Source organism: Triticum urartu, chromosome 1A (assembly GCF_056163025.1).
Source record: "Triticum urartu cultivar PI428250 chromosome 1A, HENAU_Tu73, whole genome shotgun sequence".
In the NCBI taxonomy this organism is placed as follows: Eukaryota; Viridiplantae; Streptophyta; class Magnoliopsida; order Poales; family Poaceae; genus Triticum; species Triticum urartu.
The window spans coordinates 528,596,859-528,662,101 of NC_141873.1; the positions used below are offsets into that span (position 1 = coordinate 528,596,859).

Here is a 65,243-nt window from a genome sequence, read left to right on the forward strand (position 1 = left end):
CAAGACGGTGTAGCTCTTTCGTTTCTCTTTTGGTGGACTAGTTGCGTAGAGGGCACCATACTATCAAGAGGGGGTCCGCTGGGGTATTGCATGGGTGGAATCAACACGTACACGTCAGCTTCTCTTCCTCTGAGCTCTTCCACTTCTTTGGAGAGATCTCTTCTCTCTTCTGTGTCCTGTCTGGGTTCCAGCGGTAGTACCGCGCAACCCAGCGGTAGTACCGTTGAGGAGTCACAAGCGGCAGTACCGCTCCGCAGCGGTAGTACCACCCGTGACTCCACAGCAGTACTACCGCTGCCTGCCTGGCACCACCGCCTCGTCCTCAGCCTCGATGGAGAGATCTTCTCTCTCTCTTCTGTGTCCCACCGGTAGTACCGCACTACCAGCGGTAGTACCGCCGAAGGGTCACAAGCGGCAGTACCGCTTGGTAGTACCGCCTGTGACCCCGCAGCTGTACTACCGCTGGGCTGTCTGGCTCCTACCGCCTCGACTCGAGGGCTCTTTTTCTTGTGTCGGGTTTTGCGGCACTAGTTGCGGTAGTAGAGGCGGTAGTACCGTTTCGGAGCGGTAGTACCGCCCTTACCACCGCGGTAGTACCGCGCTGGGTCCAGATCCCTGCTGCTCTTCTCTGCGCGGCAGTACCGCTTGCTGGAGCGGCAGTACCGCTGGCTCAGCGGTAGTACTGCCCCCCCTTTAGCGGTACTACCGCCCTGTGCCAGGCTGGTTGGTGGGGCAACGGTTGGATTGTTGCCCCCACTATAAAAGGGGGTCCCCTTCTTCTCCTTTGACCTACCTCTTCCCCCTCAAGCTCCATTAATGCTCAAGCTCCATTAAATGATCCAAGCTCCATTTTCGCCCGATCTATCTCTCTAGCCAATCAAACTTGTTGATTTGCTCGAGAGTGGTTGAGAAGGCCCCGATCTACACTTCCACCAAGGGATTTTCAATTCCCCCACTCATCCCTAGCGGATCTTCTTACTCTTGGGTGTTTGAGCACCCTAGACGGTTGAGGTCACCACGGAGCCATAGTCCATTGTGGTGAAGCTTCGTGGTTTTGTTGGGAACCTCCGATTAAGTTGTGGAGATTGACCGAACCTTGTTTGTAAAGGTTTGGTTGCCACCTTCAAGGGCACCAATAGTGGAATCACGGCATCTCGCATTGTGTGAGGGCATGAGGAGAATACGGTGGCCCTAGTGGCTTCTTGGGGAGCATTGTGCCTCCACACTGCTCTAACTGAGACGTACTTCCCCTCAAAAAGGAAGGAACTTCAGTAACACATCCTCTTCTTCACCAGATCCACTCTTGGTTATCTCTTACCTTTACTTGTGCAAGCTCTTTAGTGTTACTTCTCTTGCTTGCTTGTATGCTTGTTGTTATTGCATCATATAGGTTGCTCACCTAGTTGCACATCTAGACAACCTACTTTGATGCAAAGTTTAATTTGGTAAAGAAAAGTTAAAAATTGGTAGTTGCCTATTCACCCCCCCCCCTCTAGTCAACCATATCGATCCTTTCAGTGGAGACATTGCTTGTTATTGCCATGTTTGCTTTGTGCCCCATGCCTATGATGATACTATGATCTTGCTTTGTGTTCGTGCTTGCGATATGTCATGTACATTGCCTATGACTATTATTTGCTCACATGACATGATTGCCATGCTTTCCTCTAGTATGTTGCATCTTTGCACTACTAGCTTGCACGACTTGATTCCTATGATTGCTTGCATTGTTGCATCACCAATGATTCATACTTTCTCACTTCATGCGGTTGATGACAACCATTTACATGCTTTTCCCCATGATATCTTTGCTTGTGCTCAATTTATGCGCTTATATGCCATGTCACAATCCTTTGTCACACCATATGCTTTGCATGATGACGACACTTGTTTGGTGAATCGCCTCTTGAATGCTTGGTTTTTCACTAACGCTAACCAAATTCATTTTTCCAAGTGTTTGTTGTCCTTACTCATTTTGAAGGAATCCCAAGATGGTGCGACATTGGAGAGTGCCCACTTCAAGCTTGAAGATGACGACTACTTGGTGAACGTCCACTCCTACACGGCGAAGCCATCTCTTTCCCATGGTGATTTGGTTTTTGATCCGAGGTCGGATCTTTCCCAAGGGAGGGGAGATGATGCGGAGCATCCTACGGACATCACCATGTCAAGAGTCTGTTTGGCAAGTGACACGTGCGACCTCTACTTCACATACACAAAGGTGAATCATATCCTTTACACGTGGTCACTTGACCCCTTCGAGGATGGTATACTACTTGACACTTCTCCCGTGTGCATGCATAGGTATTGTCAGAACGCTGCGGACGACGTGGAGGAGTGCAAGCGCCAAGGAACACCTACACCATCCGCGAGGGAAGCATGGAAACAAAGACGCAAGAAGAAGAGCTGTCGAAGAAGCTCCAGCCACCGGACGACCGGTCGGGTCCGGACGTCCGGTGCCTGAAGATCCACCGGACGACCGGTCCCGACCGGACGACCGGTGTCCCTGCACCTGAGCTAAACGAGCGGACGTCCGACGCCACTGGACGACCGGTCCAGACCGAAAATCCGCTACACCAGCATCCGAGCCAGAACGAGCGGACGACTGGCCACTACCGGACGTCCGGCCGCCCACGAGCCACCGGACGACCGGTCCCCAGCGGACGTCCGGTACCTGGCTGTGTCCAGTTGCGGGCTGAGGCCCATGTACCCCTTCACTTACCCCTTCGTGGCCCTAGACTATATATACTCCTCCACCTCCACTATTTGAAGGGTAGCATTGGTTTAGCTCATTTGAGAGATAGAGCTATGCTCATCCATATCAGATCTCCTCCGTGCGAGAGACCGTGGCCTCTTCGAAGAAGATCCCTTTGGATTCAAGCCCCCTTTCTAAGGGAAGATCCCCTTGTGGATTCAAGACCTCCTCACGGAGAAGAACCGGTTACCTCTTGTATCGTACGTTGTTGACTTTGGATCTTGTATCTCTCTTTGTGTTTCGAGTATCTAGCACATGTGTGATCATACTTGTTGGTTTGAGTGTTCTCTTGTGTTCCCCTCGTGATTTTCCCCTCGTTTCCCTCCTCGTGTTCTTCGCGTTCTTCGCGGGATCCGCTCCTTTCGTGAAAGATCGGGCCACTAGGGTTCTACCCAACATCACCCCCCAAGCTCCTAAGCTACCCCTCCCCCTCCCCCTCCCCCTCCTCTGTTAGCTCGTCTGGTAGGAGCGTTTAGAGTCGATTGCGTCATTGTTGACCGCATCATGGATGTCGCTTAGGTTGTGGATGAATGGACAAAGCTTCTAGTTCAGGCAGCAGCGCTGATAGATGTGGTTCAGGCCTGGATCCTGTTGGTCCATAAGAGAGTTGTTCGTTAGAATGATAAACCTCTCATCTGGTATGGTCCGATGTTAATCTGGGATCAGGAGAGGATAGCCAATCTGAACTACATCTACAACTGTAACGACATAGAGGCTCTGTGGATGCTTCAAATGAAAAGAGCACCATTTGCCAGGCTTGTGCAGACGTTCAGGAGCAAGGGGCTGCTAGAAGATAGCATCCACACCATTGTGGAAGAGCAAGTAGCCATGTTCCTCCATGTTATTGGTCATACCCAAAGGTTTAGGGTTTTACACAACACCTTCAAGAGATCAATGGAGACCATCTCTAGGTACTTCAAGCAAGTGTTGTATGCTGTTGGGGAACTTAGAGGAGAGATGATCATGTCACCAAATGGTCGGACTCCTACCAAGATTCGCACTAGCCCGAGAGTTATCCATACTTCAAGGTGAGCCGTGATATGCATTGATATGTAAATCATGCCTTGATATTCTCTTATTGTTCTGTTGTTGCCATAACACCATCTTGTAATGTCATTTCAGGATTGCATTGGCGCAATAGACGGTACTCATGTCACTGCCAGAGTGTCGAGGTCACAACTTGCGGAATATAGAGGGAGGAAGCACTATAAAAGGCGGAATGTACTTGTTGTTGTTGACTTCGATCTGAAGTTCACATATGTGATGGATGGCTGGGCAGGATCAGCACATGATGCTAACATTCTCAGTGACAACATGAGTCGTTATGATGGCATCAACATTCCCGATGACAAGTTCTACTTAGGAGATATTGGCTATGCATGTCGGCTAGGTGTTGTTTCACCCTTCAGGAAAACCAGGTATCATCTAAACGAGTTCTCTGGTAGGAACTATCCTAGGTATCCTCGGGAACTGTTCAATCTCAGACACTGCAGCCTTAGAGTAACGTTTGAGAGGGAATTTGGAGCTGTGAAGAATAGATTTAACATTCCGAATCAGAAGTCATTCCACCCTTACCCTACTCAGGGCAAGCTTGTTCTTGCATGTTGCATCATTCACAACTGGATCCTGCAATGGGGAGTTGATGAACTTGTGTCGGAGGAGGAAGATATGAGTCCTGATGAGGTGATAATCTCCGGCCATGGTGTGGAGGCGTTTGACTACGAAGGATGGAAGAACAAAAGGTTGAAATGGACTCAGGCAATATAGGATAACAGATGTCAGACAAGGATCCGAAGAAGAAGAAGAAGAAGAAGAAGAAGCAACACAACATCAGAAGAAGAAGAGGAAGAGGAAGAGGAAGAGGAAGAACTTCCACCTAGTTAGCATCGTTAAACTTTTCCCTATTCAGCCATGTTGGCTCTTAATAACTTGTACTGTTATTTGATAGCACCTAGGAAAATAGCCATTTATTTTCTACTATGTTGAGTGTGTGGGGGGTGGGGTAAGGTCATCGTTTGTGAAAAGTGGTGATCACATCTTTAGCCGTTTGCAACCAAACAACATGTTGTTTGTCTAATAACAACAACGCAGGCAACCAAACAGTGTGCTAATTAGTTGCTCCTCATGCACGAAGCCAAATGCAGACAACCAAATTACATACAGATGTTGTTTTTTTGGCACGTATTAGTTTAAACAGATCCAACGAAAACAAGTATGCAAAATACAAAATACGTTAAAACAGATATGTAAACCAAACGCACCTTGGGCTACCGTAAGAATACCCGCTCAGTCACCAACTTGTAAAGTTCATCACCGTGAACACTAATCAAAAGATACACTCGTGTCTTTTTCGCTTCGCAAGCTAATCAAGCAGGAAGTAAACTTTTGTTTTCTGAGGGGAACAATCAGGAAGTAAACTTTTGACTTAACTATTGGTGGAAAAGAATCTCGAAAAGATATTGGCGAGAAGAACGACATGAGGGAGTGAAGTTCATCTCGCTTGGCACTATGGACTGTCTAGATGGCTGTTTGGACATGCGAACCGAAAAATAATTGCATTCAGCACTATGGACTGATAGATCAAGGGCGCGGACGTTTGGTCTATGGGGACATGTGTCCCCGTTATCCAAAGCATCAATAACTGCATCGAGATTGGAAGATAAAGTAGCGTTCAATACAATACGGCTGGAGGGAATAGTTTGATAGAGGAATATACAACATACGTACAGTGATGTACCGGCAGTCGCACAGGTCGGTACAGGATCTTGCCGATGGACGACGCGTTTTAGATGGAGCTATGATAAATGTTGTCCTGCTGCAACACGACAACTTTAAGGATGATCGAGGTCTTTGTCAGAGCAAGACCTGAGTCGGCGTCAATTTAGTTTAGTTCGTGCGCAGGTCTAATTTGCGATGTTTTTACCCGGCAGGAATAAAAATAAATTAAGCTAATGTGTATGCTTAATGAGTTGAACAAAGTAGGACTTAAGTATATTATTTGATTATAAGATAAGAAAACATAAATAAGTAACTTGGGAGTGTCGTTTTTGTATTCGTAGTAGCGAAATCTACTGTTTTGAAAATAGATGAATTATCGATTGAGTGCACCTGCAAATGTCAAATTGGGGTTTAAACAACTAATTTGGTGGATTTTGAATCAGTGACAGCATCCAGGGGGCCACATCTTATATGCTTACAGGCCAGTTTTTATAATATGCTTCGAGTAGTAGGCAGTTGGCAAACAGTGGCAAAATGGTTGGGCAGTAAATATAGGTGGTTGTTTGCTGGTGATACTTTACCTGGACCGTCGGTGGAACCCTAGGGGTAAAAGCAGACCGTCCATTCTGTCTAACCATTTGCTATGAAGAAACTCCTCCACCCAAGTGAAGGGAAGAACAGCTCTGTGCGTAGAGGAGAGGAGAAGAAGAACAATGGATGTAATGGACGGACGGACTACATGTAAGGTAACATTTACTGCATCTATATGTTAGATATGCTTAGAAATGTAGCCCGGCAATACATTAGTAATGTGTGATTGAACACTCTTCAGGTTGTGCTAGAAACTGGCAGATCTAAAGAAGAAGACAATGAGAGAGAGTTATTCCGTGGTGATGTAGTGAGTAACCAAGTAGATGTCTGTCCAATAGAAGATTGTGCAAGCACGAAAGCAGAATACAGTGTTGTTGGTAACATTTCCATGTCAAATGGCAGTTTCACGGCATCTGATCTGCAGAAAGTGTATCTTGAACTATCTCCAAAGCAGAAGGGCATAATTAAAAGTTTAGGGATTGCAGGAGTAGACTGGATTAACAAGATGGTGCACACTGACCTTAATCATTCATCTTGGTTAATGCTTAATGTCATGCCTGATGACCGTGCTCTGAGAATTGGCGTAGATGATTGTGACATAGTTCATATTACAGAAGCAGCTGTGGCAAACATAACTGGTAACAGAATGGGTGGTTCAAAAACGATTGCAGTTATTGAAGGCCCCCCAAGCCATAGTGAAATAAAAGCCGTGCGGAGCATACTGAAACTTTATGATGTAACTGAAGAAGTAACAATCTCTGAACTTGTCGCACTGTTGTTGGGAGAAAGTAAGAAGGTGGTGGAATTAGATGATGAAGGCGTTTCACAGACAAAGAGAGCATTCGCAATGCTTTACATTTCTATTGCTCTTGGTCCTGTGGAGAGGAAATGTTGTCTCAACAGGAGTTCATATTTTATGGTTATACTTAATCCGGACCTGAAAGATGTCAATTGGGGGAAATATGCAGTTGATGAGATAATATGCGGCGCAAAGAAACTGAACCGGGACAATCCACTGCTTAACATAACACTACATGGGTGCCCTGCTCTACTAGAGGTATTTTAATAATTCAATTGTAAGAGTACATTACTATATTGAATTTTGTGGATGTACTAACAGGAATATGTGCAACAGATTCTTTATTTTGACTCGGTCGACACAGGTTTCATTCAACTAGATCAGAAAGCAGTACCCAGGATAAAGTATTACAGCAAACAAATACTAAGTGCCCTGGTGAAGGCTAACAGCAAAGTAGATAGTGGGCGTATTACATTTGGATTAATGAAGGTATATGTTTCAGTATGAAACAATAATTATATTTTAAATATTTTCTGTGAAAATGTCATTTTATTAAAATGATAGATAAATATGAGATGTTAGCATGGTCTGATAGTAGATCATGTTGACAGGTAAAAGGATCAAACAAGCATGCTGGTAACTTATCTTCAGATTTAACAAAAGAATCATGCTTGAAGGTAATTTTATACGACAAGTTTTCAGTTGTATGAAAATGGATGTAGTACATTATATTGAATATTCAGAATGTTTGTATAGGGAAGGAATTGGATATTGGAAGAACTTGCACTGCAGGCTGAAGGGAGGATTGAAAGATCAATGAAGTTACATGAAGATCTCATGAATGATGTTAGTCTTACTGAGGAAGGGAAGAAACATCTATTTCAGACACATAGATCGGTAGAGAAATTGATGCTGACAGTTGGCATCGTGAAATTGCTGCGTTATATTCAGAAAAACGAGGTAGTTGGGGGTGGCTTGGTAAATGCAACTGTTTCTTGTCTGGACAATGTTCTGGCTGGTAAGAATTTATCTAATTCCTTGTAATGTAAATCTGAATAACATAGTTTTGTACGCTAGTAACAAAATAATGTTGGAATTAGGTGTGCGTGAAAATTTTGCCAAGGGTACCAAGCGGAAGGCAAGTACAAGTTTAGATGAGGAGACAAGTAAAGAGAAAGGTACAACAAATCGTTACTGTTGGTTGTTTGTAAGTCACCTGAATGCACTAAACTATGTTTGCAGGTCCTATGGTCCCTGACTTGAACGTGTCGTTGATGGGTACCACATAATGTGATAAAGGGAAGGAAACTGTCTCAGAGGGGGGAGGCATGTTCAATCAAGGGATGCTGGTGCATTACAAGCCAGATGATGAGCTGCAATGCATAGCTGCAGAGTTACGCAAGAGAAAGATTCATGTAGAAACAAATTTGAAGAAAGTGGCCTTACCAATAATCATAGCATCATGTCCTTTCAAGTTCCAATCAATGTATCCTACTGTGAGTAATGGTGTCTTGGAAAAAGGGTTCAGAAACATGATGATATGCTTTAAGAAGACATTGAAATGGTAAGTTTTCTAAAAACAGAACTTGTCATTATATATATATATATTGTGTGGAAACTGATTATTTGAAATAGCAGTGCTTGGCTGATACATGAGGTGCCTACAAGGATATGCCTAACAGGACAGCAAGTAGTTGCCCAATTCAACAGCCCAGGTAGCTTGGAGAAGGATGGGTTTGAAATAGTGACACGAATGATGGCAAATGTAGAGATAAAATGGATTAGAGGACTATACCATGGGAGGTGGAGGCACATCCTGCTTCCAATATGGGCTGTAAGTTATGTTTAGTTAAGTACTTAACTGAGTACACAAAAAATGTATATTTTGACAAGTAAGCTGTTTTAAAACGCAGGAAATGGTATTAAACACAGAGCAGTACCTACTTGATGAGAAAGTAAGGATGATGTTTACCGACCCAAATTTAGGATACGACGTCGAATGCTGCAGAGTGGTAATTTTTTTAAGAACTAATGGGTCTATAACATGTTAAATGTTTCATGTCTAAGTGGATCTATTATATGCAGATTTTTGCTCCATACCGGGACGAAGAACAATTCTAGATTTTATATGCATTTGACATTGAAACCTGTAGAGTGCATGTTTTCGATCCGAAAAGGGGAAACCGTCCGATGTGGGCTCTGGAGAAAAAACACAAGAAGTTGTGTCACAGGTTGATCGAGGGTCTTTCTAGATGTGTTTATAGGTTCTTTGATGGATGGAATATCAACGGGGAATCATTCCAGTTTGTATATCACAGTTTCCTGGAGAAGGCCAGCAACAGGTCAGACCTTATCTTGCATTCTAATGTTATGAGTTTTTCTATGTGCTAATCAGTCTGAGAAAACTTTCCTGTGGCAGATTTGACAGTTCATTCTACATGGTGCATTGCATTATGAATTACATGGGAACTGGTATGGCAAATGGATGTACTGAGGTATGTCATACTTGCAAACCTTAGTATATTTTGGAAATTTTAAGATACTGACAAATGTGAAAAATACACGGGATGGGTTGAAGAAGATTAGGGAGTACATCGCACACATGGTGCTGACAATGGATGGTAATATTGGAGTCCCGCCGAAAAGCATAGTCAGTCCAACGCTTGTGTAATGAAGTATTGGTTGCCCAAGTTGTTGCAACAAAAAATGTAATATATATCGTGGATGATGGATGTTTTATGCACTAGTATGTTGAATGCAGCTGAATTCTTAGTGGCGAGACGCTTTGTTAAGTTTTATATTTGCGTAACAAAAGTACATGGCGTGGGACGACAAGAAATCCTTTAATTGTGGTAGTTTCAATTGACATAAGAATATAATAAAACATGAAGGCTGATTGGTGATACATAGCTGTTGAGAAATCAAGATGTAGAATGCCAACAATGTATGTAGTTAAGTTGGTTGCTTCGGTACTTAAGGTGTTGACAACTTGAAAAAGTATTGTCCATATGTAAATACATCCCTGTTTGTACATTCAACCAATGTGTCGAACTTAATAATGAACATGTATATGGAAAAAAAAATTAATAACTCGGATGACATGATAAATAGCTTGGTTTAGTTGTAAAGCGTAATTTTTTAATGAAAAAAGAAACGAAGTTCACCTCAACGCGGGTAAAGAGAAAGAAAAATCGGTACCATGTCAATACTTTTTTAAAAAATTGGTGTTGCTAACTATTCATAGATTTTGAGTGCAAAAACATTAATCCTTGTTCATAAAAGAATTGAAAAGAAGTGGAAAGGTGAAGTTTTGATATATGGGGACATATAGAATTTGTATGCGAAAAGAATTAAATAATTAAGAAAAAATGGAACGAATTCTAAAAATATTTTTGAAATAATCTTGATGTTAACTTGTACATTTCAGAAAAATTCAATAAAAGAAAATTCTCCTTATATTTATTTGAATATAATATAGTATTTGTGAAAAAATAAGATAAATATTGAACTATATTAGTAAATATAAGGTTTTTTCTCGTATTTAATTCAATGTTTGTTTTTTTCCATGGAAATTTAAAAACTAATGCAAAAGTACGTCAAGTTAATTGTAAAAATACTTTCGAAGTATTTTGACTACTTGTTTTATTATAAAATGAAATACCCCATCTAGGGTGTATTTGCAAGCTTGGACAAAGATTTATTACCGTCTGTAGTGATTAAACATGTTTTCATGCTATAATAAATCCTTTGATGGCGGAGATTTGATGTACAAACATATGGGTATTGGTCATTGTTCCCATTTTATTTTGAAATGGAAATGTGAAATTGAAGTTAATCCAGAAAAAATGTACTACTAAGAAGGAAGGAAGATGTATTTAGTAAATGATTGGAAAAGTGAAGGGTCGAGGGGGTAATCGGGGGGAGAATAATATTATTAATAATTCGGTACGTTTACAGTACAAAAAAACAACGATTCCGTGAGGACTGAATTGAATAAATATATGGAAAATGTTAGAAAACAAATGTTTAAGTACGCGACAGTGTAAAAATAGGGGTGACTTAACGAATATGCTGGATTAGGCAGGAAAAAATTACAGTAATGGCAGCAACGGTGGTTATAATTATCTGTATGCAATTGGTACGAGAAGTTGTCAAAATATGGAAGGTGAGTTAAGGAAAACTAATGAAGGCCTTGAGATACTGATTCATGTGTTTAATGTGGATGAACTATTTTGAGGATGTAATTGATGGGAATCTAGACCACTGAATTAGCTCAATTTGTAATATGGATGGTGTTGTGTCAGTGGTGAAGAAATGTAATTTGCGGCAGGTGGTTAATGTGCATTTATTATGGCATTGGCGTACTTATTTAGGAAAAAATGTCACAGTTTTGCAAGAATGAACAGTATTATGTAAGAATGATGGCAACTGGCATCAAGAGCGAAGATTACGACAAAGTGTCGTTTTAGTCATAACACACTTGATGAATGATGGCCGTTGCGTCATAAAAAATTGTTGAAATAGGTAGTACTTTTGTATAGTAAGGAATAAAAAATAATCCCTGGAAATTAGTTTTTACTGTCATGAGGGAGTTGATTAGAAATCAAACCAATGTGACATTTTTAATTAGTACTAATTGTCGGCAGTTGAATAGGAAACAAGGATTAGGTAGGGAGCCCGGAGAGGTCTATGGGAAAACAATGTTAGTGTAGGACAGGAAAGGATTAAAATAATGTAGGCAGCCCGGAGACGTCTATGGGCAGTGTGGCATTTAAGTGGTAGCCAGTGCCAGCTGATATAGTAATGACTAGCAAAAGCAGCAGCCGCTTGGAGGAGGATAGGGTTCACAGCTTAGATCTGAGCTCGGGAGGGCAGTGCGGCGCCATGGAGATGGAGCAAAGGCTCGTGACTACAGGACTATACGGGCAAGAAAGGTAACACCTCCGACGGTCTCCCCTTTAGATTTAGGTGTTTGTGAGCCTAGTGTTGTTTGACTGATTAGTTTTTCCAATACAAAGCGCTGATGGGTATGTCTGGATTTCCACATTTAGGTTCCTTGCTTTGTTGGAAAGTGCGAATAATGGAGAGTTGTTCTACGGTGATGAACTGGGTGCTCCAGAAACGGTTAATGAAGGAAGCGAGTCTGATATATATTCAGGGTCAGAGAACATGCTGTCAAAAGTTCAGGAAGGGCGAAATAATGGTAATGACACTGTGAAAGAGACATATTTGGAAGAGCCGGATGGTCTGCGGCTTATCAGTGGGTTGATTGAGCCTGTAGAGCCAGACAAGGACGAGGAAGGATGCGTACAAATTATAGACAGCAAGAGAATAGAGCATCATTCTGAAAATGATACTTCTTGGGTTAGACGGTAATTACAAGCTTTGTTATTGTTTATAATCAACTTTGTGATGAATCATTTGTGACTTTTGAACTCTATTTACAGGCATCGACGAGGATCAATGCCAGATGAGAGAACTATACAAGCCGAGAGGGTTACTGCCCTGGAAAGTGCAATAAGTGGTTTTGCTGAAAGGAAAACAGCTTCTGTCATTACACCAACACTAGGATTGAGTTATGATTCTTTGAATGAAGCTTATGACTTTTACAACCTGTATTCTTGGGAGTGTGGTTTTGGCATAAGATACGGGAAGAGCAGAAATAATGTGAAAGGAGCCAGGTGTATGCAGGAGTTTGTGTGCTGTTGTTCGGTAAGTAACTTGTTTATGTATAGTTGATAATAAAAAAAGCTTAGTGTGGATTGAATTTGCATGTAAAAAATTGAACTGTGCGTTTATTTTGGATCAGGGAAAACCCAATAAGGAGAACAGTAGTTCATGCAGAACAAAATGCCGTGCAATGGTGAGGCTACTAAGAACTGATGATGGGGGGTGGTACATTTCTGAGAACAGGACAAAGCACAATCATGTACTGCTTGATACTTGTGCTTCTAAGCTGCACTTCCCGTCACATAGGCACATAGACAAGTACACTAGAGAATTGGTCGCGCATCTTAGGCAGAATAATGTTAATCTTAGTAAGGTTTACAGCATCATTGGAACTTATTTCGGGAGGATTGAGAACGTTCCGTTCACTAAAAGGTGCTTGCGTACATTGTGTGGGAAAATTAGTAGAGAACAAGCTGATGACGATGTACGTAAAACTATTGAACTTTTCTCGGAGATGAAAGAGAAAGATAGTGATTTCTCTTACACGGTTCAAGTGGATGATGAGAGCAGGATTAGGACTTTGTTGTGGTGTAATGGTAGAAGCAAATTGCAGTACCACTTTTTTGGAGATGCGGTGACATTTGACACTACTTATAAGACAAACCTGTACGACATGCCGTTCAGGCTGTTTGTAGGTGTTAACAATCATTTCCAGAGCACTATTTTTGCTGGTGTACTTATGAGGGACGAACAGTCGGAAAGTTTTGAATGGGTTTTCCGTGAGTTTGTGAAGATGATGGGAGGAAAGGTTCCAGTCACTATTCTTACTGGTAATGTTTTGAGATTGTTTTCATTCTGAAAGTTCGTAAGATATGTGAAATGTGTTGTAGGAATTGATCACATTAGTAGTAATTATATAAGTTGTGGGAATATCAGTAATTTTTTTATAATTGTGAACAGACCAAGCTAGGGCAATGGAGATTGCTATTGAGAATGTTTGGCCGGAAACCACACACCGTTGGTGCAAGTGGCATATTCTTCGGAAGGCTAAAGAAAGTTTGGGTTTTCATTATGCAAAGAAGAGTGACTTCCGAGCAGAATTCCATAGATTGGTGAATGACATGCTAACTATAGAAGAGTTTGAGAATGGGTGGATGGAGATTATGAAGAAATATAGTTTGCAGAGCAATACATTCCTCATACAAATTTTCGAGGCGCAAGTGGGCAAAGCCATATTTTTCTGGTAAATTTTGTGCTAAAATGACTAGCACCCAACGGAGTGAGAGCGCAAATCACATGCTGAAGAATTATGTTCCTCCAGCATGCCCAATGAATCTTTTTATGAAGCAGTATGCAAAAGTTCTGTTTGATAGAGAACAAGAAGAAGGTTTCCAAGAGAAGAGGACCAAATTGGTAAGAGACGCAACCTATTTTTAAAGTACTGTAGTCTGCTTAAGCCTGTCTGAACTGTGTTTGTAATGTGTAAACAGGCAGGAGTAGTTCTAAAAGTTAACATACCTATCGAATGACATGCAAGCACGGTGTATACTCGGGCCATGTTTGAGCTGTTTGGAAAAAGTCTTTACTACTTAGGTTCTTATTACATAGAAGAATTAGTTCCTAGGAGTGAGTACCTGGCAACACACGTGAAGGCTGATTCAAGGGAGAAATGGTACAAGAGCAGATACAAGGTGGTGGTTTCGGAATTCGGAGATTTTTTCAGTTGTGAGTGTGGACTGTTCGAGCATATGGGGATGATTTGTTGCCATGCATTAAAGGTGTGTACAAAGCATTTTTTACTAGCAAACTCTCTTTTATTTTTTGGTTGTTGACTTCGCACATGATTTCGATTAACAGATGATGATAGTGTTGGGATTGAATGAGATACCAAGGAAACACATACTGAAAAGGTGGACAGTTGATGCGCGTGATATCCTTCCAGAACATCTGAAGCATTACCAAAAAGATGTTGGGCTACCGGATTGCACCACTTTTCAGGCACAATGCAATGTACATCTCGGCTCTAGAATTGGTTATGATGGGTGATAGCAATCCTGAGGCTTTTGACTATGTCATGAGCGGGCTTGCAGAGTTGAAGAAAGGTGCTTTGCCACTAAGTAATTTAAAAGATGGGATGAGTCTGGTTGAAAAAAAGAAGGCATGCAAGACTTCTTCTGTTTCTAGATCTGTTGCTTCAAAGGGTAGTCAGAAGCATATTATTGATGAGGGAGGTTCGTCAACTGCTGGGAAAATTGAATGGAAAAAAGGAAAACAAGTAATGACACTAGGGAAGGGACAATCATCAGTTCATGCTAATGGGACAATTGAAGCCAATTCAGGATCATCAACCGTCCAGGGGGACGACTTGAGCACCGCCGATTCAAACATTGCAGTAACTTCAAGAAGCATGGATACAGAAAGTGACATGTCCCTGTTACCCCCTAAGAAGAAACCTAGGATGAGAGGTCATCCAACAACTGCAAGAGACAAGCCAAATTACGAAATCAAGGACAAGCGATCAAGGTTTTGCACCATTTGTCGTGGGAAGGGGCACAAAAGAACTACATGCCCTCAAAGGGGAAACGAACCGCAGAAGGCAAGGAAGATTCCGACATGTACTAATTGTGGCATAGCCGGTCATCGCAGGAATACCTGTTCAAAAGTGTTGTTCTCTACATTGGATGGGGGGCCATCTGTAGGATGTATGTGAGCAAATTATGTAATTCAAATCGAATAATTTTTGAAACAATTGGACAAGTTTGTGTTGTAGAACATCTGGAGACAAATATTCTGAAGTTATGTTACTTTTTAAATTATGTTTAGTAAGAATATGTCGTAGTGGTAAGAATATTTGCGTATAGGAGATACATTAGTAAGAGGAGTAGCAAGCATGGATATATATCATCGTTTAAAAAGGAAACAAAATATATGGGGATATATATGGTGCATGATAAGCGCAAGGTATTTTTTTTGGAAGTTAAGAAGTAGTCCCTCCGTCCGGAAAAACTTGTCAGAAAAATGGACAAAAAGGGATGTATGTAGAAATAAAATACATCTAGATACATCCGCATTTATTCATTTTGATGACAAGAAATTCCGGACGAAGGGAGTAGAAGTGAAAAAAAATTGAAATACAGTGTTTTTAATAGAGTGGAAGAGGCTGCTAGAAAATGCCGGGAAGAAGCATGTCTTGTCTGGTTGGCAGATAAGTAATAAATGTGTGGGTTTTGAATTTTGAATCGTGAGTGAGAGGCGGCAATGATGTGGACATACTTGTCCATATAAGGACAGGCTGGGTCATGAGGGAGGTTCACTACTCACCAAGCCAACACAAGTTCATCAGATTCTACAGACAGAGAGAGAGAGAGAGTGAGAGTGAGTGAGAGAGAGAGTGAGAGAGAGAGAGAGAGAACTAATCAGAGCATCAATGGATATGGTGATGGGATCAAAGAAGCGTCCCAGAAATTTTTCGGTTCGTGCTATATAGTAGTTTCAAAATTAAAATTCCTTCTGCTTTTGTTCATTCTTTTCGGTTCTATGTAGCAGCCAACTGGAAGTGCTGAAGGAGGGGCGGCTTGTGCTATAATTGATATAGGAGATACTGACTCTGGTTCAGAAGTCTAGCAGGTTAAATTTGAATTAGTGCTTCTGAATACATATTGTATGGTTAGTGAAAAAAGGTTGACGTGGTGGCAAATGACGAACAGGTTACGACAATGCTGGTGTTGGCTACTAAGGAAGTAGTTGGAGCAAAAGAAGGGACGTTGTTGGTGAGTGTGGCTCGGGTTAATCTGCAATATATATGTATTTCACGTGAACTAATTTGTACTGATGAATTCTTTGAAGGTTGAATGTAACGAAGGATGGGGTGAGGTTGATACTGATGTGAAGGTTGTCATTAAAAAATCAGATTGCGAGCCATGTAGTACTGAAGATGATGCCGTCTCAGGAATTCCAAAAGCAGAGGATATTGGCTGGAATGAAAGTGAAGATGAAGTTGACAGCATCTGGAGCAAGAAGATTAAGACTTAGGCAAATGTTTAGTTTGCATCCAATGTATCAGCACGCAGTGTTAGGTGGTTGTCTTCTCAGTTTGTCTATCAGTTTGAAATAATGAGAAAATTTCAAAAAAATGGTACGTGCAGTGTTTTTAATTAATTGTTAGACAATGAAGTGGGCTGGTATGGGTGTCGGTGGACGCCATGCAGTAAATTGATCGTAGGTATACAAAATACGAACGTGAGCTGTTCACTAGGGGTCCTACATGTAAGAGGTCCAGAGACATGCAAGTACAGTACACATGCTGAAGTGGAGGGTGTATGAGCATTGAGTACTCCTCTCGACGGTTGCCAGCCAACCTATGCAGGGTAAATGCTCCGTATGAAGTTAGTGGCGTGCACCGGGCTAGAAGCGTGTTCGTACGCACAGGGCAGTGCGTAAAGATAGTTGTAGCAGAGAGAAAGAGATTATGATTGGAGGGGAACTTTTGGTTCGAAATAAATAATCATTTTACTCGGGACAAAGGCGATGTGAACCCGGGTCACATTAATACAAAAGGGGGCTGCTGGGTGGTAGATGAGGGGGAGTTAATTCATTTGTGTCACTCTGCTCTACTCGCCTCTCCTCTAGTTCTTCTCCTATGCAAGATGCTGTGAAGCAGAGGGAGAGAAAACCGTGAAGAAGAGACGCCGCATCTGAGGGAGTTGAAGACCGAGAGGTAATACGCAATGGATTAAACATTTAGCTGCAACTTCTTGCTCTTGTTCTATTTTTTATTAGGTTCTATCCGTCAGTACAGAGTTCTTTTAGCGGGGTGAGACTCTACATTGGTTCGTATAGGTGCTGTGACAGCTTTCTTTTCTCTTTTATGGATCTGCATCTTTGTTTTTCTTCTGGTTGCTTGTTCATATGGTTTGGGTGGTGGAAGTACTGGTACTGGTGTAGTTTGACCGGGTGCTGCTAGGTGGACATATAGAATATGTTGGACTTGAGTACTTAGTTCCTGGGTGCATATGCGCTTGGATTCGTCCAAGGTGTAGATACTTTTATTATGTACTTGCTCTTTTGGCAAGAAAAAAAGAAGTTTTATTCTTTTAGGCTGTACTTTATTTCCATAGATGGTGTGGTGGGAGGGGAGTGGGGGAGGACGTGATTTGATTCCTGCTGTCGTGTACAGTAAATGTATAAACGTGGTACTGTGCTGACTATGAACTTTATTGCAGATGTCAACAGAAAGAGGGATTCGTAGCGGTAGGGTGAAGCATAGGTTCTTGTCTGATTGGGGAACTGGATCTAGCAGCATATGTCCAGTTGAAGAGCTTTCTCCTGCTAGGAGGTATGAAGATCTAGGGGTGGTTCCTGACTGGAAAATTAACACCTGCTACAATCCTAAAGTTCTGAAAGTTGCAATGCTTGGTTTGGGGGAAGACAAGAAGGCAGCGGTCAGATCTATGGGGCTGGCTGGTGTTCTTGATATTGATACATTCGCAAAGAAACATAAAGAGCAGGCCATGCAGCTGCTGATGAGTGTGATCCCTGAGCAATCATGTTTATCATTGGACAGTGTAGGAATGAGAACTGTTGATTTGAATGCTTATGTATGTTGTAGAATACTTGGAAGCAGGAAAGGTGGTTTAAATGAAATACAGGTGTGCTCAGGTCCTGCTGAAATAGATGATATAAAGGCAGTTAGGAGGCTACTGAAACTTCTAGAAACATCTGCGCCAGTAAAAGTGGAAGAACTTGAAAAGATTGTGATTAAGGAACACAAATCAAGAATGGATGCAGAAGAAAGAATCAAGTTTCAGAGGGCGTTTGCAATGCTATACGTGACAACATTTGTAGGTCCTAGGGAACACCTAAATCAAGCAACTCATTCAGCTTGCCAATTGGTGCTGGAGCATGAAGATTTGACAGACTTGAACTGGGGCAAGTACACTCTTGATGAAATTCTTGTTGGTGCGACAAAAGCCAGGTCAAGACAATACATGAAAACAGCATGGGTTTGTGGTTGCCCATTAGTACTCATGGTGAGCTTATTCCTGACTTAATTGAACCAAAAAGAATTGGTACACATTGCATCCATTGATGTTTTTGGGTGTGAATGCAGGTACTGTTCTTCGACTCAGTTGATGTAGGTTTCATAAAACTTGATGAAGAAGCGGAGCCACGGATCAAATACTACAGTGCAAGCTTGCTGGAAGCACTTGTGAATTTTAATAGTTCAAAGGTGGATGGTGTAACAACATATGGAATGCTGAAGGTATAATGAAAATGGTGTTAAATTATATCTAATTGGGATTGTAGTATTGTTGTGAAAAATATATTGTTTAATATTAGGTGTCTATAATACTAAGTTGAGGGAGATATCATATACCTAGATGTAGAATCGGCACTGTTTAATAGTTGGTGTAGAAAGGATGGGTTCGATTTGGACAAGTATATCATTTTAATGTAAAAGAATATAAAATGGTATACTGCATGGCATTAACTTTAAAAGTTTTCATATGCTGATACCATAATATAATATGAATAATTTGGTAGACAAAAAAATGTTAATCTGTTATTTACTTCCTTAAAAGTATATTGCAAGGTTAAAATGATATCTAATAAAAGAAATTAAAAAAATAAAGGTTGCAGTTTGTATGAATTATTATCCCGCACATAGGGGGGATTGAACAAGTAGGAAAACTGATGAACAAAGTATAATTGTGAAGCTATTTTGTATTCATCCTAAGAAAAACGTGCCGGACTTGAATTATGAAGAAGGAGAAGCTGATATTCTGGAAATGACAAAACATGTAAGTAATATACGATCTATCTTAAAACATTGTAATGCAAAAGCAGAATTTATCTGATTTTGATGTTTACATATGTCAGGCGATGCCAATGTTCACTGCACATGCGGAAAGTATGGCGTTGGAGGGGACAAGTCGTGGCATGGCTTTACACGATATGCTAGTAGCAGCGGGAGGGGATAATACAGATATGGCCAGGATGATTAGGGAAAATTACTTACATAATGAGAAGAATAGGGTTGTTGAAGATTTCAGAAAGTTGTTTGAGTGCATCATAGACATTGGACTGGAGAACAAGAAAAATAAGATTAGTTATTTGAGGGCCTGTGGAAAGCAGATGATTGAAGGTAAATAGAAATAAATAATTACAACTGCATTCAAAAGGAAGATACTAAGTTGAAGAATGGCTGGCGGGTTTGAAGAAAGAGAGCATGCAGTTATTGAAAGAGATCGGTGCTTCAAAAGGCACAAGTGTGGCAGGTAATAATAAATGCTTTCATCAAAGTTTTTTTTTAGAAATAACTAATGTATAGGGGGGATTCTTACATGTATTATAATTCCTACATCAAAAAATTAAAGGCAAAAACATAGTATTGGGTTTTCCGATGGCAATAACCGTTTAACAATCTGCCTTTTTCCCTATGGCGGACAGAGTCGGCTTCTTTAGTGAAGGCTAGTAAAGGGAAGGAGAAAGTGGATGAATGCCCTGGGAAAAGCTTAGTTGGTAAGTTCCATGATGATGATGAACAGATGAGTGGACTGTAATTCAATTCAATAGTTGATGAGTGGCACTTAATTAATTTGAAAATACATAGGGGGCGACCAGGGTGGTTTTTCCAATTATTGCATGGGACCTCTAAAAAATTTACCCAGGAACAAGTTTGGACTGGATGAGTGGTGTGAAAGGAAAGGGGTTTTTGTTCCAATGATTGTGTTTGCGCAAGCATATTTAACACAAAGAATAAATGGTAAAAATTTTGTTAAACAAACTTTTGTAGTTTATCTAGTAGCACTATGAATGATGCTTCATATATCTAATATAATGATATGTGAATGCAACAGCTGATATACCGGATTTGAACATACCAACATATGATGAAGGACAGTTTGAAGTCCAGACACATGATGTGGCGATTAACCATAACAAAAGGGTGGCTTCGGAAATGACGGGAGAGGAGGAAATAGTTTTCCAGCTAGCTAAAAGGTTATGCGTATATGCAAGACAACGCACGAGGAAAGTTGTTTTTGCAATCTCGCCTTTTGCACTAGGACAAAGCTACAAGGAGATAAGGCATGCGGTGGCAAACCTGGGGTTGAGGAACATGCTGCACTCATTCGGGGGAACCCGTCCTCGGTAAGCTATGTTGAACTATGATTGATTAAGTAACATATATTACAAATTGCCATGGGAGCGCCATTGGCACTGGTGACCACTGTGGTTGTAGTATTTGGTTCAAGCATGAAGACCCTGATTTGCTGGAGATGACTGGTGATGACTTTGTAGATAACTTTACTAGTCTCTGTGGACTGGATTACAGAGGATTTGCTGTGGTGATTAGGATGATGTGGGTGGTTGAACTGACTTGGATGACAAGTGGACAACGTAACCGTTGGAGGCACATCTTGCTACCTCTTTGGGCGGTGAGTTATTAACAACCGTGGAACAAAAACATATTATTAAGAGTCAATCAATTGTAAACAAGAGTTTCTCATGTCTGTTCAGGAGCTGGTGTTGTGTGATAAAAATTATTTGGCGAATTCAAAGGTGAAAGAAATGTTCACAAGTGAGGTTTGGGGGTATGATCTGCGGTGCTGCAGGATGGTAAGTAAATTGTTTTTACTTGCAACGATAAAAATGTAAAATTAAGTTATGTTTACATATGAAGTAAGTTGTGGCGGATTATTACAGATAATGGCGCCTAGAAGGGAGAAAGAACATTTCTGGGCATTGTATGCTATTGACATGAGGGAATGCATTGTCCATGTCCTTGATCCAAGGAGTTCATGCATTGGAGAGGAAGGGTTGCTGGAAAAACACAGTGCCATTTGTGACAAGCTGGTTTATGGATTAGCCAAGTGTGCAAGAGAGTTCTGTAAGGGCTGGGAAGTGGTCCCCAAGAATTTTACATATAAGTGTCACCAGGAACTTCATGGTCCATCCACCATGTAAGTTAAATGTTGACTTCTTTGATGTTATGCTTATATGAGGAATTTCTACTTAATAACAACTAGTTTCGTTTTCGCAGTGAAGAATCTGCTTTCGACATGGTGCACTATTTCACCTACTTCAACGGGGTTTCACTTGTGAAAGGGAGATCAAAAGCAAGTTCTTCTCCTACTTGCCATTATTTAGAGAAAAATATGATAATGTTGCACTACTCATATATATAATAATTCTATCTACAAATATAACATAATGAAGGTTTTATTTTTGTAGGAGTGGAATAAACAACTCAAGGCCAATGTCCTGCAGGTGGTTCTGGGAATGGAAGGGAACAAAGGGTGCCCACCAAAAGGCGTCCTTGCGCCTGAAGTCTAGATTCTAATGGATTAGAGGAAGAAGTATGTAGAAGTAATATGTGTGTATTATTTTGCGCCTGAATATGTATCAGGCTTTATGATGGTACTGAACTTTGATGACATGTGGACAAAACTGCAACATGTAGACATTGGTGGGTATAAGGAGTGCTTATGTGGCAGCTAAGAAAAAATGACTCCTACCATCTAAGGTTGAGGGGTTCTGTTTGTTAGTATACAAATCTAACTTTTGTGATAAAATTGAACATGTTGTTCCTCTGGCCACGCAAACATATGTTATAGCATTCCTGTTGAGCAGAATTGGTCTCTATTTTGGAAGAAATGGGTGACTATAAGGAATGATGCCAATATACTTACAAATTGGTTAAAACGTGGACTGGCAAAAGAAAGAATGTTTCAAAGGCATGAAATGAAAATTATAAGAATTATTTTCATAAAAAACTTGATTGGCATGTAGGGAGAAGGTTAGAGGACTCACAAGGGGGTGGAGGGGGCCTGCCAATCTTAGCAATCTTGAACCGATGGGGATGTCACAAGGAATTTGGGGTGAGTAGAAGTTTGATGCATCGGAAGGATTAATTTTGGAAGGCGTAGATCAGGCTGCTTGCACAGTGTTGTAGATTGCAGGGGTCAGGGGAAGCAAATCAGGATCTGAAATGATAGGTGAAGTGCCAAATGGCAGATCTGTAAGGCTAAAGTTGATGTACGACTAGGGGTAGGTTGTTCTAGTTTCTAGTGGCTTAGGGTAGTGGCGAGGTGAGTGAGGTGAGGCTGTAGTGCTGGCTGGTGATTGGAAGAAGCAAGTACTTTGGTGAGCCAACGTAGGGTGGTTGGCTATGAGGGGATCTGAAAGGAACTTGTGCACAGATTTAACAATGTGCCAGGGGTAATTGATGAAATTGATATTACGTGTCTGAAAAACTGTAATTAATGTAGCTTAGTGGCAACCTTAGAAAGGTTTGTAGAGAAAAAATACAATCATGTACGAGAGAAGAAATAAAAACAGCCATATTGTGGACATAGGAATATAAAGACGAATAATGCGAATAAATCCTTGTAGCAGGTGGGTAGATTGCAATAATCGTTACATGGTTCGGTAAATGTAGTGCTAATGTATGATACTTAACATGGAGTTCAGGTATAGATAACATGCGTACATCACATAATACTTGGTCCAAGAACAAATCTTCCTTATACTAGGCATGTAAGATTGTTTTGAGTGATGCTGGGAGGCTAGCGAGGTTGCCATCTAACTGAAGTAAATCAGCCGCCATGAGTTTCTTCTGATGAACTAGTGTTTCCTGAGTTTTTCAAATGAGACAGGGGGGATGTGAGCATGATGCTGAAGATATAAATGTAGAAAATATAGTAGAGGGACTTGACTTACATTGTCAAGCTTTGTAGCAAGTCCAATACCATTGAAGTAGCGAGCCATGTGAAGCATATAGACGCCACTCTCATTGCGGTCAAACAATGTGGCCGAAAGAAACTGGAAGTTTTTCTTCCAATTAGCAGAGTCAACATGCCATGATTTGAAAAACTTGTTCAAACAGGTGAAGAGTGCATTGTGAAGCTTTTCAGCAATAATTATGTGGCTGGCTTTTTGGGCAGTGTAAGAACATGCATCAGCGAGTGGATCGCACATGTGTATGATCTTCCTCTTCATGTCCCAACAATAGACGCTCCATCCAGACTGGAGGTAGGCTGGGATAATGAACTAAAAAAATGAAAATGTTATTAAATTTACTTCCCATGCAGTAGTGCAACGTTTTTAAGTTGAGATACTTACTAGGCGCGTGTTAGGCAGTTGGTCGCTTATAAGTTGTGGGATGAATTGATTCTGAACAGATAACTGGTCCCAGACATTGTCTCCAGCGAGTACAGCAGTCTATAACATTAACAAAAATGTTTTGGTTATTTAACATACATATTTTGAAGCAAAAATAACAACAAGTATGCCATACCGAGAAATCAGCTTCGATGTAACGGTGCCATTTTGGGGTGGATCCAGGGTATAGCAATTGGTTATCAATCTGATTAAGGCGACGAAATATGAGACAGCAAGCTTCGTGATCAAGAAGCTTGCATCCATACAACTGGTCGACGATGGTGTTACCAGTAAGAGAACAATAACGGGGACTGGCATGTGTAATCCACGGGCTGTGAGACAAAAAATGTATGAGGCAAACTCAAAGAACCAGAAATGATTGCAAGAGAAATAAAGGATATATCGTACCAGCTAAGCTCAGTTGTTGGGTGGTTCCGAAGATATGAATCAATCGCGATTAGAACGTCAGGTGGTGTATGAACGTGTAGTCTGTCGTCAGTCCAATGAGAATCAGCATAAGATGTGTGCACGATGGGAACGGGGGTGGGTTTGAACGGTGATATCTGAGCAAATACGACAGCATCTTCAGGTGGGTCAGTATCATCGGTGAACATGAGGATGCCACCTATTAGGCTGTCAGCCCAACATTTTGACTCTTCAGGTTGTGGTTGCAATTTAGAGTTCTTGGGAGTAACATAGTCATTGGCGTCATAGGCTAGAAGAAATGCATGGGGAGGGCAGGTTAAATTAACAAAGGAAAAAGAGGTGAATCAATGCATACCACTGGGTGACAAAGAAGTATTAGTGACTTACAGTTTATCCTGTTTTTCTTGTGTGAGGGTGTGACCTCATTGATAGTGTGAGACGAAGTGGCAGCCTTATGTTTATCGTTTGGTGCTGCGGAGGTGGCACCTGACATGGAAAGGAGATGTGATTACATGGTTAACTTGGGTTCAGTACAGTTATGTAGTATAATAGTTACCTTTAGACTTAGGGTGTTGCTTGGAATGCCGGTACAAATTCGATATAAGAGGGGTTTCAGGCGGCTGCAGTTCTTGTGCAATGCATGTTGTACCACGGAGCATGCAACAGATACAACTTTTACCTAAGGTGGATAGAACGCTATGAAGAAATCGAGTGTTCTCTTCATGAACGGAACGCTTCAATTCATTGCAGGCTTTAAAGTAAACAGCATTGTGCTGATTGAGGAGTATGCCCAGCTCGGAATGTGCCTGTAAATAAAAATAAATGGTGGTGAATTAGTTGTGGTGGTGCAAAATGGTTTGATACACAGTGCTATATGCTTACCAATTGTGGGTAGTTAGACTTGAGGATGGTGGTGAATTCCGAAGGCGTTGGGATGTTAGTCAAGAATGAAGATGGGCCAGCAGAAAGAGGTTGAGGGCTGTCTGTAACACTCGCTTTTTGTGAAGGAATAACTGGTTTCTTTGATGAAGACGTATTTGCATCTATCTTTGAGTCCCAAACGGAGCGCATGTAGCATATTTGAGAATGGTGACGGATCTAAAAAAAATAGGGGATTAGTGCAGTGTAGTAAATTTTCATCGGCTTGAAATGAATGTATTAGCAAATTAGTACAGAATAATACCTGGCCTAGAGAGAAGTCGGGGGGCCCTGGTCCAATTTTAGTGCACTGGATTATCATCTTCCTGATCCTTGATTCGTCGAAACAGGATATGCGTGGGTACGAATTGTGAGGCAGGTTTAGCATGCCAAGGTCAAGGTTGTCGAGATAGAAAATGTGCAATTAGATAGAATTTTAAATTATGGCGGTTTGGATGAAGGAAACAAGATTGTTCTATGTATTGCAGAAAACAATAAAAGTTTGATAGCAGTGAATACCTGGAAAAAAAGATGCCATCCCATCAAGTGAGTAACAGGTCTATTATTTTGAATGTCTTGCTTTACTTTCCAGCAAGCCGCCAGTAAATCAGCAAACACATAATCACAGAAGTTGAAGTCTATAATCTTATCTGTGTTTGCAATAGCTGACCAGTAATCGATAATAGCATGATCGTGTTTACTGGACGGTGACAGGATGTGGCCCATGCAAAAGATCACGAATGGCATCTTGAAACAGTCAATCTCTAAATTACTGGCAGTTGATTCATTAAGATCTTTCGTTATAACCAATTCAACACATTTCAGCACTTGATTCCCTTTGTCAGGCATACCCAACATAGATCTAAAAAACTGAACTGAACTTTCTCCTTATTGATATTCAAGGCTGTGTATGTCTAGCCTGCCACATGGGATACCGAACACTTTGTGAATATCACCTGGCCAGAACCTAATAGATCTTTCATGAGATAGTCTGATGCATCTGTTTGGCCCATCTACCATGCTCATGAGCCATGTGCTAAGTTTTAAATTGAGCTTAGATATAGCGGGCAGTCACAACATGCCACCAAAACCAATTTCAACTACTAGTCTGCGTTTAAAATCGTTGAATGTAGATATAATTGAACAAACTTTTTGAAGTGAAGTCCTGGAACTTGGGGTCGGGGAAGCGGGGTCAAGGGATGAAAGGTCGAGGCCGGGGTGATCCCCTTCTTCATCCGGCTCCATGAAGGGTGCTGTGAGGGTGGACAAAACAGAGCACAAAAATAAGAAGCCAGCCGGTGAGAGAGGGGGAGATGCAGAAAGAAGGAAGGGAGAAGGGAGGGGAATAATGGAGATTGGGATCTGACCTGACCAGCGGACGGCCCGTTGCAGGAGAGGGCGAGCTGGTGAAGAACGCGTCAGATGGAGACAAATTGCGGCGGCGAGAAGAGGGATAGAGCGGGTGGGGAGAGATCGATGGATCTAGGGTTCTAAGATGAACAGTTGGGCGCGGTGCTGCTACGGATTGAGGCTCTGTTTTGTTCTGCTAGGTTGGTGACTGCTGAGAGGGTGAGGCGAGGAAGATGGATCTAGAGGGGTAGCTGTCTGTCCAGTTGTCATGAGCAGTAGCACATGTGTACAGAAATCATATGTACCCACCGAGTAATCTATCCGATTATCACTAACGTTATAAAATTGTCTGGACAGATTAGCTGCTTAAATGCGAACCCGTGCAGCATTAGGAGGCGGTTTGAGTACTGCTTAAAAAATGGATCAAACAGCTTATCAGCAAGTCAGCGAGTAATAAATCTAGTTAAGTAAATAAGTACACAGTGGCTCACGCCTTAAAAGATGTTTGTGTACAGCAGCCTTCTGACGTGCAGAGTGGACAGTACAGATATGGTTGGGGAGTGAGTCGGTGCTTAAATGCGAGTCGCCCAGCGTCGGCACAGGTCGGAACGAATCCTATACTTGAACTGCTGGTACAGGTAAAGTGGAAATACAAAAGTTGACGAGGTCAAATACTAATAGGCATGGCCGGATGAGCGGTGAGATTCCGGGGACAGATGTCCCCGGGAACCATTGCGTATTTCCCGATAGATCAACGCCAACCTACAAGCAGGAAGGATGAAGGCTTCCAAACAGAGCTTCACAGGTCCATCCTCCTCTCCCCGCGCCAAAGATAGTCCAACTCCGACGCAGATGGAGAAGACGGTGGTTCTGTACCCCGGCCTCGCCGTGAGCCACTTCGTCCCCATGATGCGGCTCGCCGGCTCGCTCCTCGAGCACGGCTACGCCGTCTCCGTCGCGCTGACCATCGACCCCGCCGTCACGGGGGACGCAGCGTTCGCGGCCGCCGTCGGCCGCGTCGCCGCCGCCATGCCGTCCGTCCGCTTCCACACGCTCCCGCCTGTGGAGGACCCGCCCAGGCTAGCCCCCGGCGCGCAGTTCCTCCTCAGCTACTTCCACCTCTTGCGCCGCTACAACGACCGCCTCCACGACTTCCTCTGCTCCTCCACGCGCGTCCACGCCGTGGTCGTCGACTCGCTGTCAGTGTCGGCCGATACGCTGGAGGTCACCAAGAGGCTCGGCATCCCCGGGTACGTCATGTTCACCTCCGGCGCCGCCTCCCTCGCCGCCTTCGCGCAGCTTCCTTATGTCCTCGGGGAGGGCGGCCGGAGAAGCTTCAAGGAGCTGGGCGACGCCCCTGTCGAGTTCCTTGGCCTTCCGCCGGTTCCGGCTTCGCACCTGTTCGCCGAGGTGCTCGAGGACCCGGAGAGCGACACGTACAAGACGACGATGGCCGGGCTGTCCCGGATCCCGGACACCGATGGCATCCTGGTGAACACGGTCGAGTCGTTGGAGGCTCGCGCGGTGGCCGCTCTGAGGGACCCTCGGTGCCTCCCCGCCGGCCGGGTCATGCCTCCGGTGTACTGCGTCGGGCTGGGGCCATTCCTCGGCGGCATCGAGAGCGAGGCGGACGAGCGGCACGAGTGTCTCGCCTGGCTAGACGCGCAGCCGGACCGCAGCGTGGTGTTCCTCTGCTTCGGGAGCACGGGCGCAGCGAACCACTCGGCGGAGCAGCTCAAGGAGATCGCCGCCGGCCTGGAGAAGTCCGGCCACCGGTTCCTGTGGGTCGTGCGAGCACCCCACGGCGGCGACCCGGACCTCGACGCTCTCCTGCCGGACGGGTTCCTGGAGCGCACCGGCGGCCACGGCCTCGTCCTCAAGCAGTGGGCGCCGCAGGCCGAGGTGCTCCGCCACGGGGCCACCGGCGCGTTCGTGACGCACTGCGGGTGGAACTCGGTGCTGGAGGGCGTGGCGGCGGGCGTGCCGATGCTGTGCTGGCCGCTCCACACGGAGCAGAAGATGAACAAGCTGCTGGTGGTGGGGGGGATGGGGCTCGCCGCGGAGATGGTCGGGTGGCAGCGGGGGCTGGTGGAGGCCGCCGAGGTGGAGCGCAAGGTGCGGCTGGTCATGGAGTCCGAGGAGGGCGGGCAGCTCAGGGCGCGCGCGGCGCAGCACCAGGAGGGCGCGGCCGCGGCCTGGAGCGACGGCGGGTCGTCGCGCGCGGCGCTGGCTTCGTTCTTGTCGGACGTGGACCGCCGGTGGCAGGCTCGGGCTCGCGGCGGGGAAGCTGCGTGAGCTCGGCCTACGCCCTACGGCACGTGAAGTAAAGTTGGTAGGCGTGATCAGCAATGTCACCCGCACAAAGTGCTCCTACACTGTACGTGAGCGACTGATTGAACCAGACATGTTTGACAGCGGGCATTTCTGTAATAAAATAAATGTTTGAAAGCGGGCAAAATTTGGCAAAAATCTTGCCACCACGCACTTCACCTACACTTTGGTCCCGTGCCGACCGTAGTTAGTGTCTCCACCTACACGGCTACAATGCTACTCCTCCCGATTCACCCACCTCTTCTTTTCTTTTCTTTTCTTTTTGAGATCAAGGCGACTTTTATTCCATAATAATCATGTCCTTTACAAGAGTAGGGATTAGGAATGCCGGCGGATCACGCCACTCCTCCTCCAATTTAGAATCTAGAACAAGAACAAGACCGAGCAAGCTTATGTGCGGCAACATTAACTTCTCGATTACAGTGACGCATTGCCGTCATGCAAAAAGAACTTAAGAGTTCCCTGCAGTTGTCGATGATCACCGCCCCTGAGGCCCTGTACTCCGACGGGTGATGAATTGCATTCACAATCACCATGGAATCGCTCTCCACCGTGATCGTATGTATGCCCAGATTTTGTCGAAAAAGTGAGAGCACTGATGGTTTCATACTGGGCACGTCTAGAGCATCACTAGTAGAAAAGAGAGATTTGGTTCAGGCCGGATCAGCTCATTAGTCCTGATTCAGTTCAGAACCAGGACCCATGGGGGCATTGGTCCCGGTTCGTGAGGCCAGGGGCCTGCCGGGCCTCGTGGGGGCATTGGTTCCGGTTCGTCTGGCCCCTTTGGTCCCGGTTGGTGGGACGAACCGGGACCAATGGGTCTCGCTCCTGCCCCATCATCATTGGTCCCGGTTGGTGGCTTGAACCGGGACCATAGGCTTCCCTTTAGTCCCGGTTCATGCCACGAACCGGGACCAATGAGGTGCCTATATATACCCCTCGCCCGCGAGCAGAACACTCAAGTGCTCTGTTTTTCTCTGGCCGACGAGAGGAGGGCTTTGTGGTGCTCTAGCTCACCTCCTATACATATGAAGTGTTCGATGAAATGCCCGAGCCACACTAGTTAAACTTTCTTCTCTCGAAGCTCGACCTCAAAACTCCATTTTCCTCGAGATTTGTCTAGGTTTAGCGGTCCGTCACGTCCCATTCCCGTCTTCACCGCCGTCGATCGCCCGCGCCGATCTCGTCGCTGGCACCACCGTGGTGACCCTCTTATTCTTATCTTCTTTCTGAAAGAAAAAATTCTTACTTTAGATAGATACTTGTCTAATTTTCTTACTTTTATTATTGCCTGTTATTATATAGTGCGATGGTTTTGGTATCCACCCCCGTCGGCCCTCGTCCTGGCTATGATTCGGATGTGGTATATATTATCTTTTTATAACTATTTGGTTCATTTATTGTTTATGACAATTATGTCGATCAACGTGTTATAGATTTTATTTATGTAGGAGGTAGTTGAACCTGAAATTCCAACCGACCCTATTGTCGAAAAGTTAAATTTAGTTGAAGAAGAAAACAATTACTTGAAGGAAAAAAATAAAAAAATTGAGGAGGAGAAGATGATATTGGAGTTGCATGTTGCGGATGTCGTGGATGATCACAAGATCAAGATGGATGCAATGCGGTTGAAGATGAGAAAGATTAGAAAATATGTCATTCATACCGAGGCTTGGTATCATTATGCTGTTGGATCAATTGTTACCTTGGTTGCGATTATGATCGCATTTGTTTTCGCATTGAAATGTTTTACATAGTTTCAATGTATGGTTTAATTAGTTAGATGCTCTAGAGAGCTATATGTTGTTAGATGAGAACTATGTATGTACTTTGGTTTTAATGTGATGATGAACTTCTATTAATTTGGTCACTTAATTATCTATTCATGATGTTCTGTAATGGTTTTTGACACACTTAATTATATATAATGCACGCAGATGAACCGACAATGGATGTACGGTGACAGACACACCTCCGAGTACATTAAGGACGTGCATGATTTTCTCGAAGTGGCTGAGGCAAACAAGCAGAATAGTCTTATGTGTTGTCCATGCTCTAAATGTGGGAATACGAAGTCTTACTCTGACCGGAAAATCCTTCACACCCACCTGCTTTACAATGGTTCCATGCCACACTATAATGTTTGGATGAGGCACAGAGAAATAGGGGTTATGATGGAAGACGGCGAAGAAAAGAGGACGATGACAACTATGTGCCCCCTGAATACGGTGATGCTGCAACGGAGGAAGCTGCCGAAGATCAATAGGAACCAGACGATGTGCCCAATGATGCTACAACGGGGGAAGCTGCTGAAGATCATGAGGAACCAGACGATGTGCCCGATGATGATGATCTCCGCCGGGTCATTATTGATGCAAGGACGCAATGCGAAAGTCAAAAGGAGAAGTTGAAGTTCAATTGCATGTTAGAGGATCACAAAAAAGGGTTGTACCCCAATTGCGAAGATGGCAACACAAAGCTCGGTACCGTACTGGAATTGCTGCAGTGGAAGGTAGAGAATGTTGTGCCTGACAAAGGATTTGAGAAGCTACTGAAAATATTGAAGAAGAAGCTTCCAAAGGATAACGAATTGCCTGACAGTACATACACTGCAAAGAAGGTCGTATGCCCTCTAGGATTGGAGGTGCAGAAGATACATGCATGCCCTAATGACTGCATCCTCTACCGCGGTGCGTACAAGGATCTAAACGCATGCCCGGTATGCGGTGCATTGCGGTATAAGATCAGACGAGATGACCCTGGTGATGTTGACGGCAAGCCCCCAAGAAGAGGGTTCCTGCGAAGGTGATGTGGTATGCTCCTATAATACCACGGTTGAAACGTCTGTTCAGAAACGAAGAGCATGTCAAGTTGATGCGATGGCACAGTGAGGACCGTAAGAAAGACGGGAAGTTGAGAGCACCCGCTGACGGGTCGCAGTGGAGAAAAATCGAGAGAAAGTACTGGCCTGAGTTTGCAAGTGACCCAAGGAACGTATGGTTTGATTTAAGCGCGGATGGCATTAATCCTTTCGGGAAGCAGAGCAGCAATCACAGCACCTGGCCCGTGACTCTATGTATGTATAACCTTCCTCCTTGGATGTGCATGAAGCGGAAGTTCATTATGATGCCAATTCCCATCCAAGGCCCTAAGCAACCCGGCAATGACATTGATGTGTTCCTAAGGCCATTAGTTGAAGAAATTTTACAGCTGTGGAATGAAAACGGTGTACGTATGTGGGATGAGCACAAACAGAAGGAATTTAACCTGCACGCGTTGCTGTTTGTAACCATCACCAATTGGCCCGCTCTCAGTAACCTTTTAGGACAGACAAACAAGAGATATCACGCATGCACGCACTGTTTAGATGAAACTGAAAGTATATACCTAGACAAATGCAGGAAGAATGTGTACCTGGGCCATCATCAATTTCTTCCGACCAACCATCAATGTCGAAAGAAAGGCAAGCATTTCAAAGGCGAGGCAGATCACCGGAAGAAGCCCGCCATGCGTACCGGTGATCACGTACTTGCTATGGTCAATGATGTACACGTAATCTTTGGAAAGGGTCCCGGTGGACTAGCTGTTCCGAATGACGCTGAGGGACACGCACCCATGTGTAAGAAGAAATATATATTTTGGGACCTAACCTACTGGAAAGACCTAGAGGTCCGCTCTTCAATCGACGTGATGCACGTGACGAAGAACCTTTGCGTGAACCTGCTAGGCTTCTTGGGCGTGTATGGGAAGACAAAAGATACAACTGAGGCACGGGAGGACCTGCAATGTTTGCATGAAAAAGACGGCATGCCTCCGAAGCAGTATGAAGGTCCTGCCAGCTACGCTCTTACGAAAGAAGAGAAATAAATCTTCTTTGAATGCCTGCTCAGTATGAAGGTCACGATTGGCTTCTCGTCGAATATAAAGGGAATAATAAATATGCCAGAGAAAAAGTTCCAGAACCTAAAGTCTCATGACTGCCACGTGATTATGACGCAACTACTTCCGGTTGCATTGAGGGGGCTTCTACCGGAAAACGTCCGATTAGCCATTGTGAATCTATGTGCATTCCTCAATGCAATCTCTCAGAAGGTGATCGATCCAGAAATCGTACCAAGGCTAAGGAGTGATGTGGCGCAATGTCTTGTCAGTTTTGAGCTGATGTTCCCACCATCCTTCTTCAATATCATGATGCATGTCCTAGTTCATCTAGTCGACGAGATTGTCATTCTAGGGCCCGTATTTCTACACAATATATTCCCCTTTGAGAGGTTCATGGGAGTCCTAAAGAAATATGTCTGTAACCGCGCTAGGCTAGAAGGAAGCATCTCCATGGGCCATCAAACAGAGGGTGTCATTGGGTTTTGTGTTGACTTCATTCCTGGCCTTAAGAAGATAGGTCTCCCTAAATCGCGGTATGAGGGGAGACTGACTGGAAAAGGCACGCTGCGAGGGGACTCAATAATATGCAGGGACGGATATTCTTGGTCTCAAGCACACTACACAGTTCTACAGAACTCTACCTTGGTGACCCCGTATGTCGATGAACACAAGAACAGTCTGCGCTCCAAACACCCGGAGCAGTGCGACGACTGGATTACATGTGAACACATCAGGACTTTCAGCAATTAGTTGGAAACACGTCTCAGAGGTGACAACAGTGTTTGTGCTGAGCTGTACTTGTTGTCGTGGGGACCATCTTTGACTGTATTGACTTACAAAGGATACGAGATAAATGGGAATACATTTTACACAATCACCCAAGACCAAAAGAGCATCAACCAAAACAGCGGTGTCCGCTTTGATGCAGCAACCGAGAGGGGAAAGGACACATATTATGGTTACATAGTGGACATATGGGAACTTGACTACGGACATGATTTTAAGTCCCTTTGTTTAAGTGCAAATGGGTCAATCTGTTAGGAGGCGGGGTACAGGTAGACCCATAGTATGGAATGACAACAGTGGATCTGAAAAATCTTGGGTACACTGACGAACCGTTCGTCCTAGCCAATGATGTGACATGGGTTATCTATTTGAAGGACATGTCTACCAAACTGAGAAAAATAAAAGATAAGGAAGTGAATACATCATACGATGAGCCAAAGCGCCACATAGTTCTTTCAGGAAAAAGGGACATCGTGGGAGTGGAGGGCAAGATAGACATGTCTGAAGATTATGAAAAGTTTCATGAAATTCCTCCCTTCAAAGTCAAGGCTGACCCAAGCATCCTGATAAACGATGAAGATTATCCATGGTTACAGCGCAATAAGCAAATGACACAAGCGAAGAAAAAATGAAGACTTTCTCCCGCAACTATTATGATGATATCATGTCAACTTTGTAACAGACGAGTATGATACCATTGTCCGTTTTGTACATGCACATTCTATGTGGATGAAATTATGATACCATGCCAACTTTCAACTTTTACAGAGTTCATTTGAAATGCTTTAATGTCTTATGGTTCAGCCCTCGTAATACCATTATTCAAATTTTAACTATTCAAATTTAAAAACTAATGACACTAAGAGAAAGTTTATAATTTTTCTAAAACTAATGGCACTAACAGAAAGTTTATAATTTTTCTGACCTAAAAGTAGAAAAGAATTACAAAATAAAGCAAAAAACAAAAGAAAATAAATAATGCAAAAAACAAAACAAAAAACTGGAAAAAAAACTATTTTTATAGTAAAGTTAATCACAAACTTGTGATTCAGACAAATTTCAAAGAATTCAAATTTTAACTACTCAAATTTGAAAACTAATAGCACTAACAGAAAGTTTATAATTTTTCTAAAACTAATGGCACTAACAGAAAGTTTATAATTTTTCTAACCTAAAAGCAAAAAGCATTAAAAAATAAAGCAAAAATAAAAGAAAATAAATAATGCAAAAAAAAATGGAAAAAAACTATTTTTATAGTAAAATTAATCAAAAACTTGTGATTCACACAAATATCAAAGAATTCAAATTTTAACTATTCAAATTTAAAAACTAATGGCACTAACAGAAAGTTTATACTTTTTCTAAAACTAATGGCACTAACAGAAAGTTTATAATTTTTTGACCTAAAAGCAAAAGGAATTTAAAAATAAAGCAAAAAATCAAAAAAAATCAAAAAATCAAAACAAAAAATGGAAAAAAAAACTATTTTTATAGTAAAGTTAATCACAAACTTGTGATTCACACAATTTTCAAAGAATTCAAATTTTAACTATTCAAATTTGAAAACTAATGGCACTAACAGAAAGTTTATAATTTTTCTGATCTAAAAGCAAAAAGAATTAAAAATAAAATTTAATAAAATAAATAAAAATAGCAACAATAAGTATTTTGTTGTAAGTAGAAACAAAATAAAATAAATAAAGCAACAAAGAAAACAAAAAAACAAATTTCAAAACTAATGGCACTAACAGAAAGTTTATAATTTTTCTGACCTAAAAGAAAAATAATTAAAAATAAACTTTAATAAAATAAATAAAAATAGCAACAATAAGTATTTTGTTGTAAGTAGAAAAAAATATAAAAAATAAAGCAACAAAAAAACAAATTTGAAAACTAATGGCACTAACAGAAAGTTTATAATTTTTGTGACCTAAAAGAAAAATAATTAAAAATAAAATTTAATAAAATAAATAAAAATAGCAACAATAAGTATTTTATTGTAAGTAGAAAAAAAATATAAAAATAAAGCAACAAAGAAAAAAGTGCCACCTACCGGGCCCCCACGACCTGAATACGACTAGAAACCCTACCATGGGCCAGGATTCAGGCCCGCAGGAGGCCCAGTAGGCCCACAGGCACACAGCGTACGGTTAGGCCCGAAAGCCTACAATTGAGAGGAGCTCGAGAGGGTGGGCGCAGTAGCGCTTATAAACCACTCTCGAGCTCTCTCAGCTACCGGGACTAAAGGGGTGCATTGGTCCCGGTTCGTGGCACCAACCGGGACCAATGCCACCCTTTAGTCCCGGTTGGTGCCACCAACCGGGACCAAAGGCCACCGCTTCTCGCCTTTTGGGCTGCTGAAAAGAGACTTTTGGTCCCGGTTGGTGGCACCAACCGGGACTAAAGGGCGACATTGGTCCTGGTTGATGCCACGAACCGGGACCAAAGCCTTTTCTATATAAGCAAACACTTAGCAGTTTCTCCAAAATTCACGTGTTCTTCACTCCGACGCCCCATGCTGCTCCTCATCGCCATCGCCGCCGAGCACTGCCCCGACGCTGTCGCCCACGCCCTTGCCCAACGCCGTCGCCACCGAGCCCTGCCCCGACATCGTCGCCGCTCGCCGCCCTGCCCCGACGTGCGTCGCCCCGGCCCGCCCCTGTCGTCGCCGTCGCCCTGCCCCGCCGGCCGTCGCCCCTGCCCTGAGCGCGCGCCCCCTGCCCTGTCGCCGTCCTCGTCGCCGAACCCGCGCCCCTTCCCCTCCTCACCTTGGCCCGGCCGGCGCCCCTCCCATGTCCTTGTTTTTTTCATATATTATATGCATGTTTTTTCAGATTATATATATATATGTGTGTGTGTGTGTGTGTGTGTGTATATGTGAGTATATGTATTGTGTATATATGATATACGCCTTCTTTTCAGATTTTTTTGTTCATATATATGATGATTTGTATTTTGCTTTCTTATAAAAATGTATATATGTTTGTATGTTCTCTGTGTATATATGTTCATATATGCAAAAGTTAGATTTATATATTTAGAAAAGTTTTATATATTTAGGAAGATGAAGAAAAAGTTTTATATATGCAAAAGTTACATTTTTAGAAAAGTTTTATCTATATATGTTCTCTGATTTAGTACATTTTAGGTTAGTTTCATTTTTAGAAAAAAATTATATATTTAGGAAGAAGGAAGAGAAGGAAGAAGGAAGAAGAAGAAAAGGTTTTATATATGCAAAAGTTACATTTTTAGAGAAGTTTTATATATCTGGCTAGGAAGAAGGAAGAAGAAGAAAAAGGAGAGGAAAAAGGAAAGTAAGAAGAGGAAAAAGGAAAGTAAGAAGAGGAAAAAGGAGAAGAAGAGGAGAGGAAGAAAAGGAAGAGGAAAAGAAAAGGAAGAGGAGAAGAAGAAAGGAATAGAGGAGAAGAAGAAAGGAATAGAGGAACTTCTTCTCCTCTATTCTTTTCTTCTTCTCCTCTTTTTTTTCTTCTTTTTTTTCTTCGATCTTCTCCTCTATTCCTTTCTTCTTCTCCTCTTTTTATTTCTTCTTCGTTTTCTTATGTTTTATCGGGTTTGTCGTCGTTGATATACCCCTCCCGATAACTTCAACATGACGGGGGGTCGATATAACCCCCTCCCGATAACTTCAACACGAGGGGCGGTCGATATATATAACCCTAGAAAAAAACGATGTCGGTCTCCTACCCCCTCCCGTCGCGCCCCTACCCGACAAACTCTCTCGAGGCCACCCCAAACCCTTGAAGCGTTGTCGAGGCCACCCCAAACCCTAGAGATATATATGCTTGTTTTTTTCATGTATGTATGCTTGTTTTTTTCATATATATGATGATATATATGCTTTTTTTCATGTATATATGCTTGTTTTTTTTTCTTATATGTGATGATGTATATGCTTGTTATCATAATTGTTTTTGTGTTGAAGAAGAAAACATTTTTTTCCATGCAAAAGTTACATTTTTAGAAAAGTTTTATATATCTAGCTAGGAAAGGAAGAAGAAGAAAAAGAATGAGAGGAAAAAGGAAAATAAGAAGAGGAAGAAAGGAGAAGAAGAGGAGAAATAAATAAGAAGAAGAAAAACAAGAGGAGAAGAAGAAAGGAATAGAGGATAAGAAGAGAAAATATAATATTTTCTCTTCTTCTTCTCTATTCCTTTCTTCTTCTCCTCTTTTTTTCTTTTTTTTTCTTCAATCTTCTCCTCTTTTTATTTCTTCTTCGTCTTCTTATTTTTTATCGGATATGTCGTTGTCGATATACCCCGTGTCCCGATAACTTGAACACGAGGGGGGGTTCGACCTACCCCCTCCCTGATAACATTATTTTCCCATGTATGTATGTCGTCGTTGACGATATAACCCCCTCCCGGATAACTTCGACCGTGATAACTTATACCACGGGAGCACCCCCCGGCCCTCTCGCTCGACCAAAACTCTCGAGGACACCCAAACCCTAGAAAAAATGATGTCGGTCTCCTACTCCCTCCCGCCGCGCCCCTACCCTTGAAGCGTTGCCGGGGCCACCCCAAACCCGGAATAAGCTAGGTCTACGTTTGCCACTAATATATCCACATGCTGTCATGTTTGTGTAATAATTACCATGTTGTAATATTTGCAGAAACAATGGAGCACGGACGAGACGAGGAAGCAGAACAGGTGTTGGGGGACATAATCTTAGCCAGAGGTGATGTCTTGTCGTATCTTAACGACAATGATGGTCTGGAAGAACAGGGTGAAGAAGAAGCAGGCTACGGTGATCGAAGAATGGAGGAGGAAAGACATGATTATGATGGCTCCGGTGACCCAATGCTGGTGCAAGAAGGAGCCCATGGTGACGGCTCCGCTGACCGAACAGAATCCGGCCAGGTAAATATATTAGTTAAGCCTACGATGACTAGCTAATTGATGCATTCATTGTTTTGGTATGTACACATATTAATTAACTCTCGTCTTTCTTCTTTTTTTCTAGCCCTCCGGATCGAGCACAACTTCGGTAAAGAGACGAGGCCCGAAGAAAAAGTTGCGCTCGGATGAAAGGTTTGAGATCACAGCAATCGCGCGCGACGGCCAACCGATTGAACCCATCCGGACAAAGGAAGCATTTTCTGCTCAGTGCGGGGTTCTTGTTAGGGACTAGATCCCGATCAGCATCCAGCAATGGTATAAGCCTAAGAACGAAGACCCTGAGGTGTCTTATGTCAATGATATGCAGAAAGATGATCTTTGGACTGAGCTGAAGGCAAATTTCACCCCTACCGCCAGAGGAGGATCCGGAGAAGCCAGTTAAAGAGCAATTAATCAAGTCTCATGCTCTTAAGAAGATGGCATACTTATTCAGGAGGTGGAAGAATGAGCTGAAAATGTTTGTCGACAAAGAAGAGACACCAGAATTCATCGGCAGATATGAGAAGATCAGAGATCACTGGCCCGCATTTGTGGCCTACAAGACATCGGAAAAGAGTAAGAAGATGTCGGCGACAAACAAGAAAAATGTTGTGAAGAATAAGCTTCACCATCGCACGGGGTCAGGTGGCTACCTCAAAGCCCGGCCTAAGTGGGCCAAGGCTGAGAATGATCTGCTTGATAAAGGGATCGAACCAGAGACAATGAACTGTCCAGACCGTTGCCAGACTTGGTTCTTCGGGGCTGGCGGAACCTTGGACCCTGTATCAGGGAAATGCGTTTGGACGGACGAGCAAATGAACATACCAGTCAAGAAGCTAAAGCACTATATCGATGCAGCGCAGCAAGGGACGTTCGTTCCAGACAGAGAGAACGACGAGCTCACAATGGCCCTGGGAATCCTGAGCACCCTGGACGGACACGAGGCATGCCAGGCTCCGTTCCGTGGAAGGCTGGTTTTCCGGACGCAGGCGGTTACAAATGCCAGGAGAGGAGGAAAAAAGTGGAGCATGCCCAAATTCAGATGCTGCAAAAAAGGGTTCAAGCGCTAGAGGAATGAGAAGTAGCTCGCAGCAAGCGACCTGCCGAAACTACCCCGAAGCTACCCTGCCATCTTAGTGGAGAAGCAGCGTGGCTTCCACCAAGCTGCTTCAGCCGGAGCATGTCTTGACGGCTCCTGCTAGCTACCCCGTGGATGCAATCACGGAGTCTCAACATTGCCACCTTATGACGCAATGGCAGAACTTCAAAGTCAAGGCGGCTGTCGGCTCTGTTCGACCTACTGAACCCGGCGCAACTTTTCACTGTAGTCCGATTCTAGAAGGATATGCCAGGGTGACGGTGGACGAAATAACGGAGGGATTTGAGGACCTCCAGCTTGACTACCCTACCGGTGAAAGGGAGACTCGGCTGGGTTCTTGTCTATTGACTCCATGCCTATGGCGGAAGGAGCTCATCAAGCTTCTGAACTGGACGCCTCCGCCTCCTCCTCCTCCGGCGAGTCAAGGCACTCCGCCTCCTCCTCCGCCTCCTCTCCGGCGAGTGATCAGGGCACTCAGCCTCCTTCTCCGGTGCGTGGCGGCACTCCGCCTCCTTCTCTGTCTGCGTCGGCGCGCCCGAGCAGCCAGCCTCCTCCTTCTCCGCCTCGTCAGCAAGGGCAGAAGAGACCGGCCGCTGCTCCAGCTGCTCTGGCGCGTCGTAGTCCTTCTCCTCCGCCTCGTAAGCAAGGAAAGAAGACAATCGCAGCCGCTCCGTCTGCTCTGCCGGCGTCTAGTAGTACAGCCAGAGGCGGGAGGCAATACAGATTCGGTCCTTCTTTGAAGACTCCAGAGAAATTACCATACGAGAGGAGCCCAGAGGAGAACGCCAAGATCGCGCGAGCCGAAGTGACGAACTTCTTTGAAGGGGTGAAAGCAAAGAAACATCCACCTCCGGAGGAGAAGGTAGATCCAGTGAAAGCGAAGCGCACTCTGGCTGCCCTGAAAAAACCAGCAAAGTCTCCGCCGAAAGGCAACTATGACTGCATTATTGCAAAGTCATTTGTCGAAGCGGAGCGGTCAGGAAGTACTTTCAATGATCAAAGGTTAAAAGAACGACGAGCTGGGGAAAAAATTCCCCAGCTCGGCGAACAAGCGAACCAATCGTGCCCCCCCGCTCAAGGTGCCTACTAATGATCCGAGGATGGTGCCCGGTTATAGCAATCTTGGAGATTACCTGCCCGACGATGTACATTATGAGTTCTTGGAGGTGGAGGAACACAAATACGAGTACGGGAAGCCTCTCGTCAAAGATGAAAGATCTCTAACAACGATGATGCAAAGAGTCCATGATTGGTACATGAAAACCTGCAGAGAGTCTGGGGCAGGAATACTTTGACGCTGAGAGTTAGAGAGGAGTATGACCTCATTGGAATTGAACTGTTGAATGTTCCATTTGAGGAGTTCTTCCAGTTTTTCAATCAAAAGACCCTCGATAAAGCAACGGTCACTTGCTACTGTCTGTAAGTAGTACTACTTCTGTCATTAAGTCTCTCTATAAAGGTCAGCTCTTTCATTGCATGTATTTATAATTATCCTCACTATATTATGCAGATTGAAGATCGCCGAATTGAAGAAAAGACAAATCGGTGATATTGGGTTCATTAACACAAATCTCATAGATGCAACTGAGGTTAAATATCGTGCCGAAGATACCGAGGCCAACTTGCTACGATCGTTGGTAATAAATGAGAACAAAGATATAATCCTCATTCCTTACAACTTCAAGTGAGTGTTACTGTCTTGTGCATATTCGGTTTCCCTTATTAGTCCAGGTTATAGTAATGTAATTGATGAGTTATGCATGCGTGCGCAGTTTCCACTATATTCTCCTAGAGATTAAGCTTGAGCAGGGACTAGTAACCGTCTTAGACTCGAGACGAAAAGATCCCCAGGACTATGCGGACATGACTCAAATGCTCGAGAAGTAAGTTAAATCGATCATTATCCACCATATCAGCAACTTTTTTCACTTACTGATATATCAAGTAATTGTTTTCTTTGTCTGACAGGGTTTGGAGAAAATTCACCAAAAAAGCTCCGGGACTGCCGAAGAAGCTGCAATTTAGACACCCGAAAGTAAATACTATAGTAACATGTTCCGCGCATCTCCTAGTGATTCAAGCGCTAGTTTCATCAATATCATTTGGCATGCTTGCTTATCAGTTTGATTGACCTCTATTTCTTGTAAAGTGGTTGTGGCAAGAACAAGGGAATGATTTCTGTGGATACTATGTTTGCGAGTCCATCCGCCACACGACCTGTGAATGAGGGTACTCTGACGAACAATATGAAGTGTGTAAGCAATAATATTCACAATTTTATTTTATTACCATCATTTTTGTTGAGTTTCATTTATTCATATATATATATATATATATATGTATTGACCCCCTTGTTCAAATTAGATGTTTCGGATGCGGGATGAACTCCTAGCACCAGATCGTATGCGAGCAATTCAAGAGGAATTGGCGGCATTCTTCCTTGACCACGTGATCGCTGAAGACGGAGAATACTATGTGGACCCTGTGTTCATATATAATTAAGAGATTATATTGTAAGAGATAATTATTGTATATATGTAGCCGGTAGTGTCGGATAGATATATGAGAACTTGTTGTTCGACCAATCTCTCGGAGAAGGAGAGGTGGTCGATATCACTTCTCTCTGTATGCATATGTTCATGACGATCTTCTGTTTCCTTTATTTGCTTACTAGCTAGCGTGTCTAGTCCTCTCTATATATACGTATATATAGTGTCGTCCAAGCATGGACATAAGAGAGGACACTTCTCTCTATTAATTAGCTAGCTAACACAATATATGAAACACCTAAATTAAACCCCCAAAACCCCCACCCCCCACCCCCTTCAAAAAAACAAAAATCCCAGCCTATGAAATGTTGACGCGTGGATGCCTATTGGTCCCGGTTGGTGCCACCAACCGGGACCAAAGGCCCTCCTGCGTGGGCTCGGCGCACCGGCCACGTGGAGGCCCATCTGTCCCGGTTCGTGTAAGAACCGGGACTAAAGGGTTAGGGCATTAGTAATGACCCTTTAGTCCCGGTTCACAAACCGGGACAAAAGGCCCTTATCAACGGGGACGAATGGGGTTTTTTCTACTAGTGCATGCTGTTTATAGCTCACCGCAGCCGCAATAAATATCCCTCCAGTATCTCTGGTAATTGTTCCTAGAGCACCCGAACCAGAACTGGCGTCAAAAGTTGCATCGACATTTAGTTTAACCGATCCCCTTGCTAGTCTTGTCCAACCTTTCTCAATCCTCGCATGCTTCATTTTTCCGGTGATATAGTTTGCGACAACGCCTCGAATACTTAGACATGTACAACCTAGAGAACCAATAGTACCTCCATGTGTAATCTGTCTTTGTTCCCACCAAAATAACCAACAAGCCACCATGATCAATTCTGTGCTATTTGTAATTATTGGTGTTGGGAAACGTTGCATGGAAAACAAAAAAATTCTATGCACTCGCAAGATCTATCAAAGAGATGCATAGCAATGAGAGGGGAGAGTGTGTCTATGTACCCTCGTAGACCGTAAGCGGAAGCGTTTAACAACGCGGTTGATGTTGTCGAACTTCTTCGCATTCCAACCGATCGAGCACCGAACGTACGACACCTCCACATTCAACACACGTTCAGCTCGATGACGTCCTCCACCTTCTTGATCCAGCAATACGACGAGGTAGTGGATGAGTTCCGGCAGCACGACAATGTGGTGACGGTGATGTTAAAGTGATCTCCGCGGGGCTTCGCCTAAGCACTACGAAAATATGACCGGGGATGTAAACGGTGGAGGGGGGCGCCGCACACGGCTAAACAATTGCCTATTCTATGCTAGGCGCCCCATCCCACACACATATATATAGTGTTAGGGAACGCAGTAATTTCAAAAATATTCCTACGCACACGCAAGATCCATCTAGGTGATGCATAGCAACGAGAGTGGAGAGTGTTGTCCACGTACCCTCGTAGACCGTAAGCAGAAGCGTTATGACAACACGATTGATGTAGTCATATGTCTTCATGATCCGACCGATCCTAGCACCGAAGGTATGGAACCTCCGCAATCTGCACGCGTTCGGCTCGGTGACGTCCCACGAACTCAAGAACCAGCTGAGGTCGAGAGAGAGTTTCGTTGGCACGACGGTGTGATGACGGTGATGATGAAGTTACCAACGCAAGGCTTTGCCTAAGCTCTACAACGATATGACCAAGGTGGAAATCTATGGAGGGGGGCACCGCACACGGCTAAACAATCAACTTGTGTATCTATGGGGTGCCCCCATCCCCCGTATATAAAGTAGTGGAGGAGGGAAGGGTCGGCCCTCTCATGGCGCGCCCAAGGGGGAGTCCTACTCACGGTGGGAGTAGGATTCCCCCTTCCCTAGTTGGAGTAGGAGAGGAAGGAAGGGGGGAGAGAGGGAAGAAAAGGGGGGCCGGCCCCCCACCCAATTCGGATTGGGCTGGGGGGCGCCCTCCACCTTGGCCGCCTCCTTCTCTCTCCCACTAAGGCCCATTGACTCCTCGGGGAGTTCCGGTAACCCCTCGGTACTCCGGTAAATGCCCGAACTCATCCGGAACCATTCCGATGTCCAAACATAGCCTTCCAATATATCGATCTTTATGTCTCGACCATTTCGAGACTTCTCGTCATGTCCGTGATCACATCCGGGACTCCGAACTATCTTCAGTCCATCAAAACACATAAACTCATAATACCGATCGTCATTGAACGTTAAGTGTGCGGACCCTACGGATTCGAGAACTATGTAGACATGATCGAGACTCATCTCCGGTCAATAACCAATAGCGGAACCTGGATGCTCATATTGGTTCCTACATATTCTATGAAGATCTTTATCGGTCAAACCGCATAACAACATACGTTGTTCCCTTTGTCATCGGTATGTTACTTGCCCGAGATTCGATCGTCGGTATCTCAATACCTAGTTCAATCTCGTTACTGGCAAGTCTCTTTACTCGTTCTGTAATGCAACTGAAGGAAATATGCCCTAGAGGCAATAATAATGTTATTATTTTATTTCCTTATATCATGATAAATGTTTATTATTCATGCTAGAATTGTATTATCCGGAAACATAATACTTGTGTGAATACATAGAGAAACTAAACGTCACTAGTATGCCTCTACTTGACTAGCTCGTTAATCAAAGATGGTTATGTTTCCTAACCATAGACATGTGTTGTCATTTGATTAACGGGATCACATTATTAGGAGAATGATGTGATTGACATGACCCATTCCATTAGCTTAGCACCCGATCGTTTAGTATGTTGCTATTGCTTTCTTCATGACTCATACATGTTCCTATAACTATGAGATTATGCAACTCCCGTTTGCCGGAGGAACACTTTGTGTGCTACCAAACGTCACAACGTAACTGGGTGATTATAAAGGAGCTCTACAGGTGTCTCCAAAGGTAAATGTTGGGTTGGCGTATTTCGAGATTAGGATTTGTCACTCCGATTGTCGGAGAGGTATCTCTGGGCCCTCTCGGTAATGCACATCACATAAGCCTTGCAAGCATTGCAACTAATGAGTTAGTTACGAGATGATGTATTACGAAACGAGTAAAGAGACTTGCCAGTAACGAGATTGAACTAGGTATTGAGATACCGACGGTCGAATCTCGGGCAAGTAACATACCGATGACAAAGGGAACAACGTATGTTGTTATGCGGTCTGACCGATAAAGATCTTCGTAGAATATGTGGGAGCCAATATGAGCATCCAGGTTCCGCTATTGGTTATTGACCGGAGACATGTCTCGGTCATGTCTACATTGTTCTCGAACCCGTAGGGTCCGCACGCTTAAGGTTTCGATGACATTTATATTATGAGTTTATGAGTTTTTATGTACAGAAGTTAGTTCGGAGTCCCGGATGTGATCACGGACATGACGAGGAGTCTCGAAATGGTCGAGACATAAAGATTGATATATTGGACGGCTATATTCGGACACCGGAAGTGTTCCGGATGATTTCGGAGAAAACCGGAGTGCCGGAGGGTTACGGGAACCCCCCCCCCCCCGGGGAGAAGTAATGGGCCTCATGGGCCCTAGTGGAGAGAGAGAGAGGCGGCCAGGGTGGGCCGCGCGCCCCCTTCCCCTCTGGTCCGAATTGGACTAGGAGAGGGGGGCGGCGCCCCCCTTTCCTTCTCCCTCTCCCCCTTCCTTTCCCCCTCCTAGTAGGAGTAGGAAAGAGGGGAGTCCTACTCCTACTAGGAGGAGGACTCCTCCTCCTTGGCGCGCCCTAGGGCCGGCCGGCCTCCTCCCCTTGCTCCTTTATATACGGGGGCAGGGGGCACCCCTAGACACAAGTTGATCCACGTGATCGTTTTCTTAGCCGTGTGCGGTGCCCCCTTCCACCATACTCCTCGATAATATTGTAGCGGTGCTTAGGCGAAGCCCTGCGATGGTAGAACATCAAGATCGTCACCACGCCGTCGTGCTGACGGAACTCTTCCCCGACACTTTGCTGGATCGGAGTCCGGGGATCGTCATCGAGCTGAACGTGTGCTAAAACTCGGAGGTGCCGTAGTTTCGGTGCTTGATCGGTCGGGCCGTGAAGACGTACGACTACATCAACTGCGTTGTCATAACGCTTCCGCTGTCGGTCTATGAGGGTACGTAGATCACACTCTCCCCTCGCGTTGCTATGCATCACCATGATCTTGCGTGTGCGTAGGAAATTTTTTGAAATTACTACGTTCCCCAACAGTGGCATCCGAGCCTAGGTTTTATGTGTTGATGTTATATGCACGAGTAGAACACAAGTGAGTTGTGGGCGATATAAGTCATACTGCTTACCAGCATGTCATACTTTAGTTCGGCGGTATTGTTGGATGAAGCGGCCCGGACTGACATTACGCGTACGCTTACGCGAGACTGGTTGTACCGACGTGCTTTGCACACAGGTGGCTGGCGGGTGTCAGTTTCTCCAACCTTAGTTGAACTGAGTGTGGCTACGCCCGGTCCTTGTGAAGGTTAAAACAGCACCAACTTGACAAACTATCGTTGTGGTTTTGATACGTAGGTAAGATTGGTTCTTGCTTAAGCCCGTAGAAGCCACTTAAAACTTGCAACAACAAAGTAGAAGACGTCTAACTTGTTTTTGCAGGGCATGTTGTGATGTGATATGGTCAAGACATGATGCTAAATTTTATTGTATGAGATGATCATGTTTTGTAACCGAGTTATCGGCAACTGGCAGGAGCCATATGGTTGTCGCTTTATTGTATGCAATGCAATTACGCTGTAATGCTTTACTTTATCACTAAGCGGTAGCGATAGTCGTGGAAGCATAAGATTGGCGAGATGACAACGATGCTACGATGATGATCAAGGTGTCGCGCCGGTGACAATGGTGATCATGACGGTGCTTCGAAGATGGAGATCACAAGCACAAGATGATGATGGCCATATCATATCACTTATATTGATTACATGTGATGTTTATCTTTTATGCATCTTATCTTGCTTTGTTTGACGGTAGCATTTTAAGATGATCTCTCACTAATTATCAAGAAGTGTTCTCCCTGAGTATGCACCGTTGCGAAAGTTCTTCGTGCTGAGACACCACGTGATGATCGGGTGTGATAGGCTCTACGTTCAAATACAACGGGTGCAAAACAGTTGCACACGCAGAATACTCAGGTTATACTTGACGAGCCAAGCATATACAGATATGGCCTCGGAACACGGAGACCGAAAGGTCGAGCGTGAATCATATAGTAGATATGATCGGTATAGTGATGTTCACCAATGAAACTACTCCATCTCACGTGATGATCGGACATGGTTTAGTTGATTTGGATCACGTAATCACTTAGAGGATTAGAGGGATGTCTATCTAAGTGGGAGTTCTTTAGTAATATGATTAATTGAACTTAAATTTATCATGAACTTAGTACCTGATAGTATCTTGCTTTTTTATGTTTGATTGTAGATAGATGGCCCGTGCTGTTGTTCCGTTGAATTTTAATGCGTTCCTTGAGAAAGCAAAGTTGAAAGATGATGGTAGCAATTACACGGACTGGGTCCGTAACTTGAGGATTATCCTCATTGCTGCACAGAAGAATTATGTCCTGGAAGCACCGCTGGGTGCCAGGCCTGCTGCTGGAGCAACACCAGATGTTATGAACGTCTGGCAGAGCAAAGCTGATGACTACTCGATAGTTCAGTGTGCCATGCTTTACGGCTTAGAATCGGGACTTCAACGACGTTTTGAACGTCATGGAGCATATGAGATGTTCCAGGAGTTGAAGTTAATATTTCAAACAAATGCCCGGATTGAGAGATATGAAGTCTCCAATAAGTTCTATAGCTACAAGATGGAGGAGAACAGTTCTGTCAATGAGCATATACTCAAAATGTCTGGGTATAATAATCACTTGATTCAATTAGAAGTTAATCTTCCAGATGATTGCATCATTGACAGAATTCTCCAATCACTGCCACCTAGCTACAAGAGCTTCGTGATGAACTATAATATGCAAGGGATGAATAAGACTATTCCCGAGCTCTTCGCAATGCTGAAAGCTGCGGATTTAGAAATCAAGAAGGAGCATCAAGTGTTGATGGTCAACAAGACCACTAGTTTCAAGAAAAAGGGCAAAGGGAAGAAGAAGGGGAACTTCAAAAAGAACAACAAGCAAGTTGCTGCTCAAGAGAAGAAACCCAAATCTGGACCTAAGCCTGAAACTGAGTGCTTCTACTGCAAGCAGACTGGTCACTGGAAGCGGAACTGCCCCAAGTATTTGGCGGATAAGAAGGATGGCAAGGTGAACAAAGGTATATGTGATATACATGTTATTGATGTGTACCTTACTAATGCTCGCAGTAGCACTTGGGTATTTGGTACTGGTTCTGTTGCTAATATTTGCAACTCGAAACAGGGACTACGGATTAAGCGAAGATTGGCTAAGGACGAGGTGACGATGCGCGTGGGAAATGGTTCCAAAGTCGATGTGATCGCGGTCGGCACGCTACCTCTACATCTACCTTCGGGATTAGTATTAGACCTAAATAATTGTTATTTGGTGCCAGCGTTGAGCATGAACATTATATCTGGATCTTGTTTGATGCGAGACGGTTATTCATTTAAATCAGAGAATAATGGTTGTTCTATTTATATGAGTAATATCTTTTATGGTCATGCACCCATGAAGAATGGTCTATTCTTATTAAATCTCGATAGTAGTGACACACATATTCATAATGTTGAAGCCAAAAGATGCAGAGTTGATAATGAAAGTGCAACTTATTTGTGGCACTGTCGTTTAGGTCATATCGGTATAAAGCGCATGAAGAAACTCCATACTGATGGACTTTTGGAACCACTTGATTATGAATCACTTGGTACTTGCAAACCGTGCCTTATGGGTAAGATGACAAAAACACCGTTCTCCGGTACTATGGAGAGAGCAACGGATTTGTTGGAAATCATACATACAGATGTATGTGGTCCGATGAATGTTGAGGCTCGTGGCGGATATCGTTATTTTCTCACTTTCATAGATGACTTAAGCAGATATGGGTATATCTACTTAATGAAACATAAGTCTAAAACATTTGAAAAGTTCAAAGAATTTCAGAGTGAAGTTGAAAATCATCGTAACAAGAAAATAAAATTCCTGCGATCTGATTGTGGAGGAGAATATTTGAGTTACGAGTTTGGTGTACATTTGAAACAATGCGGAATAGTTTCGCAACTCACGCCACCTGGAACACCACAGCGTAATGGTATGTCCGAACGTCGTAATCGTACTTTACTTGATATGGTGCGATCTATGATGTCTCTTACTGATTTACCGCTATCGTTTTGGGGTTATGCTCTAGAGACAGCCGCATTCACGTTAAATAGGGCACCATCAAAATCCATTGAGACGACGCCTTATGAACTGTGGTTTGGCAAGAAACCAAAGTTGTCGTTTCTGAAAGTTTGGGGCTGCGATGCTTATGTGAAAAAACTTCAACCTGATAAGCTCGAACCCAAATCGGAGAAATGTGTCTTCATAGGATATCCAAAGGAAACTATTGGATACACCTTCTATCACAGATCCAAAGGCAAGACTTTTGTTGCTAAATTCGGAAACTTTCTAGAGAAGGATTTTCTCTCGAAAGAAGTGAGTGGGAGGAAAGTAGAACTTGATGAGGTAACTATACCTGCTCCCTTATTGGAAAGTAGTACATCACAGAAACCGGTTTCTGTGACACCTACACCAATTAGTGAGGAAGCTAATGATGATGATCATGAAACTTCAGAAGAAGATACTACTGAACCTCGTAGATCAACCAAAGTAAGATCCGCACCAGAGTGGTACGGTAATCCTGTTCTGGAAGTCATGCTACTAGATCATGATGAACCTACGAACTATGGAGAAGCGACGGTGAGCCCAGATTCCGCAAAATGGCTTGAAGCCATGAAATCTGAGATGGGATCCATGTATGAGAACAAAGTGTGTACTTTGGTTGACTTGCCCAAAGATCGGCAAGCAATTGAGAATAAATGGATCTTCAAGAAGAAGACTGACGCTGACGGTAATGTTACTGTCTACAAAGCTTGACTTGTCGCAAAAAGTTTTCGACAAGTTCAAGGGATTGACTACGATGAGACCTTCTCACCCATAGCGATGCTTTAGTCTGTCTGAATCATGTTAGCAATTGCCGCATTTTATGATTATGAAATATGGCAGATGGATGTCAAAACTGCATTCTTGAATGGATTTCTGGAAGAAGAGTTGTATATGATGCAGCCGGAAAGTTTTGTCGATCCAAAGGGAGCTAACAAAGTGTGCAAGCTCCAGCGATCCATTTGTGGACTGGTGCAAGCCTCTCGGAGTTGGAATAAACGCTTTGATAGTGTGATCAAAGCATTTGGTTTTGTACAGACTTTTGGAGAAGCCTGTATTTACAAGAAAGTGAGTGGGAGCTCTGTAGCATTTCTGATATTATATGTAGATGACATATTACTAATCGGAAATGATATAGAATTTCTGGATAGCATAAAGGGATACTTGAATAAGAGTTTTTCAATGAAATACCTCGGTGAAGCTGCTTACATATTGGGCGTTAAGATCTATAGAGATAGATCAAGACGCTTAATTGGACTTTCACAAAGCACATACCTTGACAAAATTTTGAAGAAGTTCAAAATGGATCAAGCAAAGAAAGGATTCTTACCTGTGTTACAAGGTATGAAATTGAGTAAGACTCAATGCCCGGCCAATGCAGAAGATAGAGAGAAAATGAAAGATGTTCCCTATGCTTCAGCCATAGGCTCTATCATGTATGCAATGTTGTGTACCAGACCTGATGTGTGTCTTGTTATAAGTTTAGCAGGGAGGTACCAAAGTAATCCAGGAGTGGATCACTGGACAGCGGTCAAGAACATCCTGAAATACCTGAAAAGGACTAAGGATATGTTTCTCATATATGGAGGTGACAAAGAGCTCATCGTAAATGGTTACGTTGATGCAAGCTTTGACACTGATCCGGACGATTCTAAATCGCAAACCGGATACGTGTTTACATTAAACAGTGGAGCTATCAGTTGGTGCAGTTCTAAACAGAGTGTTGTGGCGGGATCTACATGTGAAGCGGAGTACATAGCTGCTTCGGAAGCAGCAAATGAAGGAGTCTGGATGAAGGAGTTCATATCCGATCTAGGTGTCATACCTAGTGCATCGGGTCCAATGAAAATCTTTTGTGACAATACGGGTGCAATTGCCTTGGCAAAGGAATCCAGATTTCACAAGAGAACCAAGCACATCAAGAGACGCTTCAATTCCATCCGGGATCTAGTCCAGGTGGGAGACATAGAGATTTGCAAGATACATACGGATCTGAATGTTGCAGACCCATTAACTAAGCCTCTTCCACGAGCAAAACATGATCAGCACCAAAGCTCCATGGGTGTTAGAATCATTACTGTGTAATCTAGATTATTGACTCTAGTGCAAGTGGGAGACTGAAGGAAATATGCCCTAGAGGCAATAATAATGTTATTATTTTATTTCCTTATATCATGATAAATGTTTATTATTCATGCTAGAATTGTATTATCCGGAAACATAATACTTGTGTGAATACATAGACAAACTAAACGTCACTAGTATGCCTCTACTTGACTAGCTCGTTAATCAAAGATGGTTATGTTTCCTAACCATAGACATGTGTTGTCATTTGATTAACGGGATCACATTATTAGGAGAATGATGTGATTGACATGACCCATTCCATTAGCTTAGCACTCGATCATTTAGTATGTTGCTATTGCTTTCTTCATGACTTATACATGTTCCTATAACTATGAGATTATGCAACTCCCGTTTGCCGGAGGAACACTTTGTGTGCTACCAAACGTCACAACGTAACTGGGTGATTATAAAGGAGCTCTACAAGTGTCTCCAAAGGTAAATGTTGGGTTGGCGTATTTCGAGATTAGGATTTGTCACTCCGATTGTCGGAGAGGTATCTCTGGGCCCTCTCAGTAATGGACATCACATAAGCCTTGCAAGCATTGCAACTAATGAGTTAGTTGCGAGATGATGTATTACGAAACGAGTAAAGAGACTTGCCGGTAACGAGATTGAACTAGGTATTGAGATACCGATGATCGAATCTCGGGCAAGTAACATACCAATGACAAAGGGAACAACGTATGTTGTTATGCGGTCTGACCGATAAAGATCTTCGTAGAATATGTGGGAGCCAATATGAGCATCCAGGTTCTGCTATTGGTTATTGACCGGAGACATGTCTCGGTCATGTCTACATTGTTCTCGAACCCGTAGGGTCCGCACGCTTAAGGTTTCGATGACATTTATATTATGAGTTTATGAGTTTTTATGTATAGAAGTTAGTTCGGAGTCCCGGATGTGATCACGAACATGACGAGGAGTCTCGAAATGGTCGAGACATAAAGATTGATATATTGGACGGCTATATTCGAACACCGGAAGTGTTCCGGATGATTTCGGAGAAAACCGGAGTGCCGGAGGGTTACGGGAACCCCCCCCCCCCCGGGAGAAGTAATGGGCCTCATGGGCCCTAGTGGAGAGAGAGAGATAGGCGGCCAGGGTGGGCTGCGCGCCCCCTTCCCCTCTGGTCCGAATTGGACTAGGATAGGGGGGCGGCGCCCCCCTTTCCTTCTCCCTCTCCCCCTTCCTTTCCCCCTCCTAGTAGGAGTAGGAAAGAGGGGAGTCCTACTCCTACTAGGAGGAGGACTCCTCCTCCTTGGCGCGCCCTAGGGCCGGCCGGCCTCCTCCCCTTGCTCCTTTATATATGGGGGCAGGGGGCACCCCTAGACACAAGTTGATCCACGTGATCGTTTTCTTAGCCGTGTGCGGTGCCCCCTTCCACCATACTCCTCGATAATATTGTAGCGGTGCTTAGGCGAAGCCCTACGACGGTAGAACATCAAGATCGTCACCACGCCGTCGTGCTGACGGAACTCTTCCCCGACACTTTGTTGGATCAGAGTCTGGGGATCGTCATCGAGCTGAACGTGTGCTAAAACTCGGAGGTGTCGTAGTTTCGGTGCTTGATCGGTCTGGCCGTGAAGACGTACGACTACATCAACCGCGTTGTCATAACGCTTCCGCTGTCGGTCTACGAGGGTACGTAGATCACACTCTCCCCTCTCGTTGCTATGCATCACCATGATCTTGCGTGTGCGTAGGAAATTTTTTGAAATTACTACGTTCCCCAACAGCAACATCCCGTAACTAACTCATTAGTCACATTGCTTGCAAGGCTTATAGTGATGTGCATTACCGACAGGGCCCAGAGATACCTCTGCGATACACAGAGTGACAAATCCTAATCTCGATCTATGCCAACTCAACAAACACCATAGGAGACACCTGTGGAGCATCTTTATAGTCACCCAGTTACGTTGTGACGTTTGATAGCACACTAAATGTTCCTCCGGTATTCGGGAGTTGCATAATCTCATAGTCATAGGAACATGTATAAGTTATGAACAAAGCAATAGCAACAAACTAAACGATCATCGTGCTAAGCTAACAGATGGGCCAAGTCAATCACATCATTCTCTAATGATGTGATCCCGTTAATTAAATGACAACTCACGTCAATGGTTACGAAACTTAACCATCTTTGATTAACGAGCTAGTCAAGTAGAGGCATACTAGTGACACTCAGTTTGTCTATGTATTCACACATGTACTAAGTTTCCGGATAATACAATTCTAGCATCAATAATAAACATTTATCATGATATAAGGAAATATAAATAACAACTTTATTATTGCCTCTAGGGCATATTTCCTTCATATTGGTGGGAGGAAGGGAGGAGCAGCCAAGGGGGGGTGCCCAAATAGGAGGAATCCTACTTGGGGTCTCTCCCAAGCTACGCCCCCTTACCTTATTTGGAGCGCGGGAGGAAGGAAGGAGGAGGTGGCGCCGCCCCTCCCCCCCTTCCTTTCTCTATTGAGGAGGGAAAGGCAGGAGGGGCCACCCTTCCCCTTTCCTTCCCCTTAGGGACGGCCAGCCATGGGAGGGACGTGCCAGCCCCCTTGTGGGCTGGTTTGTCCCCTCCTTTGGCCCATAAGGCCCATATCTTCCTGGGGGTGCCCGGGACCCCTTCTAGCGACCTGATTCCTTCCCGGTATGTCCCGAAACACTTCCGGTGTCCAAATACCATCGTCCTATATATCAATCTTTACCTATCGACCATTTCGAGACTCCTCGTCATGTCTGTGATCTAATTCGGGACTCCGAACAACATTCGGTCACCAAAACATATAACTCATATAACACTATATCGTCAACGAACGTTAAGCATGCGGACCCTACGGGTTCGAGAACTATGTAGACATGACCGAGACACCTCTCCGGTCAATAACCAATAGCGGAACCTGGATTCCCATATTGGCTCCTACATATTCTACAAATATCTTTATCGGTCGAACCGTTATGACAACATACGCAATTCCCTTTGTCCATTGGTATGTTACTTGCCCGAGATTCGATCGTCGGTATCTTCATACCTAGTTCAATCTCGTTCAGGCAAGTCTCTTGACTCGTTCCGTGATACATCATCCTGTAACTAACTCATTAGTCACTTTGCTTGCAAGGCTTCTTATGATGTGTATTACCTAGAGGGCCCAGAGATACCTCTCCTATACTCAGAGTGACAAATCCTAATCTCAATCTATGCCGACTCAACAAACACCTTCGGATATACCTGTAGAGCATATTTATAATCATCCAGTTATGTTGTGACATTTGATGGCACACAAGGTATTCCTCCGGTATCCGGGAGTTGCATAATCTCATAGTCGAAGGAATATGTATTTGGCATTAAGAAACCAATAGCAATAAACTGAACGGTCAATATGCTAAGCTAACGGATGGGTCTTGTCCATCACATCATTCTCCTAATGATGTGATCCCGTTATCAAATGACAACACATGTCTATGGTTAGGAAACCTTAATCATCTTTGATCAACGATCTAGTCTAGTAGAGGCTTACTAGGGACACGGTATTTGTTTATGTATTCACACATGTATTTTATTTTCCGATCAATACAATTATAGCATGAATAATAAACCTTTATCATGAAAAGGGGAATATAAAATAACAACTTTATTATTTCCTCTAGAGCATATTTCCTTCAGTCTCCCACTTGCACTAGAGTCAATTAGTTCACATCGCCATGTGATTAACACCCATAGTTCCATCGCCATGTGACTAACACCCAAAGAGTTTACTAGAGTCAATAATCTAGTTCACATCGCCATGTGATTAACACCCAAAGAGTACTAAGGTATGATCATGTTTTTCTTGTGAGAGAGGTTTAGTCAACGGGTCTGCCACATTCAGATCCATATGTATTTTGCAAGTTTCTACGTCTACAATGCTCTACATGGAGCTTCTCTAGCTAATTGCTCACACTTTTAATACGTATCCAGATTGAGACTCAGAGTCATCTGGATCGGTGTCAAAACTTGCATCGACGCAACCCTTTACGACGAACTCTTTATCACCTCCATAACCGAGAAATATTTTCTTACTCCTCTTAGGAAACTAAGGATAATTTTGTCCGTGTCCAGTGATCTACTCCTGGATCACCATTGTATCCCCTTGCCAAACTCATGGCAAGGTACACAATAGGTCTGGTACACAACATAGCATACTTTATATAACCTATGGCTGAGGCATAGGGAATGACTTTCATTCTCTCTCTATCTTCTACCGTGGTCGGGTTTTCTGTCTTACTCAACTTCACACCTTACAATACAGGCTAGAAGTCCTTCTTTGACTGATCCATTTTGAACTCCTTCAAAATGTTGTCAATGTATGTACTCATTGAAAATCTTATCAAGCGTCTTGATCTATCTCTATAGATCTTGATGCCTAATATGTAAGCAGCATCACCGAGGTCTTTCATTGAAAAATTCTTATTCAAGTATCTTTTATGCTATCCAGAAATTCTATATCATTTCCAATCAACAATATGTCATCCACATATTATATCAGAAATGCTACAGAGCTCCCACTCACTTTCTTGTAAATACAGACTTCACTGTAAGTCTGTATAAAACCATATGCTTTGATCACCTCATCAAATTGTATATTCCAATTCCGAGATGCTTGCACCAGTCCATAGATGGATCATTGGAGCTTGCACACTTTGTTAGCACCTTTAGGATCGACAAAATCTTTTCGTTGCATCATATACAACTCTTCTTTGAGAAATCCATTAAGGAATGCAGTTTTGACGTCCATTTGCCAGATTTCTTTATTACTCGGGTTTTTTGTGGGGGTATTTTTTGGACGTTGGATAAATGTAAAATATATACGGAAAAATACTGAAAAATATATGTGAAAATTATACTATTATATGATTACTTTTTGCATACTACAAAAAAATGCAATTTTTGTGCAAACTTATGTGCAAGTTCTCCTTTCTTTCTTTTTCAAGTGTAATACCAATGCCACTAATTAATTGTTTCATATAAGAATTATACTATTAATTTTTCTTATTAGGTGAAAGAAATTGAAAGGTTCAATTGAATATTCAATACACTATCTCATCTCCAAATAGTAGTAGCTACTTTGCATACAAATTAATAGTGTTGAGAATGTCTCAAAATCAAAGTCATATATCCGTAACCATTAAAGTATACTCTAACTCAGTGTTCTTATCAAGCTAATGACTGCCCCAAAATGCAAGCCTTGAAGTCAAGAACTAAACCAACGATAATAAACCCAAGATATAACATTAAACACACGTGCAACCAAGTCCATCACTTTTCAACAAGATAAAAGTGGAGCACAAAAGATTATAACAATTACACCCCACTTCTAATACTCTAACAGATTTACATGAAGCACAACAAAGAGTAATCAACCAAGCCAAGCAATCTCTCTCCAAAATGGTTCTAATGACTAGAGGTGATGGTTATATTTATTCAAAAGCCAAAAACTACGGATTGGAATTTTGAAAGGAGAATTGAGGATTGGAATGTTGCCCCTCGGCACCACCAAGCCCCACCACGTTGGCGACCGGAAGTCAAGGACGAGGCAACGAGGGGAAGGGTGTGCATTTAGGGCCTTTTTGATTCGTAGGATTTTGAAAACATAGGAATAGGAAAAAAATATAGGATTGGAGTGGCATGCCCACTTGAATCTTATAGGATTAGCAATGAGTGTTTGATGCCACAGAAAAATGCAAAGAGAATGTAAAAGAAGGTTGGAGTGGATGTTAGATTTCCTATAAAATGTAGACCAACATAGGAAAAAATCCCAAGTACTTCAATCCTGCAGAAATCCTATCAAATTCCTTTGAATCAAAGGAGCCCTTAACAATCATGCTATGGAATCGCAGCAACTCCTCGCGTCACGCCAGGATGTGGTAACGAGAGGCAGACGAGAATTGCGTGGGGAGGAAGAGGGAGCATAGAGGAAGGATTGTATTCCAGAGAATAATGTTTACAATTGTCAGTTGTCTTTCCTCCCTCCACACGCTAGCTATATAAAAGATCTATTACAGGCCACATCGGGCCGGCCCAACGGCCACTCACACACTTAGGGTACGGCAAGGCCCAGGTCGTTGCATACCCCTCCCCTTAAGCAATAGGACGCCCTCGGACTGTTCACTATCACGCTTGTGTCGTCCTTGCCACATCCGACGCCCATTCCCAAGTTGCCATGGACACAGGAAGACCTCTCCATGTAATCTTCAGTTGCTGTCGCGTGTGTCCACTAACCTGCACCAAACGGGATTGTAATACCTGCATCGGCGTCAGAGATGTTGACAGGAGCAGTGTATCAAGTGTCTCTGTCTGTACTGCAGTTTGGTCTGGAGGCTTGGCCGGCTTCAGCAGTGACACGTGAACTACAGGATGGATTTTGCTTGATGCTGGAAGATCCAGTCGGTAGGCCACAGTTCCAATCTTTTCCACGATCCGGTAGGGTCCAAAGTATTTGAACCCGAGCTTTTGGTTGGAGCGTCTCACCACTGATTGCTGGACATAGGGTTGCAGTTTCAGATAAACCCAATATCTCGCTGCAAACTGTCGGTCAGACCTGTGTTTATCCTCTTGCGCTTTCATCCGATGTTGTTCTCGAAGGAGGTGTTCCCGAATCAACCCTTGCATCATTGTACGTTCAGCCAACCAGCTGGAGAGATCTGAAGATAGGGAGCTCTGCAGATTGGAAATGCCCAAATGTCGGGGTTATATCCATATAACACCTGGAATGGTGTATGTCCCAGAGCTGAGTGGTAGTTTGTGTTATACCAGTACTCGGCTTGAGGCGGCCAGTACGCCCATTTCTTGGGGGCCGAGTGTACCATACACCTCAGGAATGTTTCCAGGCACTGATTGAGCTTCTCTGATTGGCCATCAGTTTCTGGGTGACTAGCAGAACTCATGTTCATCTTCGTATCAGAAAGCTTGCATAACTCTTGCCACAGCGTGCTAGTAAAGATAGGATCTCTGTCCGTTACCACTACTTGAGGAAGGCCATGTAGTTTATACACATGATCCATATATAGTTGAGCTACTTGGAGAGCAGTGAATGGATGGGACAATGGAATGAAGTGAGCATACTTGCTGAATTTATCAATGACAACTAGTACAGTGTCAAAGTTTTTGCTCTTGGGAAGACCACCAATGAAGTCCATGGTGACCATGTTCCAAGCTTCTTTTGGGACTGGCAAAGGGCTGAGCAGTCCAGGTTTTTTTACATGCTCAGCTTTGGCTTGTTGACATACAGTGCAGTCCTTAACATACTTCTGAATATCTTGTTTCATAGCTGGCCAAGCAAACAGTGCCTTAATTCTCTGATATGTTCCTTGAAATCCAGAATGACCCCCCACTCCACTAGAGTGGAGAGACAACAGAATAGCCTGATGAGCTTCAGTATTGTGACCAAGCCATACTCTGTCTTTGTATATGATGATCCCTTAGTATAGCACATAGCCTTTCTCATTGGAGCCAGTCAGGGCCAATTCTTGTAACAATTGCTTATCTTCTTGATGTTGATGATACCCTTCAGCTACCACACTCAACCATTTAGGTGTGCAGAATGATATGGTGTGCAGTTCAACAGGAGCAGGTGATCTGGACAATGCATCCGCAGCTGTATTATCCTGACCTTTTTTATATGTGATGGTGTATCTTAGTCCAAGCAGTTTTAAAAGAGCCTTCTGCTGCATGGGACTAGTGATTTTGTGATCTTGTAAGTGTGTCAGACTCCTGTGATCGGTTGACAGTGTAAAGGGGGCATGCTGTAAGTAGCTTCTCCACTTGTCCACTGCAAGGATGACAGCCAAGCATTCCTTCTCATATGTGGAAAGAGCCTGAGCTTTAGGGCCCAATGCCTTGCTCAAGTAGGAGATAGGGTGTCCTTCCTGCATGAGGACTGCTCCAATGCCATTGTTACTAGCATCTGTCTCAATCATGAATGTTTTCTTGAAATCAGGTAGAGCTAGAACAGGGGCTTGAGCTAGAGCAGTTTTAAGGCTTTGAAATGCAGCTTCTGCAGTAGGTGTCCACTGGAATATCACATCCTTTTTCAATAAGTCAGAGAGAGTTCTGCTGATAATTCCATAGTTTTTTATGAACTTCCTGTAATAACCTGTGAGTCCCAAAAATCCTCGCACTTGCTTGACATTGGTTGGTACAGGCCAGTTCTGGACTGCTGCAATTTTAGCTGGGTCAGTCTGAACTCCAGCTCCACTTATGATATGTCCCAAGTACTCTAGTTCTTGTTGGACAAAAGAACACTTGCTGAGCTTCACATACAGTTGATTTTCTTGCAGAATTGTAAAGACTTGCTCCAGATGTTGGAGGTGCTCCTCTAGGATTTTGCTGTAAATGAGTATGTCATCCATAAAGACTAACACACACCTCCTTAGTAACCCTGCAAACAGGATGTTCATTGCAGCTTGGAATGTTGCAGGTGCATTAGTTAGCCCAAAGGGCATAACCTTGAACTCATATAGGCCATGGTGAGTTTTAAATGCTGTCTTGTGCTCCTCACCTGCTACTAGTCTGATCTGGTGGTATCCTGATCTCAAATCCAGCTTTGTAAAGTATTTAGCTCCTGTTAATTCATCCAATAGTTCTTCTACTATAGGCATGGGATATTTGTGCTGGACTGTGACAGAATTTAACATCCTATAGTCCACACAGAACCTACAGGTTCCATCCTTCTTTCTGACCAACAGAACATGGGAGGCAAAAGAGCTGCAGCTATGCTGAACAACTCCTTGTTGAAGCATAGTAGCTACTTGTTGTTCAATCTCTTGTTTCTGCATGGGATTGTTGTTGGAAATATGCCCTAGAGGCAATAATAAAAGCATTATTATTATATTTCTTTGTTCATGATAATTGTCTTTATTCATGCTATAACTGTATTATCCGGAAATCGTAATACACGTGTGAATACATAGACCATAATATGTCCCTAGTAAGCCTCTAGTTGACTAGCTCGTTGATCAACAGATAGTCATGATTTCCTGGCTATGGACATTGGATGTCATTGATAACGGGATCACATCATTAGGAGAATGATGTGATGGACAAGACCCAATCCTAAGCATAGCACAAAGATCGTGTAGTTCGTTTGCTAGAGCTTTTCCAATGTCAAGTATCTTTTCCTTTGACCATGAGATCGTGTAACTCCCGGATACCGTAGGAGTGCTTTGGGTGTATCAAACGTCACAACGTAACTGGGTGACTATAAAGGTGCACTACAGGTATCTCCGAAAGTGTCTGTTGGGTTGACACGGATCGAGACTGGGATTTGTCACTCCATATAACGGAGAGGTATCACTGGGCCCACTCGGTAATACATCATCATTATGAGCTCAAGGTGACCAAGTGGTTGATCACGGGATCATGCATTGTGGTACGAGTAAAGTGACTTGCCGGTAACGAGATTGAACAAGGTATTGGGATACCAACGATCGAGTCTCGGGCAAGTAACATACCGATTGACAAAGGGAATTGTATACGGGGTTGATTAATCCTCGACATCGTGGTTTATCCGATGAGATCATCGTGGAGCATGTGGGAGCCAACATGGGTATCCAGATCCCGCTGTTGGTTATTGAATGGAGAGTCGTCTCGGTCATGTCTGCTTGTCTCCCGAACCCGTAGGGTCTACACACTTAAGGATCGGTGATGCTAGGGTTGTGAAGATATGTATATGCAGTAACCCGAATGTTGTTCGGAGTCCCGGATGAGATCCCGGACGTCACGAGGAGTTCCGGAATGGTCCGGAGGTAAAGAATTATATATAGGAAGTGCTGTTTCGGCCATCGGGACAAGTTTCGGGGTTATCGGTATTGTACCGGGACCACCGGAGGGGTCCCGGGGGCCCACCGGGTGGGGCCACCTGTCCCGGGGGGCCACATGGGCTGTAGGGGTGCGCCTTGGCCTATATGGGCCAAGGGCACCAGCCCCTATAGGCCCATGCGCCTAGGGTTTCCATGTGGAGGAGTCCCACTAGTGGAAGGCACCCCTGAGTGCCTTGGGGGGAGGGAAACCTCCCCTGGCCGCCGCACCTAGGAGATTGGATCTCCTAGGCTGGCGCAACCCCCCCCCCTTGGCCCTCCTATATATAGTTGAGGAGAGGGAGGACTTCATACCTCAGCCTTTGGTGCTTCCCTCTCTCCCTGTTACGTCTCTCTCTCGTAGTATAGGCGAAGCCCTGCTACTGTGACGCCCTGCATCCACCACCACGCCGTCGTGCTGCTGGATCTTCATCAACCTCTCTTCCCCCCTTGCTGGATCAAGAAAGGAGGAGACGTCATCCGTTCCGTACGTGTGTTGAACGCGGAGGCACCGTCCGTTCGGTGCTAAGATCATCGGTGACTTGGATCACGTCGTGTTCGACTACATCATCCCCGTTCTTTGAACGCTTCCGCTCGCGATCTACAAGGTACGTAGATGCATCTAATCACTCATTGCTAGATGAACTCCTAGATGGATCTTGGTGAAACGAGTAGGAAAATTTTTGTTTTCTGCAACGTTCCCCGACAGTGGCATCATGAGCTAGATCTATGCGTAGTTCTCTTGCACGAGTAGAACACAAAGTAGTTGTGGGCGTTGATTTTGTTCAATATGCTTGCCGTTACTAGTCCTATCTTGATTCGGCGGCATCGTGGGATGAAGCGGCCCGGACCGACCTTACACGTACTCTTATGTGAGACAGGTTCCACCGACTGACATGCACTAGTTGCATAAGGTGGCTAGCGGGTGTCTGTCTCTCCTACTTTAGTCGGATCGGATTCGATGAAAAGGGTCCTTATGAAGGGTAAATAGCAATTGGCATATCACGTTGTGGTCTTTGCGTAGGTAAGAAACGTTCTTGCTAGAAACCCATAGCAGCCATGTAAAACATGCAAACAACAATTAGAGGACGTCTAACTTGTTTTTGCAGGGTATGCTATGTGATGTGATATGGCTAAAAGGATGTGATGAATGATATATGTGATGTATGAGATTGATCATGTTCTTGTAATAGGAATCACGACTTACATGTCGATGAGTATGACGGAGACAGGATGATCATGGAGCCCCAAGATGGAGATCAAAGGAGCTATGTGATATTGGCCATATCATGTCACTATTATTGTTTGATTGCATGTGATGTTTATCATGTTTTGCATCTTGTTTACTTAAAACGACGGTAGTAAATAAGATGATCCCTTACAACAATTTCAAGAAGTGTTCTCCCCTAACTGTGCACCGTTGCTACAGTTCGTCGTTTCGAAGCACGCCGTGATGATCGGGTGTGATAGATCCTTACGTTCACATACAACGGGTGTAAGACAGTTTTACACATGCAAAAACTCTTAGGGTTAACTTGACGAGCCTAGCATGTACAGAAATGGCCTCAGAACACAGAAGACCGAAAGGTCGAGCATGAGTCGTATAGAAGATACGATCAACATGAAGATGTTCACCGATGTTGACTAGTCCGTCTCACGTGATGATCGGACACGGTCTAGTTCACTCGGATCATGTAATACTTAGATGACTAGAGGGATGTCTAATCTGAGTGGGAGTTCATTAATAATTTGATTAGATGAACTTAACTATCATGAACTTAGTCTAAAATCTTTACAATATGTCCTGTAGATCAAATGGCCAACGTTGTATTCAATTTCAACGCGTTCCTAGAGAAAACCAAGCTGAAAGACGATGGCAGCAACTATACGGACTGGGTCCGGAACCTGAGGATCATCCTCATAGCTGCCAAGAAAGATTATGTCCTACAAGCACCGCTAGGTGATCCACCCGTCCCACAGAACCAAGACGCTATGAACGCTTGGCAGACACGTACTGATGACTACTCCCTCGTTCAGTGAGGCATGCTTTACAGCTTAGAGCCGGGGCTCCAAAAGCGTTTTGAGAGACATGGAGCATATGAGATGTTCGAAGAGCTGAAAATGGTTTTTCAAGCTCATGCCCGAATCGAGAGATATGAAGTCTCCGATAAGTTCTTCAGCTGTAAGATGGAGGAAAATAGTTCTGTCAGTGAGCACATACTCACTATGTCTGGGTTACATAACCGCTTGACTCAGCTGGGAGTTAATCTCCCGGATGACGCGGTCATTGACAGAATCCTCCAGTCGCTTCCACCAAGCTACAAGAGCTTTGTGATGAACTTCAATATGCAGGGGATGGTAAAGACCATTCCTGAAGTATTTGCTATGCTGAAATCAGCAGAGGTAGAAGTCAAGAAGGAACATCAAGTGTTGATGATGAATAAAACCACTAAGTTCAAGAAGGGCAAGGGTAAAAAGAACTTCAAGAAGGACGGCAAGGAAGTTGCTGCGCCCGGCAAGCAAGCTGCTGGGAAGAAGTCAAAGAATGGACCCAAGCCTGAGACAGAGTGCTTTTATTGCAAAGGGAAGGGTCACTGGAAGCGGAACTGCCCCAAATACTTAGCGGACAAGAAGGCCGGCAACACCAAAGGTATATTTGATATACATGTAATTGATGTGTACCTTACCAGTACTCGTAGTAACTCCTGGGTATTTGATACCGGTGCCGTTGCTCATATTTGTAACTCACCGCAGGAGCTGCGGAATAAACGAAAACTGGAGAAGAACGAGGTGACGATGCGCGTCGGGAATGGTTCCAAGGTCGATGTGATCGCCGTCGGCACGCTACCTCTACATTTACCTACGGGATTAGTTATAAACCTCAATAATTGTTATTTAGTGCCATGTTTGAGCATGAACATTGTATCAGGATCTCGTTTAATACGAGATGGCTACTCATTTAAATCCGAGAATAATGGTTGTTCTATTTATATGAGAGATATGTTTTATGGTCATGCTCCGATAGTCAATGGTTTATTCTTAATGAATCTCGAGCGTATTACTACACATGTTCATAGTGTGAGTACCAAAAGATGTAAGGTTGATAATGATAGTCCCACATACTTGTGGCACTGCCGCCTTGGTCACATAGGTGTCAAACGCATGAAGAAGCTCCATGCAGATGGACTTTTAGAGTCTCTTGATTATGAATCATTTGACACGTGCGAACCATGCCTCATGGGAAAAATGACCAAGACTCCGTTCTCAGGAACAATGGAGCGAGCAACCAACTTATTGGAAATCATACATACTGATGTGTGCGGTCCAATGAGTGTTGAGGCTCGCGGTGGCTATCGTTATGTTCTCACCCTCACTGATGACTTGAGTAGATATGGGTATGTCTACTTAATGAAACACAAGTCTGAAACCTTTGAAAAGTTCAAGGAATTTCAGAGTGAGGTTGAAAATCAACGTGACAGGAAAATCAAGTTTCTACGATCAGATCGTGGAGGAGAATACTTGAATCACGAATTTGGCACACACTTAAGAAAATATGGAATAGTTTCACAACTCACGCCGCCTGGAACACCTCAGCGTAACGGTGTGTCCGAACGTCGTAATCGCACTCTATTAGATATGGTGCGATCTATGATGTCTCTTACCGATTTACCGCTATCTTTTTGGGGCTATGCTTTAGAGACTGCCGCATTCACTTTAAATAGGGCTCCGTCGAAATCCGTTGAGACGACACCGTATGAATTATGGTTTGGGAAGAAACCTAAGCTGTCGTTTCTAAAAGTTTGGGGATGCGATGCTTATGTCAAGAAACTTCAACCTGAAAAGCTCGAACCCAAGTCAGAAAAATGCGTCTTCATAGGATACCCTAAAGAAACTATTGGGTATACCTTCTACCTAAGATCCGAAGGCAAGATCTTTGTTGCCAAAGACGGACTCTTTCTGGAGAAAGAGTTTCTCTCGAAAGAAGTAAGTGGGAGGAAAGTAGAACTTGATGAAGTATTGCCTCTTGAACCGGAAAA

General features: G+C 43.6%; 1 protein-coding gene and 2 pseudogenes across 1 annotated transcript; all 3 read left to right on the forward strand.

Moving 5' to 3' along the window:
- The first annotated feature begins 6,980 nt into the window (after positions 1-6,980).
- LOC147992245 (uncharacterized) lies at positions 6,981-8,017 on the forward strand. The gene is made up of 5 exons (XM_087540067.1): positions 6,981-7,121; positions 7,200-7,364; positions 7,475-7,540; positions 7,620-7,884; positions 7,968-8,017. Exons 1-5 carry the CDS (start codon positions 6,981-6,983, stop codon positions 8,015-8,017), a joined length of 687 nt encoding a protein of 228 aa, XP_087396193.1.
- A 3,654-nt stretch (positions 8,018-11,671) lies between these two features.
- LOC147992246 (uncharacterized) lies at positions 11,672-21,869 on the forward strand (annotated as a pseudogene).
- Positions 21,870-26,939: 5,070 nt separating this feature from the next.
- Positions 26,940-28,883, forward strand: LOC125525688 (anthocyanidin 5,3-O-glucosyltransferase pseudogene; annotated as a pseudogene).
- Positions 28,884-65,243: the final 36,360 nt, after the last annotated feature.

What these genes read in the sequence shown, in the direction of transcription:
- LOC147992245 (XM_087540067.1), top strand. Translation starts at nt 6,981, where the DNA reads ATGGTTATACTTAATCCGGACCTGAAAGATGTCAATTGGGGGAAATAT. An exon ending in TAATGAAGGTATATGTTTCA is followed by an intron (nt 7,365 to 7,474) that starts GTATGAAACAAT and finishes TCATGTTGACAG; the next exon opens with GTAAAAGGATCAAACAAGCA. An exon ending in CAAAAGAATCATGCTTGAAG is followed by an intron (nt 7,541 to 7,619) that starts GTAATTTTATAC and finishes ATGTTTGTATAG; the next exon opens with GGAAGGAATTGGATATTGGA.